The following is a 64,863-nucleotide window of genomic DNA, read 5'->3' as shown; positions in this document are numbered from 1 at the left end:
GAGCTCTACATATATGTAATAAGCATCCAAAAAATTTCTTCCCATTTTCCTACACAAACCCATTGCCCTTTGATTGCACTCTTACTCAACCATTCCATCATCCATTTCGTCATCACTACGTCTACGTGTCCTTATCTTGATGGAGTATGATCCGGTGTTGCTCTTTTGATCCCAATTAATCTTGCTTTACATAAACAACATGGGGGTTTTGATCTGTGAATCTATTCTAAGTGCTTTGTTTTAATTCTTGATTTTGTTAATTAAGGGAAAATTAGGCACTCAGATGGGTTTTGATTATGTCGACGAAATCATGTTTACCCACCTAAATGTGTATGTGTGTATATTGTGTCATCTTCTTCTGCAAGTTCGATGACTTGCCAAGTGGCTCTAGTTTCTGAACCCATAATGAGCCCCTTTTTCTATGTGCATGCTCATTCAACTGCCCAATTACGGCATACCACCACCTGACAAATCTCTAGCGTTTCCTAGAATTTGGGTTCGATGTCATTCAGTGGACTATGATTATTTGACCTTCCTAAGCCACAATTTTTAACTCTTGAGAAAATCTCAAGTGTCAAATAAAAGAAGAACAACTGTATATATTCCAAGGAGAACGTGTATCAACGTATACATATAAATAATTACGGACTTTTCCGCTAAAATATGCAGCCCTTTTTCAAAACATTTATTCAATAATAGCCTTTTCCCTCGCAGTGTCTCTTTGTTATCCTCGCTGGTACATTTTTTGTGGGAAATTATAGAATATTACGGTAGGATACCGCCTCTTTATTACAAAGATGGCTATTTTGGAATAAATATTCTGAAAAATAACTATTTTAGCTCATTTCTGTATATATTATTTGCACATAAAGTTGGACCATAAGAACCTTCTCCACTTAGATTTTAGGTTGTAGATAAAAACTGAATCAGTGAAACCTAAAACATCAGTTCTAAACAGATCCGTATGAACAAGGGCCACGGATCTCCTAGTCACAGTGAACAGTATTTATTGAATAAAAACTAGAGAAAAAAATTTGCTAAAATTTGTTGCGGCCGATCAGTCAACACCACCTTCGCATTTGGGGAACTGGAAAATTCTTGTGCATCAACTTGACCACGTTTCTATACGTCTAGAAGCATGCTTGAGAACATTATAACCTTCATAGTGAAGCCGTCCATAATTTTCAAAGTATCATTTTGCAGAATGCCGTGGATTCATTCATTTCCGAAGAGGAGAACTTGAATTTTTGTCAATGTATGCATTTGACTTTAGCACTTTCACATTTGACACACGTGTCATTTAGTGTTACTTTCATGAAAGATGTAAGATGAATGTAATCAGTAAACATAATATTAATAATTTATTGATCGATAATCATTTTCCGAGGCCATCTCCTTGTAAATTACTTAATAAGCATACCATTTATCACAATTTTCTATTATCCAATGGAAGTCCTCATCCTCATCCTAGACATAACTATCCAATATTCTTGAATCCTAGCAAATCTTGTTGATAACTAAGCATGCATGCATGTGTCAATACATCAATACGCCCAGACAATTCTCTCGTACAGATCTATATGCGTGAAGATCTTAGCAAAACAGCTCACAAGAAATGATTTACCACTTTTGGCACGGACCATAGATGTATGAGTTAAGTTTATACTAACACGTACTGTTAAGTGCTACACATCTGCCACGCATGCTTCATTTTGGAATATAGTTCAATTCCAAAACCCAAGTTTTATGTTAACTCATTGGATAAATAACTAAACTGGATGATGTGGTCCAGTTGATGCAATCTGGTGGATGATATTGCCCGACATCTAACAGCAAATTTAAGCTTGACCTTATAGACTGGGGGTAGTTAATTATCCAATTTCTTGGTCCTTGACTTATAGCTCTTGGCTTAGTTTGACTTAGATGCATATAGTTCCAAGAAGTGGACCCTTTTCCTTCAATGACTCAACTCCACATTTCATTGCATGTGTGTGTTCACCAAAATACAAGCTACAGATGCGTCATATATATACATGTCCGGACCAAATTAAGTAAATTAGGTGGCAATTAATAATGTATCTTCTTACTATATTTATCCTAATCCTAATCTAATACCCCATCTTTTAATGGCTGGTTCGCTTGAGGGCGATCAAAGATTATTGTCTCTACTCGCCCTTTGTCTACTGGTGAAGTTTCATTGATGCTCTTTTGAGAAAATGTGTTATGAGAGCAAACTGTTTGATAAAAGTCATCTCTGAGAGAGGTTAAGGTAGGGCAAAGAGGGATGTGGGGCTGCCGATCAACTGTGCAAGGTTTGGTACTCTCAAACTTGTTGGACCCATCTTCTTTGTTGTTTGATGTGTATATGAACGGTGTGTGAGATATGTTTAGGAAACTAATCAAGGCATACACACACATCTATAATTTGTCTCTATATAACTAATTACTTTCATGCCGCAATTCGGTCTACATCTTGACCCCATTAAGAAAAATTCATAAATCCGTAACTGTGACATTCTCTACTGCTCTCATCACACACGACCAATTGTTATCTCACACATCAAATACTACATGCTCTCTTAGTTAAAACTCTCGGTTTTGTGGTTCATATCGGGTGACCAAGTAAAAGAACGAATTTATCCAATCGAACATATGTCTCCGCCTGATTGGCTTTAGGCTGCCAGGTGTTACACACCCGGGCAATTAAATAACAAGTCTCGTATAACTTGCAAGGCACTTTACGTATATTTTATTTTTTACTTTGCTATCTACTCATTTTGTTGTCATGCAAACACGTATTGGAAAAACCATATACATACAAACATACCTCACCCTCAAGGAAAGCGAACTGACTTCAAGTTCGAAGGCAGATGCAGCTAGCCTGCTAGCTTACCTATAAAATGGGTGAGTAAATCAAATTCTTCCATTTAATTTTAAGGTATAGACAGGTGGAGACTTATATTATTTTTTAATGGTTTGTTTATTAGGTATATGAAAACAGGTGGGCAGTGTGGCTAGAGAGAACTCAGCAAAGGGGTGGCATTGCTTGTAAGTGGGGATGAGGACATTAATACTGTAGCAGTTGAGAGTTCATGATCACCTCAACGACCAGAATTTTCCAACATGGTCACATATCACAGTTCCTTCCATATTGGATTTCTCTTAGCTAGTCATTTAATAATTTCCTTTTGCAAGTAGCGAACAATTTTTCTTTATTCAAATTTCAATTTCACGTGGTTAGTTTTGTTTGATTTATAGAAATAACCACGTGGAACACGAATGAAAATATAAAAAAAAGGAACAGAACGACAAAAGCAACATACACATGGATTTGGTATTATATGTATGTGACAGTTTAAAAATATGTAATTGATTAAATTGTTTATGGTAACACTACAAATCCATGCACCTTTGTTGGCGATTGAGAAAACCTATTTTTGTCTGATAAAGTTGCATGTGTGGCCTTATTGCTAATTATATTATGTGCTCATTCATTTTTATTAAGAACTTTACGTACAATTCTATCAATGGGGTCTAACCCAATGGAAAAGAACCTTAATTTGCAGATCAGAGGTTTCAAGTTCGAATCCCTACAGCATCATAGTTGAGAGAGAGAGAGAGAGAGAGAGAGAGAGAGAGAAATCTCCCTCCCTGTAGTTTAGACTATCACTTTAATCCGATATCATTTGATCACTCAATTAAATTATTGAAATTTTAGTACTTTCTTGAAGCATCATGTTCACTGATTTTGTAGGACACAATTAGATGTCTAAACAGTTTTCAATTTGTCTAATTTTTTGTAAGGATGATCTATGAATGAAGACCAAAAAATAAATTTGGATCATTGAAAATAAATTTGTAGGGTACCTTAAAAAGCGTCCCTCAAATAAAAATATTTGAGAGATCCCTTATATATTATGTGTGTGTGTATGATAAAATTGGATTCTAGAAAGAACTAGAACAAAAGTGATTACCCTAAATATGTATGTTAATTTTGCTTAGCAAAAATCCCTAATAATCCCCAAACTTGAAGTACCGCATTTCCCACCCGAAGTTTCGAATTCCTCTCGTCCCCTAGTATCACTTCATTTGTATAAAAAATGTATTGGATTTCCTACACCAAGATTTTGCTATTTAAATTTCCTACGCTAGCCACCTTTTTTCTTGAGGACAATATCTTTATGTTATATTGTGAATACCCTTTTAATGCGTTTATTGTTTTGCCAAACACTATTTATTTAGAGCATTTACAATTATACTCTTTTTTTTTAGTTAAAATTGAGCTAAAAACACTAGAAAGCTATTTTATGAGCTCTCCATAAAATTTCAACTCTAAGCGTACTCCTTAGTTTAATGAGTTATAAATGTTTTAATTCTATTTTAATTCAATTTTTGAATAAAGTGAAGACGAAAAAAATAACAACAAATAATAATTAGCATTAAATAAATTATAAATATAATATATTAAAATAAAGAAACATTAAATTATAATGAGCCACTAAGAGTACTTTCACTATTCTCATATTTAGACATCTCCCTATTTTAGGAGGTGGATAGGGAGTATAGTTATGAGAATGTGAAAGTAAAAATACAAATTTATAAATAAATCCAATCCTAGACATGTATTTATAAAAAAACCCAAACACTATTTAAACATAGAAACATACCCAAAATCAACAATTGTATATTTTTTGGATGTGTTTATAAATGGGTTTTGAGTGTGTGTAATGATGAGTTTTGGGTGTGTTTATAAAGTGTTTTGGGTGTTGGGTTTTTTTATAATTTCAGCCCCCATTTTGGGTGTTTTAGTGAAACTCCCAAGTAAAAATGTCCTACATTGGAAAGTAAAAATCCATGCAAGAGCTTATAAGAGCATCCACAATAACGCTCTCTATTTCTTAGCTAAAATTTGGCTAAGAATATAAGAAAGTTATTTTAGGAGCTTTCTAAAAAATTTCAACTCCAACCATACTTCCTAATTTGGAGAGTCATAGATGCTATAACTCTTTTTTGATTGGTCCATCTCTATTAAAAAAATAAAATAAAAAATGTTAGCATTAAATAAAGATTTGAAATACTCATTAAATGAAGCAGCATTAAATTATAGGGAGCCACTAGAAATTTTTTCTCTCTCCTCAGATTTAGGAGCTCTTAGAGGACTCATTATTTTAGGAGGTGGATAAGGAGCGTGGTTGGAGTTGCATTTTTATCATTCCTCTCTAAAATTTGTCTAAAGAGGTGGTTTAGGGAGCCCATTGTGAATGCTCTAAGGAGTTGGGCTACTCCCCCTCGTTGCCAATTGATTTTGGTGGGGAACCTCAACTTCCTTCATGATATCAGAGCGAGTTGTAGATGCTTTTACGTAAACACACACAATCGCTATCCCACTAAAATGGAGACGAGCATCCAAGGGGCATATAATTATGGCTTCAACACCATTAAAACCATCTTAAAGCGACTCACGAGCTACCGAATTGAAATCCGATATATTGATTCAACTATTTTCCACAAATTTTGAATTTCTTGCTAACATATATTTTCGCGTCTAATCAAAAAGTTTCAACGAATGCGCACCTAATTCAGCAAATAGTAAGGAATGCAGTCGTCATTAGATGTAAACGAAACTTAAGCTTCATTTGGGTGGAATGACTTGAAAGAAAGACTTTGAATTTAGATGACAAGACTCGATTAGTTTTTAGAAAGAAAAACGAAATTTGTATTCATAAAAACTTGTGGAAGAGGTGCAAACAAAAACTTTGGATTTCAGGATTGGATTTACATTAGCTATCTTAGCACACAAACTTGAGAAGAACAAGGCACTGCGTCAGCCAGCCAACTGAAACGGTTAAGCATTTCCATTGAAGGTAAAACTACCAATCAAAGTATAAACCCACAGTTGGTGTGGTCTAAATGACAACATCGACAAGAAGACATTCTGAAGGTAGATTTTTTTTATTTTTTTTATAAAAAAAAATTGTTGGATGTAGTTCAAATATATAACTCCTTTTAGTCTAAATAAAGACAATGGTTGGTAGAAAATTTCCAAATTTGATTGATAGGACCTATGCGACTAAGTGGGAATAAGGGACTAATTAAATTATGGTGGAATGGACTTCTCTTCTAATTAATTTGATTGTACTCACTTGGTATGTGGTCATGAACCTTTTTTTTCTTTCTTTTTCTTTTTGCGTTTTTGTTTTCTCAATGGGCATGGTGAATTATATAAATTTCTCTTGCAGCACAAATTCGTATAATCTTGATTCAAAACATTGAAATCTTACAATAATGTAATAATAAACTATTAATTATACATTTTGTGGTTTTGTTTATATAAGTAATAGTCTAAATTAATTTAAATTAATCCAATCAACAGAAAATGGGATTCAAACTTGGCTGTAAAAAAAAAATTATTGAATACAAGCGATGGTCTAAACTACAATGGGGAGAGTGGTTTTTCACACACATACACACTACTAAAGTGTCATGAGGGTTCAAACATGAGATCATTAATCTGCAAGTTAAGACATTTTTCTACTTAGCTAGACACCGTTGGCAACTTGGCTGGAAGATCTAGTTGCCCATTTTGTGGTCTTATATTGCACAACGTTGATTAATTCTTTTTGTTTTAATTACAAGCGTTGAGAAAGTGGTAAGAGACCCCAAATGTGAACTAGATAGCTCACCAACGGTGTTCATATTATACTGAGGTCCTTTCTAAGCAAAGATGATAGCTGATTGGTGCTCAAGAGTCTAAAGTCACTTTCCCTGAGTAAAAAGTAAAATATATGAATCCACCCCACCCGCCTTCCACTGATAAAAAGTGCCCTTATACTTCCACGCGTTGTCTCGTGTCTGGCGGACTGGAAACAAAAGCCAAAGGGAAGTTTATGGGACATGGCATGTTGTTTGGGATTGGAATTGGGTTGGATTAAAAAGAAGGTAGGGTTGGAAAAGATAAATATCATTCACTGACGCTGGTTTCCCGAACCCATATCTCGAGTCCCGACTGAAGTAGTTGAATTACGTATCCCACACTTTTATCCTAAAAAATACACATAATAGGATTATGGTAAGAGTGCTTTATCCTATTCATATTCATCTTTTAGCACCAAATATGACGTCCGATCCTACTACTTACCCTACCCACTAAGCGAGAGGGTGGAATATATTTATCTCATTTGATGTACACTGTAAGAAGCCCAAGGAAAACTCTCAAGACACCATTAATTAGATCGGCGCACCCAATTACTCTAAGTAAATTTGTTGATGTCAAAAATTGGTTAACAAGGTCCCCTACACATTAGAGATATTTAGCCATATAACCATTCTTAGCACTAATTATAAACCCTATATTTAATTTCATTTGAGTTCTGGGCTGCTTCATCTATGATCACATAGCATCCAGCAACCACTGCATAAAATCCCCAAATTCCAATACTCCAGCAACTCAAATCTACATTTGCATGCTTAAAACCTAGACATTTTAACCCTTCTGTAAGAACCTTAAGAACAAAAGAATCTGAAACCCTTTTAAACACTTCAGTACATATGATAAACTTGCCCAAGGCAACCAATGATAATGCGGGGTTAAACACGGTCATTCCATTAGAGTTGCTGTAAAAGTAATGGTAACATAGCTATAGAATTTTAACAAGCTACCGGACATGAAACCGTCTTGTATAGCACAATGTCACGCACCATCTCTAGTCTTGAAAGTTCATCTGCCAAAAACATCATGACAACTCGGAAACTTTCACTTGGGTCCTCCAAATTTGCTCATCATCTTTTCAATTATAGGAGCCACCTTGGGATTTGCTTGATGCTTTGCAAGGTTAGCAGGGTTCTTCATTACTGCAAAAGAAACAGCCAATCAACCAATTACAGTCAGGCGGGCACATAGCAAACTCCAATGCTACTAATCAGGTCTGTATTCCCTAATCCTGTAACACCTAGCATTTCTATCTCCGGCCTTTATTTTAGTCAGAACATCAACAGCTAGTTTAATGCATGGCAGTCTTTCTAATTCTTTTCTCTTTTGAACGACTAGAAGTATGACTCCACAATCTGGAAAATTAAATATTCCTATTCAGTTCCATTCTATAATGAACATCATTTTTAACTTGTCAATCCCATATTCAGATAAATTAGTTACCAAAAAGATTTCTGGACATAATCATTAAAAAATAAATTAGGAAGCACAGCAACCAAATACTCAATCGGCGTCTATCAGAAGACAGCACAATGATTCCACAGAGGAAAGCTTAACAGTATATTTTATGAATATCAAGAATAAAATCAATAAGAAAAAATATGATCATCTGTATGTAGTTTAACAAACTATTTTAGTTGCTTGCTGGATACCCCCCACTACTACTGTAATTGTACTACCTCACTTCCCATTGCTTTCCTACTTTTACCTTATCACTTCTCTCAACAAGCCCAATGTCTTCCTTCTGGTCTTACTTAACAATTGGCATAATTATATTCCATTATACATATGATGTATTCAATACTTCAAAATAAAACATACCACGAATAAAAGCCTAAGAAACATTCTTTATTAGTCTTCCCTAGTAAACCAGAACTATGACATTGCAGATGCTGTTGTGGAAGCAAGCAAAAAACATTATATAACATGACGAATCATGAACTGTCCTTCATTCACAGAATGTAGCTTAAACAACTGAAGGATTCGAGTGTTCACCCATAAATTTAACTTCTTATCATTTGCACATTTTTTTGCACATTTCACAAAAAAACAGTTCATTTGAATTATAAGTTTCCATGTTTTGACATAACCAGTATAATCACAACCAGGAGTTTATGGATTATTAGTCAACAACTGGCCAAACTCAAATATCAATAGAAAAACAAAGTTATAAGAAGAGACATTACCATCTTGAAGAGCAGCCATGACTTCTGGATCACTAAACGCAGACATCAGTTCAGGGTCCTACAAAAAATTGCAACAAGGACCATTTAAATTTGTAAATTGCATTTCTGACCTTTTTCAGCCTGAACATCGCTTTTTTCTGACTCGAGAACTCAATTGTTCAATATAACATAGAGAAGAAGAGAAACAACAATCTATGTCATAGTAGGTTAATACACAGTAAACAGCACTGCCAAATGACCAATAAAACCTAAATCCTTGGCTTAAATAGAAATTCTTAAATTATATAATATAATAGTTTTCTTTCCTGGCTTCATATATACCAAAGTAAACAATACATAATCACTAATTTCAGGAACACATTTAAAATTTGAATTCAATCAAGAACCGACATACTTACATTCAATATTTTGCTAAAATCGACATTTCCGGGCACCCCTCCTGGTGTGCTACCAGGGAAACCCCCAGGCGCACCACCCCCAGGCGCACCACCCCTAGGCGCACCTCCAGGTGCACCTCCAGATGCTCCTCCTGGAAAGCCACCACCCATGCCTGCTGGGAAGCCTCCAGGCATGCCCCCTTGGAAACCCTCCACCCATGCCTGCTGGGAAGCCTCCTGGCATTCCTGGAAAGCCACCAGGCATTCCTCCTGGAAACCCACCAGGCATGCCTCCTGGCCTTCTACTAGAAGATGACTGCTCTTGCTTCTTAGCCTTCTCATACGCAGCCTTGAAAAGAACACACCAAAATATCTCAATCAGCCAGAAACAAGATAGCATAATCTTTTCAAGGGAATGAACTTCTAGATAGTTACCTGAGCTTCAGCACGGCGGCGTTGTCTCTCGCGTTCAACCCTTTTATCCTCCCTTTCTTTGCGAAGCCTATCATACTTCCGACGGTGTTCCTCAATCCTGTGCACATTTGGTTCAACCTACACAGTTGAGGAGTTGACATTAGAGGGAAACACAAATCCTCAAACACAAAAATACACAATCCAAGAGTTGCAGTAAGCTAAAGCATGTAAGCACGACATATTCTTCCAACATTGTGTTAGTCTTTTCTTTTTTTTTTCCTTGCTCTCCCATTAGAATTCCATGTAAGATACCTCATCTGTGAACCATAGCCATACTCTAATAACATCGAGTAATTGGACTTCATAGATTTAACCCTCAATAACATCAAGTATTTGGGCTTCACAAATTTAATTAGTGATACAGTGCTCCTCAAAATACCAAAACCCATGGTTATTCACTAAACCAGACGTGGCTGGCAGTTTATTTGGGTTCACACAATAAGATACACCAGTAATGCATGATAAAGGACAAATAAAGGCAAAAGGCAACAAACTTATCTATGCATGATAGACGATAAATAAATGCAGAAGTACAAGAAACAACAAACTACAGTTACTAGATAAACCAGAAGGATAAAGTGTGAGAGAAACCTTCTTAAGTACAGCACTTATTTCTTCATCATAATCTAACTTCGAGGCCAAGTGAAGATCCTTGGCAGCCTCTTCCCAGTGACCAAGCATTGCTCGTGCTATGCCGCGAGACTTGTAGCCTTTAGCAGAGTCAGGATTAATCTGCGATAAAGATTACAAGTTAAAATGCATGTTCACCTTCTCAAAATGTCATGTTACGTCTAGCAAGTAGATAAAAACTAAAATCCCAAAACTCATGCAAGCAGAACTATACAAAAGGCCACAACTGTAATGAAATGAAATTATATGACCTAAGAACACATATTTTATTTTCATCTGATTGTAACAAGCAAAGCAGGATGCATAACGATGCTGACTAACACACTATGTTGAACTAAACACTTCACCAAGCAAGCAAACAACACATGCACAAAGCCTATATATAAACAAATGTAGATTCTACAAGGGGAAAATCAGACATCATATAACAACAAACAAGGTGTAGGACAACAACCTCCAGAGCAGCATTGGCATCACGAATAGCGGCATTAGGTTTCTTCATTTTGATGTACACACTAGCTGTTAAGTAACAAATTAAACAGAGTTCAGAACCAAACACAAGGAAATAAACTTTCAAATTCAAAGAAAGAAAACAATCCCTATGACTACACGAGAACCAAAAGCTCAGACCTCTGGTGCCGTACATAATTGCTGAAGTAGGGTTGAGCAAAATTGCCTCCGTGAGATGCTCAATCGCTTCCTCCAAGTTACCTGCATTGCATAAAGTCCATCAAATCCTCAAGCAAGCCCTCAATTCACAAACGAACACGCACTATATAATTAGTAATATACCTTCTGAAATGGCCTCGACAGCTTTGGATTTTTCTGTCTGAGAGGCCTCGCGGTTCTCATCACTGACCTCAACCGACGCGTCTCCCATCTGCAAAATCATCCAAGCCATAAATATACAAAAAGAAAAAAGTTTGAAAATCATTCACATACTAATAACTAAATCACTAGAACTCAAACTAATTGAAAAGTAACCTTCTGAGGAGGTTCGTTGTCAGGCTCCACAGTGTCGCCCTCGAGTTCAACGTCAGATTCGATTATCTCATCTTCCTCTTCTTCTTCGACATGAACTTGAGCGGCTTCAGCGTCCGCCATGTCATCGTCGCTCTCCTCCACCACATAGCTCTTCTAAGCTCGCAAAATCCCTCAATCAGAACGCACACATATAGGGCATACAAAATAGACATTAGAAAGTTAGAGAGAAGAGTACCGATTTGGAATCGCCGTGACTGTGAGAATGGGCAGGGATCGTAGCGCCGAGACTGAAACGAAGAAACGAATCGATTTCAACTTTTGTGGAGATTTAACAGCGAAGCAGATATCGAAATAGTTTGTGTAAAACAATTGAAAAAAGAAGATAAATGGATTTTTACCTTTCGAGGTAGTCGCGGAAGAACGAGAGCGAAGGATCGCTAAGAACGCAGGGATCGGCCTTGCACTGTTCGACGAAATGCTTCAGTTGGTTCAGCTTCGCCTCGTCCATTGTAAAAGCTTGAGAGAGAGAGCAGAGCAAGAAATAGGGTTTTAGAGAGACTGAGGGAGGAAGTGAGCGAGTGAGAGAGAGAGCGGTACGGTTTTTGGCTCTCTCTATGTATGCGTTTCGGTTTTTAATTGTTTGGGTTAGAGGGACTGATTAGCAATATACTTGCCTTGACTAAGGCTCTTCTAGTAGCTGCTTCTAGTAAATAGGGATCAAATTATATTCCCATTTTAATTAGCTGAAAATAATATAAGGACATTTTTAAATATTATATTTGAACCAAAATAGAGTGGGCAAAACCCAAGCAAATATAGGACAGAGCAAACTAGGGGTGGCATTTTAAACCGAAAAGCGAAAAATCGCAAAACCAACCGACAATTTATGAATGAAACCGCATCATAAACCGAACGCATTTGCATGTATTTGATTTTCAAAACTTGATTACCGCAAACCGCAAAGTATAGCCACACGGATGATGGAGTTGAATTTTACAAGGAAATGGAACATATGACAACTTGTAAGTAATTAGTTTATTTATACTAATGTTATTTATGCTTCTTCTTATAATAAAATGTACTACACTATGTTGTTTTATTTGTAAATAACATTGGTGCTCAAACAACACAACGGTTCTTCAAATCCACTTACCACCAACACTTGAGTTTGTAACTTTAGTTTGTACCATTGGTGCATTGCATTTTCCTTTTAGTTTGTAACTTTAATTAACTTTGAATTGAATTTTTCTTTTTTGTTGTAACTTTAATTCATTTTGTTTTGCATTTTCCTTTTGGTTTATAACTTTAAAGGATTTGGAATTGGAATGCTTGAGAAGTTTAACTTTAATTGGAATGCTTGGAATTGTAACTTTAATTTTCTTAGGTTGTGAATGCTTGAGAAGTTGATGAGATTGTGAATTTATATATGTTTGAGAAATTGAGGTTGTGTATTTATTTATTTAGGTTGTGAATTTATATTTTTGTGAATGCTTGAGAACTGCGGTTTTAAACCGCAAAACGCGGTCGGTTTGCGGTTTCAAAATCACCAAACCGCAAATAGTCGGTCGGTTTGCGGTTTGAGTAAAATTGCTGCAACCACCCCTAGAGCAAACGCACAACGATTCGAGAAGCAGGGCAACCAAAGCCAAGGCAAGGGGTTAAAAGTGGCATTTCATAAATAGTGTCATTTTGAGGAGAAACACTTGTGTGGGATGGGAATAACAAACATCTTTTTTTAAACCTAGCTCACAAGAAAAGAGGCCGACTAATCATGGTGTGTCACACACGATAGCTATTCCATTTGACATACCATGATTGGCCAAGAATAACAAAACAGTGTTATCTCCGTTTCACACAAGTTTTTCTGCATTTTGAGAGGTCAAAATGGTTCTAGCCCCTCACTCCTTGCTCCTCCCTGCACTCAAAATTTTGTGTTTCGATCCTCCGTTTTTTAATATCTCTTGTATTAAAATAAATAATTATTAATTATAATAAATATATAATAGACATGCTCAAACAACAATAATGTAAACAAAAAACATGAACTAAGGCCGAATGGTCCGAAATCAAGCCATAACCCTTCTTAACTTTTTTAGTTTTATGTTTGGCAGACCGGCTTTTGAGCTGATTCCAATATGGAACAGTTCTGGAAAGTTTGAAAGTTTTCTTGGGTGTCCAAAGCAATTTTGTGTGTCCACAGACCACTCTTGGGTTGGGTCTAAACATAACTCTCTTTTTTAACAATTATTCCATTCCGGAGAGCATTAGCCCACTTTGTTTTGAAGAAAAAGCCCAATAGCAAAGCAAGCATCCTCTAAGTCCAATACAGTCCAATTCTACTATTCCATTACTCTCTTCTTCTTTTTTTTCTTTTTTTTTTTCCTTTTTCTTTTTTATCAGAAAAGGGAGAATTTGATTCCAACAAATCCAAAGTACAAATAGGTTCGACCAAGGGGGTTTACCTCAGTGGATAAGTGGCCCTCCTTCCCAATGCAATGTATTTATCGTTAATTCTCAAACAAAAAAACAAAACGAAAAGTACAAATAGGTTCTCGACCCAAAAAAAAAAAAAGAGTACAAATAGGCTCTATAATATTTTCTCATTTTCTCATGTTGTTTTCTACTGGAACCTCTCTCCTTGTGACTGTTTATTTATGCTTCGTGTGGCCACTTCTTGAAGATATTCCTAACTCAGTTCTTTGAATAAGATTTCAATGTGTATATTTTATAACTGAGAGAAAGGGAGAGAGATTTATAATTTCTTCTAGGAGGAAGCTATTCATGGTTTTGGTTATGAAGACGAGGAGTCTATACCTTTTTTCCCCCTCTTGCTCTAAATATTCCAAACAATATTTTCTTTCTATAAAGGATATTTTAATATCTTTGTCATTTCTATCAAGTTTTTGACTTGATTGTCATCTTCCAAGAGTGTAAGGTTCAAGTGAAAACGACACTAAATGTACCAGTGTCTTGTTTTTAACTCACAAATTGTGATGATTTCTTCAAACATAATGAAAACGATAGATCAAATGATCACTGGCGATTGAAATATTTATGCAAGAATGATATTCCAAAACGAAAAATAGCATATTTCGTATACATACATTAAATTTATTGATTAATATTATGTCTGCCTTAGCAGAAAAACTTACAAACGGGGATATCGTTGTTTTCTTATTACCAATTCTGATTTATCGCGAGAAAGTTATCAGCGACATACCGTGATTGACTGGATAAAAATAATGTTATTCCGTTTCATGTAATTGTTTCTCGTCTATCCCCATAGACACGCATTAAATTGATTAAAAATTATGCTTGCCCTCAGCCCTTGTTATATGCAATAGCCAACAGGACAATTGTTTTCAACTTTGAAGAGGAGAACAAATTAAAATTTGAGATGACTTTTCAGTACAAGTAATGGAAAATGAGAATAAAAAGAATGATTTTCATTCATAACTTCTAATGCGTTTACTTACATGATTGTGGGTCTTACTTTAAACTCTTTAATCAAATACTCCAAAGAATAGGAATTAGATCAATTACTCCCCTCCAAGTTGATCTTATTCCCATTTCTTGTTTATTCTGTTCCATTTATTTCCATACACATTACTGATAAGTAAACATTACGAGACACTTTAATTTACAAAGTTGATATCAAAATGTTCCATGTTTGACAAAAATTTATGCAAAGTTGGGGACACCATAGAAGTAAAATGCCCATTTCTACATATAAGGCGTGCAAGAAAAAGCAAAACAGAGCAAGGTTGGGGGGCAAAATTATATTCTTGTGGGAATAAACCTATATCGGTTTAACTTTATACGCAACCAATTTGGAGGCCAACTAAGCTCTTCAACGACAAAAAGCTATCTTAAATCACGTGAAGCCCACAGCACCCAAATTACAACAAAGATTGATGCAAATTACAGACACTTTAAGAAAACCAACATGATTTTATTTCGTCCGACATTTGAAAGAAATAGCCTGGTGTCAATGGTGCCATCAAAAGCACCACACTCACGATGTAACCTTCAAATTGTGCAACACAGAACATAGACAATACTTACTTACCGACCAATATGATCTAATTAAGATTAAAAAAATGCTAATCAAATAAATTTATATAAAGCAACAACAAGAGCAAATAACAACATCTCCAAATCTGTGAACTCAGGAACCCTAATAGCGATCTGATCTTTGCATTATTTACTCAACGGAAAATGACAGAAGCCCAAAATAAGAGCAGAGCAGAAAACCCAGTCCATCCTATCTTGCTTGGGCCTCCATTGTCAGCATTTGGTGCACCTGCAAGATTAAATTACCACTTGATTTAATAATAATAATAATATATAAAAAATTCATATAGCAAACATGGATTAGGTCAATCGGCCAGGACAATGAGCTCGGACCCCTTTCAAATTGCAATCAAATTCGAATCTTCATCTCCGTAAATTAGATTAATTTAAAATAATTTAAACTATAGCTTATATTTAGAAACAAAATAATAATATTCATATATACATTAGTTTCAGCCTTTTCCAAGTAATAATTGTCAACAATCTGAAAGGGCATGACAAACTGTTGACTGCTGAGCACGAAATGGTCAAAAATTTATTTCTTTTATTGTTTGCGGTCGGACTCTGAATTTTCCAGGAGCCACAAATGCATAAGCACGACATAGGAAACATGCCAAAAGGTAAGAGGGACTTTCTTTTGAATCTTCTATGGACCAGTCAAACTTGGAAGGCACCAACAAAATGTCACCAGAATTAAATTACACTCGAACACGTGGCATGGCTCTATTCAGCCCTCACTCATCTTACCTACTGATTTCTTACTGGTCCAATCACACAAGAATTGCAAAACAGGGGAAGTGAAGGCAATTCGAAGTTTTTGTATTTTACAAATAGGCGGACACACTAGTTTGAAAAACTCACCTAACTCACATTTGCGAAGACAATCGAATTTAAACCAGGACCTACTCAGAAAATTTTATTTTATTTATGAAAAATAATAATAAAATAGAAACCCAGGATTTAAACCTCAACTCTTGCTCATAATAATAATCAGTGACCACAAAATCCAACTCTGCTAATCAGGATTTAAGTTACCCAATTCAAATTGGGTCTTGAAGAAGACCCTAAACTCAGCTTATGATATATAAGATAAGAAACAACATTATCAGTGAGTAAAATTAAAACCCAAGTCTTTTATCAGGATTTTCAGTTACCCAATTGACTTTTGATGACCCTAAACTCAAATTTTGATGCAAATAATAATTTTGAATTTAGTAAACATAGAAGAGAAGTTTGGTTACCTGGGGTTGCAGGTGGGGATTGTGGAGTGGGAGCACCAATGGCAGCTGCAAAAACCAAACATTAAAACCACCACTTCAATCAAATTTGCTCGTTGAACAATTAAGATCTGAAAAGGGTGTGTTGAGAAAATCCAATTAAACACAAGGGTGTATTTATCAGATATCTAGCCTCCGCTTACCTTTGCATTTGTTGACGTCCATTGTTTCGCCGCAGGCGGTGGCGATTCTGAGACCCGAAGTGGTGTTGCCACCATAAATCTTGAGAATTTCAGGCGCGAAGAAGAGGTTGCAGAGGCAGGCGAGCTGGGTGGCAACGGTCTGTTTGATGTTGGTGCAACACGTGGCGGACGGAGTATTCGTGTTGTTGAGGTAGTCTGCGCAGGGCAACAGGTCCTGAGCACAACCCGGCGTCGTATTGTCTGACTGTCCGAAGCATCTGGTCATGCTCAACACCACAACCGCCATGGCCATGGCCAACATGAACATGTTGGAGCTGCCCATTTTCTTTTTCTGGTTTAGGTGTTGCTGCTTTTGCTCTCTGTGTGTATATTGGAGAGAGATTTTGGTGGTGGCTTTGCTCTGCCTTCTGAGGCTTCCTGTTGGGGTTTTTATGTTTGGCACATGCGCGCGTTTTCGTTCGTGGAGAAAATATGTGACTCGCGTGAGTTGATAGAGCGTTGATCTACTCGCTGCTTAAATTATTATTAGTATTATTACAAAGGGGACTTGCTCAGCATTTTCAGCTGGATGCTGGAAAATGGCAGCTGTTCAGGGTATTATCACATATTCAACATGGACGTTTACATTAGTTTAAATCATACATGGAAGTTTACTCATTGCTAATTGATCAACATGGAAGTTTACATTAATAGTTTAAATCATACTGGGTTTTAACCTATTGCTAATTGATGTTGAGGTGGATGCTCAAAGTATCTTATAACACTTTTTGTTATTTCTAGCCATTGCGCAATGACATACGGGATAATTTTTCCACATGTTCTTGCATTATTCGTCCGGAATATCAAAACAATATTATCCATGTTACAAGAAAGTTTTTCTGCTCCAATTGTGCTCTTAATTTTTAATTCAATTGTACTTTATAGTTTTGAGAGTTATAATGCTTAGGAGCCAATAACCAACTAACTCTTGGGATTTAGTTGTACTTCTCTTATCAATGTTAAAACAGGTCCTAAGTTTAAAACCTTACACCCCATATACCTTTTTTTTTAATAAAAAAAAGATTAGGAGTCAATAAGAATAAACTAATTATGAAGAATATAATATCATGATGGAGTGGATATATCTTTTACAAGTGATTTTTTTTTTTTTTGGTTGTTGGAGAATTATGGATTGCATTCATAATTCAGCTAAAAAAATCACAAGCTATAAAGAGCCAATTCAAACTAGTCACAAAAAGCCATTACAAATACGGAGAAATCTAACATCAAAATTAAGACAATCTAGTACACCTCCACCAATGATCATGCATGACTAAAGAAACTCCATAAGCATCCCACTAAGATTGTAAACTCAAACAATCAAAAAGATAAAGCTTGGAAGAACCAAATAAAAATAATACAAATAAAACTCTCACAAATGAGATGTGGAAAACTCGCACAAATGAGATGTGAAAACTATACAGAAACTCGTGACTTATTCCAAAAATAAAGAAACCAAATCACACCAGATTGCAACCCCATAGTCACAAAGACAATCCACTGTACGCAAGCACCAATATATACAAGATCCGCACCAATCAACTTTCCTCTTTGACAAATAAAGCAAATACATCTAAAAAAGATAGATCCGCAGAGATTTGTAACAGAATTACGCCATAAACGAGCCAACGAAATAGAGAGGGAGACTATGCCAAAGGTAAAGACAAAGAGGATGGAAAGGGAGGGGAGGTGGAGATGACAAGAAAAAGAGAGGAAGAAGAGACAAAAAGCATCGAAAACAGAGGCGGCTAGGAGTTTTCTCTCTTAGGGTTTCTCTTAGTTGTTTTTTACAAGTAATGTATAAGTGATAGGTTTAGTTTGAAAATAAAGACAACTATGTTTTTAGATTTTTTTTCCTGAGTGAATAACTTAGTGTTAAGTTAACAATATATGTAGATAAATCTAAACATGACGCTATTAATAAATTATTGGATTAGTCTTGAATCAAAATGATTAATTACACTAGTTAGGTTAGAGTTGATTAGCAATTGTCACCTTCCTTGTTAAATTAACAATGGATTACTGAGACATATAGTAGGTAGATGAGTAAGATTTAATATATTTCGTTCGGTATCACTAAAAAGATTTACCCGTATTCAGTAGTCGCTTTATATTTTTAATGATTCATGGAAATGCCAATTCTGACTTCATGTGAACGTTTTGTGGAGATTTCTTACAGATATATAAACAATAGATATTCAACATGCAGACCTCGGAATGCAACAATGGAAAGATGGTCCGAAAGTGCAAGCTAGATTCTGGACTTTTCGCGGATTTCCATCGAAATAGAAAATCATTCCAAGTTGGCCACCTTCAAGAGTTGAAGGAGAACTCCAATCATGTGTGGGCAGCACATCATCCTCATCTTGTGAAAAAAAGTAGTAAATTAAGGGATCATTAACAAATTAAATCGCATTAATTAATTAGATAGATAGACACCAACTCCTTTTTTTATTTTTTTTCTTTAATTGTTTTCTACAAAATAGGGGAACAAACATTGGGATTGCACTAATGCGTTTGGTTATGAAACAAATGTACACTGAACCTTGGACTGCCTTAAATTTTATCACCCCATTTTTTATATATGAATATAATTTTATATATTCAATAAGAGAATCAAGCGATAATAGCTCAAATAATTAAAAGTATTTATCGATACATCTCGATTCTTTATCCGATTTCCACCTCTTCTAAAATCGATTGCGTAAAATAAAGAAAAAACTGATGGATAAGTTCTTAGCTAGTAGAGAGGGAGGAGAGCAAAAGTCAAAAGAGAAGTGTAGAGTCTGAGATGTGAATGCAAAGACTTAGAAAATTAAGCCAAGTGAGGACGCGCTCATTATTTGCCGCTGTAGTATTATCATGCGGCATGCAATTTCGTCCAAAAAAGGGACAAATCCCCATCAAAATAAAAGAAAAGTTCAAGAAGTCAGATTACCGGCCCGGTTTGGTTCCATCTGTAGATGCAATTTAGGTCAATGCCCGAGTCAGCAGGGACATGAGACACGGCTAATATCAACTTGTTAGTTGTCAAGTGGATTTTGTCCACTACAAATTTAATTAAAATACAAAAAAAATTATAGAATTTGAAAGAAGTTTTGCGTGAGGTGGGATCATGCATATTCTTATTCTTAGTGAAAGGAATTAAGAAAAAAAAATTAACAGACGTTAAAATGTTATAACATTTTTTTTTATATTAGGGTTTTTAAGAGCAATAGTATTTGAACTTGTACCCGATTCGCATTTTGGTTTAAAAATGGCTCTTGTTGTAGTTCCTCAATTCCACTTTCGTCAGCACTATTGGTCATGTCGTTGTAATATGTTCCATTTTTAGTCAAATTTAAGGAAAAATTATCATTTTATATAGCTTTCACATTGGAGCCAATATTCGAGTTACATGACTAAAATGTAAGTCGTTTATATATTCAGGGATCATTGCTCTTAAAAAACCTAGAGACTAAACTTGAAATGACCATTGTGCCTTTAAATTTAATAGAAAATTTAATGGATGACCAGCAGTACTAACAAAAATGAAGTTGATGGACTACGTCAACCATTTTTAAAGTTCAAGAACCAAAATGCGAATTGGGTACAAATTCATGGACTATTGCTCCTAAAAACTCATTTTATTATTATTTATGCAATAAAATAAACTTCGCATAAACTTTTAGTTACATGCTTTGATGATTAAGAACCAACAAGAGATATTTAGTCATGTTGATGCTCTTTTTGGGAGGATCAACTTAGGTAGAAGAGTATTGAGTCTTTAGCAGGGGAGAAGATGTGAACCTTCGGTGTTTGGCGGATTTGAAGAAGACAATGAGGAAGCAGCAATCGTCAAACTTCAGACACCGGTCTGGTGTCTGCCAAAGGCTCTTCGATGCTTAAGTCAGTTATAAGTGGTAATTTTGGCAGAGTAACAATAAATGTGAGAAAATAGTTACCCTTTTTTTCTTGGGCATTGTTCCCCATTTATAGGGAAGTGAAAATGGGAGTCTTGCACAAAGTTTCGATGTTGGACTTTGTGCAAGCTGCTGCAGAGGTGACAGGTGTCCCTGGAAATTAGGTTCAGTAGTCGAGAGCTTCGGCAGGTGGCTGCTGCTTCAAAAGAGTGTCTTCCTTCAACCGGTTAGAAAGTGATGACGTCACTCACTTTCTAAGAATTTGTTTGTGTGTCCCTTCGGGGTATTTCAGCAGGGGATAAGTGCACGTCTACCTTGGTGCCAGTCGTATTAATACTGGATATGCTCGGTTGATTATGGTATAAACAAGTCATATACCCATTCTTAGCACTAAAATTATAAATAAACCCTACACCATTTAATTTCTATAAACAAACCCAAAAAATGACAGCTTACCATATTGAATTTAATTTTGATTATTAAATTACTTTGATACCCTATTGAGTGTTTTGGACTTTTTTATGAGGTTTTGGGGTTGGATTTGTTTTAAGAAATCAATGGCAGTTTTGTAAGTTAAAAGAAGTTAAAAGTTTTTTTGTTATGTTGTAAATGGGTTTTGGGTGTGTTTCTAAAGTCCATTTCATATAGGGTGTTTTTATAATTTGAACTCCTATACTGGGTATAATAGTGAATCTCTCAAAAAAACAAAATTGCCTCTTAAAAATCTTTTAGTTACCATGAGCTAAACAATAAATCATTAATCTTCAAATTTATTATTATTGTTTTTGCAATGAGAAGAACAAACAAACAAAGCAGAAAATTAAGTGATCCTTTTATTGTAACAATCAAAAGATTCTTATTTCAAGGATATCCTTTTGTCGGTGTGACGAAATGTTATTTGATCAAATTTAAATTGTATATATATGAATGACTTTTCTTTTTCTTCTAGGAAATGTTTTGAGTGAGACCAAGTCAGTTTTAGATTTTAGCGTTTGTTTTCGTGGGTTAAATTTAGTAGCTTCGAAGAGCTTTGAACTTTGACCTTGACTCACTTGGCCTTGGTTTAGGTTTTAGTTCAATGAATAGAAGTATGAAGATGTGAAAATGACCAACTAGAAAACCATTAGATATTCTCATTATACCTTAATTTCAACGTGAAATAAATAGGATATAATAACCAAAGAAATGTAGACAAGTTGTTCCATGAAGAATAACAATAACTCACTATAGTTTCTTTCGACTTTCGGTATGAATTTTTCAATTTTGAGACAATCATTTCCTTTCAAATTGTTTCTCATATTCAAAATCTTGAACTAATTTTTAAGGAACACTAAAATATGTAACTTTAAAATTTGCCGAAAAATTCGAAAAAATTCCGACTTTTTCAAATGTAATGAATGTTGAAATTTTTGATATATTTTTAAACAGAATTAGGAGGACATTTTATGAGTTGGAATTGAAATCCTATTATTCCGATTTGATCCGTCCAAAAATCAGGCCTAGTCCCATGGTTCATAATTCAATTTTCATTTTTCTGATGGTCTTTTGAGAGAGTTTTGTGGGTTTGGGACCTCAATTACTTTACAAAGTGAGACCCAAATTAAAGCTACCTCAAACTTAAAACTCAAATTAGAGCCCAAACATATCAAGAGGGTCCGCAAAGAGGCTTCTAATTATAACGGTTGTGTTTCCCGCCATAAACATCGTTCTATTTACCTTCTGTGCCACCCAAACGGATAACAATACAAAACCAGATAGCAGAAACCAGAGGCTGAACAGAGCGCTTCAAAACCAATGGCCGCTCTAAGCATTGGCATCGCCATCACCAGCTCAGCCTTACTTACAAGGCCGACAACGCGTAGTTCGAGGCCTACCAGAATTTCCTGCATTGGATGGGTACCCTTCAAACTCTGCTTCTCACAAATTTCATAGAAATTCAAAGCATGGAATTTAGTATTTTTAAAAATCAATTATTCGGGTTTTTTTTTTTCGAATTTAATATTTTTTTGAATTAATCTAAGGAAGGACCCAGAAGGTGTATTGGGGCCGCCGCAGACGGGCCATTTGGCCCGAATAGAGTTCAAGAGGCGGCTGGAAAGAGACGCCGATGCTCGAGAAGCCTTCGAGCGCCAAGTCATTGAAGAAAAAGAGCGCCGTAGAGCTCTTAGAGAAGTAATTTGAGAAATGGGTTTTGAATTTTCATGAATTGGGCCTTTGTTAAAGAAATAATTTTTAAGTTACTGTGTCTGTATTTTGTGTTTGATTGTTTTTCAGTCTCGGGCTGAGCCGGATACTGCAGAGGAGTTGATCGAGTACTTTCTCGACACTGAGGCACAGGAAATTGAGTTCGAGATTTCGAGGTTGAGGCCACGGTTAGTGCTTTAAAGTTTAAACCCATTTCTGTGTGAAGCCTGAAGAGAATGGCAAAGTAGGAAATGCTTGCCATCTGTTTGAGGAGAAGCTTAAATGAATGTTAAAAATGATGGCAGCTCACATTTTCAGTGTCTGTGTTTGGTTCTATTGCATATAGCTTAGAAATAGAAATGTTGTGATGGAGAATATTGTCAGTCGATGGTTACATAATCTTTACTTGTTGGAGTTGTATCAATCTCAATTTTCCATCAGCTCCACAGGGTATATTTGAGCTGCATGTCAGATGATAGGAGCATAGGGTAGAACTTGCGCTTGCAAAAATCAGCTTACAAGGGAGGGGTGCGCAAGAGCTCACATACTAGCCCGAGATCTTTATTTTTTCAGTGTGGGATATTGGGATTCTAACATGGAACATATATGGACCTAATATAATGAATGGTTAAGATCCATATACCACATGAAGTGTAGGTTTTTCAATTCTAGGCGATATGCTCCACGGCTAGTTGAGAACTGACAATAATTAGAAAGTCATTTCATTCAGAAAATGCAAGTTAACAATATTTTTGCATTTACTTTTTGATATTTAATTTTCTTAAGTTAGATGAACTACCACTGAATTTTGAACCCTTAAACCCATCGTCTTCCACTCTTGTTCTTCCTTCCTAAAGGAAGGAAGTGCTATTAGCTTAAAATGGCAATAGCATTTACCATTGACTATTCTTATTGCACTCCAATTTATCTCATTATTGTCTTGCCATTTGGGAATTTACTCTCTCAATGAGCATTATGCATATCTTTTGTAATTTTTGTCCATGAACTTCTGCCTTACTTCCATTCTTTTCCCCTTACATATGTTCTATGCAGATTGGACAAGGAATTTTTCTCACACCTTCAATATGAGCTAGGTCAGCTTCGGTTTGCTGTTTCAAAAACTCAGGTTCCTCACTGAAACTATCTATTTGGGTCAATTTCTGAAACTATACAATAAGGCTCCTCACTGAAACTATACGTTCGGTTTGCTGATGATTTTTCTAGGATATAGAGGATAGATTGATTGAGCTGGAAGCATTGCAGAAAGCCCTGCAGGAAGGAACAGGTCTGTTTAATTTCACAAACGTTTGTGATAAAGACTTGGTGTTCTTACCTGCTTACTAAAATGCTCCATTCTCTGTTACAGAGGCATATGACAAAATGCAAACTGACCTCATTAAAGCAAAGCAGAGTCTAACCAAAGTCTTGACTTCAAAGGATGTAAAAGCAACTGTATGTGCTGCTCTTTTCACTCATGAAGCAATGAAGTTTAACAGTTATGTAATTTGTGTTGCTCAACTAAATTATCCTTGACAATGCAGTTACTAGAGATGGTTGAGCGCAATGAACTTAATAGATCCTTCTTGACACTTCTTGATCAAAACATTGCAAATGCACACAAGGGCAACCAGGTAAATCACCTTGGGAAAACTTCTTTCATATTGCTTGAGATAATTCATTTCATTCTTTGTTTGTAATTTCGACTTGAGGCAGATACATTGCAAGTTCCCTTACAAAACATAAAATTTTCACCTTTAACATGCTATTACTCACTAGCCATGGGACCATTTTTTTAGTACCAGAAAAATAGGGTAGTGGATGTTTTGTTGAAATTTTATACTACTGCAAGTGAAGGTAGAATATCAAAAGCAGCACTTCCTCTTAGTTACGTACTCAACTTAAAAAATGCAATTTAGTTCCTTCTTCTGTCCCCTCACCGTTGATGAACCAAAAGTCAGTTTTTGTATTAAGAAAAAACTGCCTGAATGCTAATCTAGTATGCAGAAATTATAAAACGATTGCTACTTTGTTGGACTGATCCACTCTTGCCTAGACACATCAGGTTACATGCTTGAGTTGGCCCGAGAAGAGTTCACATAGAGAGGATTTAGAGTAGTAAAAGTGCAAGTGGTTTGCTGTTGTGAAACTTAATCAAACGTAACTTTATTTTGGTCTCTTCATTTGTACCTGAATTCAACTTATCGTAGAGGTAAAAATCTTCTTTGCATCTAAGTACACCAATAACAGGTCCACTTGTCCTATATACTATTTGAACTCCTATAGTTGATGAATTCTTGACACAGACGCACCAAAAAAAAAAAGAAAAAGAAGTTAAATGTTATTCAGTAACTGTAACTGCATCCATGGTGAATTAAAATCTGAAGATCTATGTCAATGTTAAATTATGACTTGCAGAAGCAAGCAGCTGATTTCATGGAAAAGCTTCGTGGGGCTGTTCTCAAGTACATGACAGTTTAGTGCTGAGGTGGTAAATATTAAGCGGTTGATTAGTCTCTTAGATGAAGTTTTTCTGACTTTGATTGTCCATATTGTGTTGCCACACTACATTCAGTAGATTATGTTTTTAGACTACCCAAAAAAGGGGAAATTGTAAAACATTGGGAGTACTGTTGTATCAATAAATGTTTTTATATGCTATATACATAAAGTTACATCCTAGATCTTTCTACTATAATGGAGAAATCACAAAATTCAGAATCATCATACTGTAGGATGAGACTGATTTATAACAACAAATTAAATAAGGCTAAATCAAGTATGAAGTCATAATCTATTGATGTGTATTCAGTGAAACAATGGTTATGGAGTCACTGTCTTTAATTTTCTTGTTCAGCGAAACAACTTTGTAATTTATCGTTTTTATTTTTGTTCTTGATGTTTTCATGTTGGTAGTTGATTAATTCATAGAAGCTGACAATGGATGTCCTTTTGATTCCTTGAGAACCAGTGATTATTGGAAAGTGGTCACTGATTTGGAAAGCACTGAACAGGCATAAAGTGAAATGCAGTACAATGTGTGGCACAGGAGTTTCTGCTTTTTTCGCATGCATGCCAAGCAATCTTTCTATTACAGAGATGCTCTTGGAAGCTATTGGTTGGTCGTGTAAGAAGTCTATGCTTGAAACTTGGAACAGAACTATGCCTTAGTCTCCTCCCTCTATAATTAGGTACGAGAACAACTTTGGGTAGAAAATAGCATCTGAAGATTTTGCACACACAAATCCAGCCACAATGATTGGTCAAGATTTAAGTGTGAAATAATGTCCCTTTGTGCGGTTTTTCGGCATTTTACGGGGTGCAGATTGAGTACGCGCTTGCCACTACTCGGTTTGAACAAGTGTAGGTAGAACTAAAGAACCAAAGAATTACAAACACTAGTAGTACAATGATTGAGAAAGCACTTGAGGAACAAGTAACGATGGTACTTACAAAAACTCAAGGGGTTATATGAATAAAATGTCAACGTTCTTCTAATAGAAGCGCTTCTTGAGCAGAAGTGCTTCCTGCAGAAGCACTACCAAACAGACTTAGATGATTTAATTTATCTTTGATATCCTTTACGCACTTAAGATTATGCGATGTCCACAACCTTTGCCTTGTCTATTAATTTCTAAGTGCCTCAGTCAGTGCCCTAGCCGGGTTTCGTTCTCAAACAACGACATGTAGGCTTTTGCATAATGTATGATCACTTTTTTCTGTGTGCGCACTTAGATGAAGGTGGGTAATATAGTATGCAATAGGGTTTTGAGAAAGTTGCCATTTAGTACTATCTATCAATAATTTATGCATATAGTTATTAGCCCTTTTGTATCATGATCTGCAAGTTGCTTAATAATATAGTTATTATTACTCTTCAATTAATTATTGACTAATTGTTAGGTGGAAAATCACACAAGTTCAGCCTTATTTAACAGTATTTCAACAGTAGATTAATGTCTATTGGCCAAATTTTACTTTGATTATGCTTTTGGCCCAAACCCTATTGAAATCAATGAGATAAAGTAGATTAGGTGCTTTGGAATTTGAAAGGGTTAGGCTTGCATTTACTCCAAACTTCATACAGTAGAGGAGATGAGAAGATGAGGATTTAACCGAAGAAAACTGGTGTTCTTAAATTCCTTGCAACCAAACAGGGTGGAAAAAAAGTAAAGAACAATAAAGAGACTAAAGAGGAAAAAAACATAAACGGAAGGCAGTAGAAGCAGCTAAAAGAAAAGTAGGCATGCGACTACTTTTATTTAATCTCCAATGAAGATTTTAAAAAAACTTCTAAAAATTCTCTCTATATAACTCACTATCTGTTTTTTGATTCCATGTCATTCAAATCCTCCTGTCCCTCTCCATATCTTTGCAGACATGGCAAGACTTGGTCTTGGCCTTTCCTTTTTGGTTATCTTCCATATTCTTCACACGTTTGGTGCAGCAGACTCCACCATTGCCAGACACTCAAGCCCCACAGCTTTCATCAAAGCCGCATGCAGGGCCACTGATTATCCTGCACTGTGTGTTCAAAGCCTTGCAGGCTACGCAAGTGCCATCAGACATAGTGAAAGACAGTTAGCTCAAACTGCTTTGACAGTGAGCCTAGCCCGGGTGCGGTCGGCTCAATCCTATGTGGCCAAGTTGACTAGAGTCGGGGGGATCAAGCCTAGGGAGTACAGAGCTGTGAAAGACTGCATAGAGAACATGGGTGATAGCGTCGACCGGCTTGGCCAATCGGTTAGGGAACTTGGCCAGGCCGGTCGAGCCTTTGGCCAGGACTTCATGTGGCACATGAGCAATGTGGAGACTTGGGTTAGTGCTGCTCTCACTGATGAAAGCACTTGTCTTGATGGGTTTTCTGGTCGTTTCATGGATGGGAATATAAAGACAGCTATAACAAGAAGGGTCAACAATGTTGCTCAGGTTACTAGCAATGCATTAGCCCTGGTTAATCGCTTCGCTGCAAAACACAGGGCAGCCTCAGCTGCCAAGCAGCCTTAGATTTTGATTTTGTCTAGTTGTATAATGTAAATGTGACATGGTATTAGTAGGGTTTGTGCCTGGTTTAGATCTTGCCTTTGAAAGTCTTGTTCTTGTTGGTTGATGTGTAAAATGAAACAATCTCTAGGGCCTAAAGTCTTGTACCAAGATCTTCTGTCTTGTGTAATATATGGACTCTTGTTTTTTTTTTTATCTTTTTAAATATCTACTTATAAAATCACTCATCAATTTGAACCTGTTGAACTCAAACTGGAAGAAGATGAGTTCACAACCTGATTTTCATGTTCACCTGGATGAGCTAAAGCATCACTCACTTAGCTTTCTTTTAAAATCTGATATGATAAGAAATCTGATATGATGATATACACAGATTTAGCTTTTAGCTTTTCTAGAAAGCACTTCCTGGAATCTACTTGTCAGTTTATTGTCTGTTCCGCACAATACAATCCATGTGGGTTCCATTATTGTGTGGTGAATCATATATATATATATATATAACGAAGTAATACACGAAAGCTCATCATGCCAAGGAGAGGCAGGGGACAGCGGTTAAAGCAATGGCAAGCATCATTTTCAATGTGCTTAGCTTTGGACGACCAAATCTAGTGTTATGAATGCAAATCTTCTAAAGATGAATAAAATACAAAATTTGAGCGAGCCTTATCCTTTCGTGAATGGGATGGGATGGGACATGTTGATTAAATTTTTTCACTTGAAAGTTGAAACATTATGGAATCAGCAAAGCTGCTTCTGATTAGACGTGCGCTTACCAAAGTGCCTAATTAAGCTTAAGAAGAATCAGCCTAGTCATATTGATTGAGCGGAAAGGAAGATGAGGCCAAAGGAGAAAGTTCCATTTGGTAATTGATCTTGGAGATTAGTGGGGTGACAGAGACCATGCTGGGAAGCCACTTACTTACACATATGAATTGGGAACCATTAGTTTATTGAAGGTCTAAATACATCCTCAGTCCCCATAAAAGTGACTTCCATAAAAGTGACTTGTGGACAATGTCATGTGAAGATCATCTGCCATGGATGTCACATGTATGTGCTTCCCTTCTTTGTTAAAATGACGGATTTTGTGTTGATATTTTAGATAATAATATTGATAATATGTTTTGTTATTGACAATGATATCGACACATTACCAATACCATAACATCAAATATTAAAGGAAAAGGGAGGCAGAACAGAAGGGTGCAGTAAATCACACACTGTGCCTAAGAATCCTAAATTTATATAAAATATTTATTCAATGAGGAAAAAGAATTTGTAGAAACTGGTGTAGATAAAGATCCCCATGCATTTCCTTTTGTTCAGGCTTCACAGCAGCTAAGAGTTGGAATTTGCGTACGATTAAACTGTACTCATGATGCTTATTATTGGTGGTCACAGCAGGATCCTTCATTTGCTGCAGATGCTTATTGTTTACTGGTTTGATTTTTTATTTTATAATATTTATCATCATATCGTCGAGGTTCCACTAAAAACAAACTGTTAGACAGTAATTCATCAGGGTTTGAGGTATATAACCACTGTACAATATTGTATTCTCAAGACATGGTTTTGGTGATACCAAGCTAATTAAAAAAAAAAGAAACATGCTTAGCCAAATTTGCAGCTAGAGCTTGTGTTTTATCATCACACACAAAAGAGATCCATTTGGGATTTGTTCTACCAGACTTTGTATGCACTTTCCTATCAGGCATAATTACTGCAGATACAGTCAGCTGGTTCAGAAAAAGTCATTTGTCCTCATACACAAAGCCAAGGATAAGATCAAATCCCACCTTTCTTAGGAGTTTGATGGGGTAATTAAAAAAGAAGATCAAAGTCATTGTCTCTCATATTAGGATACTTATAATCAATCAAATATCTCTAGTTTAAACTATCACTTATAGCGATAAAATAAAAAATAAAAATAAAAAGACCAATTCTTCTTTCTAATCTCTTGCTTTCCACATGGGATTTTTCAGCATCAGGTAATCAAGAGCATGATTAAATTGTTGCATTATTGAAAACAATTGACAGAAGTAGCTATCCCATATTTATGAATCCAACACATCCCCATCAATCACTTTAAAAAGAGAACAATGTTTAGAGAAAGCAATTGGGCAAGTTGCAATGGCCGACTTCAAAACCCAATTAGAAACGTGCACGATTCTCTGCTGCTAAATCTTGAGTAGGATTAACAGCAAAGAATCTGTCAGTGTGATGCATTAGGTGTCTTATTTTGACTTAGTCAAGATATTTATGTAGTTTTTTTTTTTATGGAAAATGAATCTGCTAAAAAACAAATGAAGATAATTAAAAATTAATATTGATGATGTTATGTTTGACCTCTACCAATTTTCCAAATTTTTAACGATTGAGTTATCACTATGTCCAAAAGGGGAACACATTCTGAACTAGATGCCCTTGAAATTTTCCAAGAATCCATCTCATCAAAGCATTTTCCTCCCAATAAGTGGGAACCACAAAGCTTTAGGTTTTCTATATATAATCAGAGAACCCTTTGCTCTGCTCTACAAATTCATCAAGCTCTCAAACTTCATCAATGGAAGGTTATCTTATGCCTGCACTACTATTAGCTCTGCATATTCTCCAGTTATTCAATCACATAAACCCCTGCACAGCCACTGGCAAAACAAACACTCAATACATAAAAAGATCATGCAGTGTCACAATTTATCCTAGATTGTGCTACCACAGCCTCTCAATCTATGCCGGAAAGATCAAGACCGACCCGAAGGTACTAGCTCATACTGCACTCAACGTGACCCTTGCAGCCACCCAAGAAAGTTCTGTGATAATGAGAAGGTTGTCAGAAATCCATGGTTTGAAGCCTATAGAGACTGCAGCAGTGCATGATTGTATGGAGGAGATTGGTGACGCTATCGACGAGCTTCAACAGTCCTTGGATGAGCTTGGTCATGTACTTAGAGGCTCAAATTTCTGGTTTCAAATGAGTGATATTCAAACATGGGTTAGTGCTGCGTTGACAGATGAGGACACCTGCATGGATGGGTTTGAAGAGCATCATCTGAGAGGCAGGGTGGAGGCTGTTGTCCGTAGGTACACAGTGAATGTTGCACATCTGACAAGCAATGCTTTGGCACTCATCAACAGCTATGCCTCATCTAAAGCTGCCTTGCCTTAGATTCTGTTTGGTTCTCGGGAAAGGTATAAGGGAAACAAATTTTCTTAGCACTCAAGAAAAATAAGCCCCAATATTTTAGTCTCTTAGCTGCTGTCAAATCCATGTAAAAACCTGATGGAAAACATAATCATTTGATATAAAAGCCGCTAGAAATGTGAGAGGGTGGGAAGTTGCTTTTGGATTACATGTGTGTGATCGAGTGTTCTAGTAAAGAAGATCAACTCAATGTTTTTGTAGAAGTCATTTGCTTTTGGATTGTGGAATATTGGGATGTAAATAGCCAGATATATACTACACCTGAATGAATATCAAGCTGTAAGATTTTTTGGGGTATTTTTTTTTTATGTTCTGATTTCATATGAAAAATTACAAATAAAAAATCTGAAACAAACCCCAAGCAAGAAGCTTATTTTTCACGTCAGTTGAGATCATAACAGGATGATATGACTCATGGATATATGGCTTTTGCGTGCCAATAAAGTCAAAGAATGACACGCCTGGGCCCTTCTCTCATTCATTTTCATGAAAGGAATGTTAAAACTCTTTGGTTTGAAATACGAGACTGCTTATTGGTCCTCATTGACGGTCAGAAAGTAAACCATTTAATTTAAGGCTACAATTCATGCAGCTGGTTCTGTGAATACTCTAATCACCTCTTGCTTCGCATAAATTAATGGCATCTAAATTTCTACATTCTGTACCTTTAGCTAGGGTAAAATTGGAGGGGCTTCAGTGGGAAATCTATGTTAGGCTGAGGTAACAAAGTTTGCAAGGCATGACAGGGACTCGTCAACAAAAACAGATCAATCATTTGTTCTATTACTCGATATAAAACTGTTCTACACATCATCTTTTATATATAGATTATAATAAAACGATAAATGGTAACAGTGATTTTACCAGCAATCAGATCCTTTACAACCATTGAACCATAGTTTATGAGTCTGAGAGAACCTTAGTCAGGGTGCTCTGTATTGATGCAACAGAATCTATGGCAGATTTTGTGAGCCAGCTGATTCCTACTTTAAGCCTATGCTCATCAGTTGGTAATCGAATCAAGTACGCTAATTTCCTCGCGGTATGGCCAATAGGACCTTCTAAAGTTAGCCCCTCAATGAAACTTGGAGAGATAGCTGCATCATTTCTCCCAAGAGTTATCATCTCACCTAAATTCTGAAACCTAAATGGCAAAAGAGGACGGTCATTGATTGCAGCCCACAGATTCCAGCCAGCAAAGTCCGCTTGCTGAAAAGCAACCTGTGCAGTCGAAGGAAGAAGCCTTCCACTGGATTCCCTTAAAGCACAAGAATCACCAACTGCAAATATGCGTGGGTGGCCATTAACACGAAGAGTTTCATCTGTTTCAGCTTGTCCCCGGGCATTTAAGGGAAGGTCATAGGGCCTGTCACGGGGTTCCAGCTTAGGAAGAAGAGATTTATTCCCAACAGTCCATAATACAATATCTGCTTCCACAGTTTGACTTTGTAATCCCCTTTGAGCAGGTTGAAGTTCCAATATATATTTCTCAGAATCATGTTGAGCAACACCTATGCTCTTTGTTGGCTTTTCTGAAGCTTCCAGATCAACATCTCTACGAATACAACGGACAACATAACCCAAAAAAAGTTCAACTTTCCTGGATGAGAGAACTTTAATTGCAGCTTCCCTATTGCCAGGTGGGGCATTCGGGCAGATTGTGGTTTCCACATTAATTGCTTGTACTGTACCTCTATCCTGCAGTCTCTCTGATACGGTGGCAGCTAACTCAACTCCAGAGTAACCACAACCAACCACAGCCACACGAATGGCAGATTCTTTACGGAAGTTCCTCCTCTCCAATGCTCTTAACTTATGATCAACTTTACGAGCATCCTCCAGGGTGGAGAATGGCAATGCGAACTCTATTGCTCCTGGTACAACATCAAGCTTAGCTTCAGCTCCCAAAGCAAGAACTAGCCAGTCATATTCAACAAGGAGACCACTTTCAAGCAGCACAGATCCCCCACGACTGGATTGCGTAGGTCCATTCACTTCCAAATGATCAGAGGGATATAATAGTTTGGCCTTGTCTTGAAAAAACAGCACACTTGTATTTGCCAGCAAATCCGAAAAACGAGGAGCTATCTCCCATGCATCTACTTCTCCAGACAGAAGCTCATACAGCATTGGCTTAAAAACAAAGCGTTCAGACTGGTCAACAAGGAGCACCTGAGGTTTCTTGTCATCAGGCCATTCCAAAGATTCTAGTCTTAACGCAGTATATAGACCTCCAAACCCACCACCTAGTATACATACCCTTGGTCTCTTCTTATCTGGCCAAGAATATAACTGAGGTGCAGTTTCAGCTTCAGGTATCTCTGCAACATTTCCATTCGTCCTGGAGGCACTGGAAGCAACAGCAAACCGAAATCCTTTCTGTTGAGAACTCGCAGATAATGATATGTTGGTCTCACCACATCTTCTTGAGAAACCAGGAAATAGTCTAGCCAAGTGCTTTACCCTAGAATTGAATGGTACAAAACTTGCTGAAGCAGCTAATGCAACTGATGACATCATTTGAGCTTATCTCTGTAATAAAAAAGATAGAGCCAACTGAACTTCCCATTTTCTATTTCCATAGTTTTATAAAAGAGAGATCCATTGACATCATGATGAGACAACATGTATAATCATATTAACATGAATTCCTACGGAAATAAAATAATAAGTTGTCAAGCTAAAAGTAAACAAGATAAAATGTTAATCATTGATATAAATGTGCAGGAGCAGAACCAAGATCACTATTTGGGGTGTGCCAAACCAAATTCATCATCTTACATCCACCAAATTCCCCAATTATTAGTAAAAAAAAGAAAGGCATTCTATCAATAAGAAAACAGGAACAAATCAAATGCACCCTAATAGCAGATTAGCACCAGAATTATCTATCACAAGACCAAATGCAAAAAAACCCACAATATCCAAAAACAGATAAGGAGCCAAGCAATCAGCAAATCAGAAACACAGCAGGTTCTCAATTCTAAACTCACACAGCAAACAAGAAAACCATAAACTTCTAAACAAATTTAAAAAGGAAAAGAAAGGAAATTAACAAATACCTTTTTGTGGGTAATGCGTTACGTCATCACTGCAAAAGACTGGAGAAGAATTGATGGAGAAGAACTGAAGAAGAATATGGAAAGTGGGCAGATGAGACTGAGAAACAAGGCGGCGGGTTGGGCTTGGGGCTTAGAGACGGGTTATGGGCTTTACCGTGCATTGCTCCTAACTGCAACTTTGCCAATCCGAGCACTATATTTTTAGGATATTAATTTGAGATACGTGGCAGCTTCGCAGCCCTTGTTCTCCTCCAAGGCTAACATTTTTTAACAAGATTTATTTTCTTTGTGCAGAAAATAAAATAGACTAATTTAACATTTTCAATATTAAAAAAAAAAGCTAACATAAAAAAGCACACACACCGTTCATTGTATTCTTTTTTTTTTTATTTAAAAAAAAAAATTATGATGGGCTGATGATAGCCTTTATGCTGGATTAAGTAGTTTGCATTTGTTTCATTTGATAACTATTTTTCCTTTATGAAAGTTCCATGTCATACTTGGTTTTTATATTCAATTCTGATAAATTAGGGTTAGAATTTTCTTTCGTATTCTGACTTAGTCGAAATTTATCAATTAATTTTTAATTTAGTGATATTTTTCTTTTTAAAGATGAAAAAAGATTTTGTGTTTAGCCGATGATAGAAAGATATTCGAAAACTTAGAATTCAATATATAAAATTTAGCTAAATGATGTGGAGATTAATTATGTTATTAACTTAAAATCTAAGGTTTTGTTTGGGTACTTAGAAATATATTAAAGTACAAATTGAGATAAATAGTAAAAGGTTGAGAATTAAAATCATGTGTTTATTAAGAGATTATTTTATTAATTGAGCAAACAAATTAAATATAAGCAAAAGTATTCTTCCATTGATTTATGTATTTATATTTAATTATTGGTGCATTTTCGTTCTTCAAATTTATGAAATTCCAAAACTATCTTAAGGTCCAGAATGTCCTGAACAGAAAGCTCGCTATAGACCCAAACGCACAAGCACCTCTTGGTTTTTCGTTATCCCCAACTCACCACGCTTCCACAACCCAAACCCATACGGGTCATATCAGGTAGGGCGCCAAAACACCCCCAACGAACCTCTCTCTTTGTCTTTCTCTCTCTCTCTCTCTGTTTCTCTCTCACACACAAACAGATAAGAAAAAATGGCTACAGAGTCAGTGAGAGTGTACAGTTTCAGCTTCAATGGGTCTCAGACAAGGCCAGCCATTCCTCTCTCTCCAGCTCGCTTTCTGGGTCTTCGTCGCCGACCCTCTTCTTCTCTCACCTCATCTTCGCTTTCCCACTTCTTTGGGAATGTGCGGCTCAGCAGTTCCAACTCCTCAAAGCTCTCTATTTTACGCCAACAGAGCCGAAGAAACCTCTCTGTTGTCGCTATGGCTGCTGATGGTATTTTTCTCCTCCTGTTTTATCTCTTTCTATTCTTTAACTGCTACTATCTTGTTGAATTTTTGTTCTCTAAAGTGTTTTCCGGGTACCCAATTGCCCAGGTTGTTGAATTTGGGTTATTCTGTGAGATTGTATTCATTTTGTTTTGGTTCTTAGTTTAAGTGAATCAGAGTGAATATTTATAACCAAAAGCATGATCTTTTTAGTTATAATAATTGACCCTCGTGTTTTGTTTAGGACTTTGCTATTCTAATATGTCTTCTTGAGAAGATATGGACCGTATGGTTTATGTATTCCATTGTTATCTACTTCTCTGACTTCATTGTCAATTTGCAACCCGATTAGCGTAGTGTCTTCCTGCTATATTGTAGTTTAATTTAAGTTTATTGAAGGAGAGTAGATGAATGTTCTATGCATATGAGTTTGACATCCATTTAATTGTCTCTGGAACTTATAATGATATGAATTCAATCTTTTGGAATGTGCACAAATGATGCCCTTCCCAACAATTCTGGGAGTTAGCATCTCCATGGTTATTTAGCTACTTTGATGCTAGATGGGAACACAATATTAATGTTTTTACTGTCTTTCCAAGGGCATTTTATAACTGAACTGTGCTCCATAATAATACATTTCTTGGGGTTTCTTTAACTGACTTTATAACTATGTCTGAAAACTCTTTGTACTTTTTTCAGTTTGCTTTTGATTTTTGTAAAAATGTTAGTTTATCAGCTGACATAGCAGAGCTGAATATGTTTTATTTGTTTATCTGTATGACAGATGGAAAGCGTGCAGTGCCATTAGAAGATTATCGCAATATAGGAATTATGGCTCATATAGATGCGGGGAAGACTACTACAACCGAACGGATTTTGTTTTATACTGGAAGAAACTATAAAATAGGGGAGGTGCACGAAGGAACAGCAACTATGGACTGGATGGAGCAAGAACAAGAAAGAGGCATTACCATAACTTCGGCTGCAACCACAACATTTTGGGACAAACACAGGATTAACATTATTGATACTCCTGGCCATGTTGACTTCACCCTTGAAGTGGAACGAGCTCTCAGAGTACTGGATGGTGCTATATGTTTGTTTGACAGTGTTGCTGGTGTGGAACCTCAATCTGAAACTGTGTGGAGACAAGCTGATAGGTATGGGGTGCCCAGAATTTGCTTTGTCAATAAAATGGATCGTCTTGGAGCAAACTTTTTCAGAACAAGAGACATGATAGTGACAAACTTGGGCGCCAAACCACTTGTACTTCAAATTCCAGTAGGTGCAGAAGATAATTTTAAGGGAGTTATTGATCTCGTGAAGATGAGAGCTATACTTTGGTCTGGAGAAGAGTTGGGTGCGAAATTTGTTTACGAGGATATTCCATCTGATCTTCTGGAGCTGGCTCAAGAATATAGGTCACAGATGATAGAAACCATTGTTGAGTTAGACGATGAAGCTATGGAGGGCTATCTAGAAGGAGTTGAACCTGATGAAGAAACCATTAAGAAATTAATTAGGAAGGGAACCATCTCAATTAGTTTTGTGCCAGTGTTATGTGGCTCAGCTTTTAAAAATAAGGGGGTACAACCTTTGCTTGATGCTGTCGTGGATTATTTGCCTTCACCTCTTGACGTGCCACCAATGAAGGGGACTGATGCAGATAACCCAGAAATCATTATTGAGAGGGCTGCAAGTGATGATGAACCATTTGCTGGGCTAGCATTCAAGATCATGAGCGATCCATTTGTGGGATCCCTTACATTTGTGAGAATCTATGCAGGAAAGCTAGCTGCTGGATCCTATGTACTGAATGCAAACAAGGGAAAAAAAGAGAGGATTGGTAGACTTCTAGAAATGCACGCAAACAGTAGGGAGGATGTTAAGGTAGCTTTAGCTGGTGATATTGTTGCGCTTGCAGGCCTAAAAGATACCATTACAGGTGAAACATTGAGTGACCCTGAGCATCCTATTGTGCTTGAAAGAATGGACTTCCCTGATCCTGTAATTAAGGTGGCAATTGAACCCAAAACTAAAGCTGATGTTGATAAGATGGGAGCTGGTTTGGTTAAGCTTGCTCAAGAAGACCCTTCTTTCCACTTCTCACGGGATGAAGAGATCAATCAGACAGTTATTGAAGGGATGGGAGAATTGCATCTTGAGATTATTGTTGATCGGCTCAAAAGGGAATTCAAGGTCTGTATCTGCTACTCCATGTTATTTCTGATTCTTTATTTTCCAGCATAAAGATGTTAGATGTTGTTTTTATTCGTGTTTGTTTTCTGTTTTGGTATATTGTCTTAATCTCACCTATGTTATGCTTGTATCTTATGTGTACAGTTATTCTCTGTACAGGACTTCCGTTCTTTATTAAAGAACAGATGTCAATTCATTGTCGATAATGTGTCAATAACAAAACGGGCCAACATGTTATCAATTCATGATTGACAATATTGATACAAAATCCGTCCTTTAGCAAAGGAGGGAGGTCCTGCATAGAGAATTTCAACTTATGTATGTGTGTATAAATATTAGTCTGCATCTACCTACAGACATAAGCATTTTATACACCTTTTTGAGTTTTTGTAAAACTGATTTGCACACAGACGTGATCCTTTTCTAGATTTCACTTGAAATGCTATATTGTGGTTTCTTGAAAATTTTCAATGAATGAATCCTTTGGATGTATTGCTGATTTGAATTTTCATAACTGTGGTTGCTTCATCTGTACAGGTTGAAGCCAATGTTGGAGCACCCCAGGTAAATTACAGGGAAAGTATTTCCAGGGTTGCAGAAACGAGGTATGTGCATAAGAAACAATCGGGTGGACAAGGTCAATTTGCTGATGTCACCGTGCGGTTTGAACCCATGGAGCCTGGTAGTGGATACGAGTTCAAGAGTGAAATCAAGGGAGGTGCTGTGCCAAGAGAATACGTACCTGGGGTGATGAAAGGATTAGAGGAGTGTATGAGCAACGGTGTGCTTGCAGGCTTTCCTGTCGTCGATGTACGCGCTGTACTAGTTGATGGCTCTTACCATGATGTCGACTCAAGTGTGTTAGCATTCCAATTGGCAGCCAGAGGAGCTTTCCGGGAGGGGATAAAGAAAGCTGCCCCGAAAATGCTTGAACCAATAATGAAAGTTGAAGTTGTTACACCTGAGGAACATCTGGGAGATGTGATCGGTGATCTCAACTCAAGGAGAGGTCAAATCAACAGCTTCAATGATAAACCTGGTGGTCTCAAGGTATGTCTAAAGACTCATGACCGGATTATGTGATGTTAGTGGCCTTCAAATTGTTTCACCTACTAATCGAATTACTATTATGTTGCTAATAATCTGTATTTTTGCAGGTGGTTGATGCGCTGGTTCCTCTTGCAGAGATGTTCCAATATGTTAGTACACTGCGGGGCATGACAAAAGGTCGTGCATCCTATACCATGCAATTAGCTAAGTTCGATGTTGTTCCTCAGCACATTCAGAACCAGCTTGCTGCCAAGGAGGAAGAAGTTGCAGCTTGATTTTGTTTCCCTGTGTAATCAGGGACCACTAAAATACTTCCCGACTCATTATTTAAGATCCAAGAAAAACGAGGGTTGTTCTTCCTTCTTATTTTTCATTTTTATTTTTAACTCTAGCAAAAGACGTAAAAGAGTGCATAGTAATTTTTCCTCGAAAAAGGACGCTACGGTTTTGATCTTGACAAAATCTTAAGACCAACACTAAAGATGCAATAAAAATTGTAATTCTGCACAATTTTGGTCATCCGACTCTTGCTTGCGGGGCACAGCAGAAGATGGAGAAATGGGCATTTGGCCTCATTCCCATTATTGTGTTTCATTGTAACATAGTTACTTGCTCCGCAAGAGCCAATATAAACCAAAAACCACCACGCCCATTTTTGAAAAATAAATCATACCACAACTTAGAGAGCAAGAGAGAGAGATCTAACATATCAAAAACATCCACACTAGTATTGAAACGCAAAATTTTCCAAAATGAAAAGTTGTGAGCTAATTACTCAAAATGGACATCGGAAAGTTACAGTTTGAATGAGCGAAGGCTTCTTTTTTACGTGATTGTATCTTTCCCCTAAGTTCATCTAAGCTGGACAATTCCAGCACTGACCAGCTTCTGGATCTTGGTCATCACCATTGGGTTCTTTGTGTGTTCCTGAGCTGCCTTGGGATTTTCCTGGAAATCAATCAACACCTGAACACATCCCAAAAAAAAATATAAATTAAAATTTAGCCCCTTCATACGCCACACATAAAAATGAAACTGAAATAACAAGTTAAAATCAGAAGCAAACGCTCTAAATTATGCTGACCTGTCTCATAACAGGATCTTGGAGGATATTCTGAATTTCTGGGTCCTGCATTCCTTTAGCCTGCAAGAAGCATCAAATTCATTAACATATTCCAATCTCAAGGAATCCACTCAGTGTCAGAGAATGTTAAAGAAAGCCGTACCTGTCTCTCCTTCAATTCATCGGGACTCAGATCCCCACGGCTAGCTTTGTTGATTTGCTGAACACATCTGCAATCAATTTCAAATTGTCACATACATTTAACATACAGTTAACATGAAGTACAATTCAGAACAGCAAATTCTAGTCTTGTAAACACACCTTCGCACACCATCAAGCAATTCCTGGTTACCAGCATCATGTTTTAACCCCTCCTGGTATGTTTCCAAAGCTTTCTCATATTCTTTCATGAAAAACTGGACAGCACCTTTTCTGGTATAACCCTTTGCAAAGGTTGGATCAAGCTCAATGCACTTCTCTGCATCCTTCAATCCCTCGGGCATTGCCCCGAGTTTTGTATAGCAAGCAGCTCTGTTACTATATGCCTGCAACACCAATAACATGTCACAAAATATTAAAAGCAATTTGGATTATCAACTATAAGTACATTGGAGGTTCTCCCACCTTTGGATCCTTGGGGTTCCTTCTCAAAGATTCAGTGTAATGCTTAATAGCCTCTGGGTACTTTTGCTGCTTGAAATATTCATTGCCTGCAAATCACCGGCAAACAGTCAAGTTAGAAATGCATGGACAGAAACAACGTTTTCCCCACAATCTTCCAATCACACTGAAGTACAACCCCACTCTCACACGGACACAACTAAAGTACTTGTAGCCACTGAATTTCTAACCTAAGAAGCAGGTTCGCAGCATCATATGAGTCATATGAGCCTATGGTTCTACCAAAACGAAACGAGTCATGAAAACAGGACGCAATTCATGCATAAATATGCAAGTACAATGGAAGAGACACCAGCCATAAAAAAAGCATTTAAAAGATCCAAAGGTTACAAGCACATCAAACAGAAGGACAAACCTTTCTCACGCTCCTCATCAGCTAACTTTGGATCAAAATACTCTTGTTGCTCTAGCTCCTTCTTTGCTTTCTCAGCATCATTCAATTTCTTCAATGTATCTGGGTTGCGATGCTCTGTGAGAGCTTTCTGGAACATCTCAATAGCATGTTCAAAGTCCTTCGAGCCTTTTGCCATCTTCACCAGCGCAGTTCCCTTCCTAGTCAAAGCCTTTGCGATCATCTTATAGTCTGCCCTTAGCTCTCTTCCCCTTTCCACAGCCTTGTCACAGTCATTAATACAGTCCTCCAACTGCCAGAATATAATAGTGACCCATTCATCAACATCACTAACAAGCTAAAAGATATCAAGGTGGCAAGACAGATAGTTTCCAACAATACTATTTCCCTCTTTAACACAAGGAAAATCAAAGGTAACATAATAAGCATGGTATGAACAAGTGGAGAGTGGAAACAAACACCACGACACTGAAATTATAGGAAAACAAAATATGAAATAAAAGAGGCACGCATGAATCCAAAATTAGTTTCACTGTTTCACGATAGTCCACCACATCCAAATTGCTATATAAAAGAGAATGATTGAAATTTAGGTAAGCACAAAAGGCTGGGCCTCAGTTGAGCAGGCATAATTAGAAGGACATCTCAAGGCCAAAGTTGTCAGTCTCTAAGGAAAAACAAGAACAACATGTACAAGAGACGCAACCAAGAGGTCAGGTAAGTCAAACTGAATCCAATCTGAGAGGGCTCAGAGCTCAGCAGCTACGCAGAAGTCCATTGTCATCAATTTGTTCATTTTTTAATAATACGCAGTAGAAAAATGAGTAAGGGTTATGAAAGATAAAACCCATCTGAAAGAGCTAATCTAGGTACTCTATAAACCACCAAATGTTATTGTATTGGCCGAATTAACATACTAGGTTTCTAAATCACACCAATCTCCTCTTTTCCTTGAAGCAATGAAATTTACTGCATTAAGCAACTTCATCCAAACCCATAAAAATTGATTATTTATGCCAACAATACAAGCTCATAGTCAACCGTACTAACTTCAACAAAACAAAATCCCACAAGTAAAAACTACTATGCAATTTAACCAAAAACCAATCACCAAACACTAGATATGCATTCCATACCTGACCCATCTCCAAATATGTCGCAGCGCGATTCATGATATACGAAATGTCCTCATCATCCAACTCCATAGCCTTGGTATAGTGCTGAATGGCAGTGTCGAAGTCCTTCTTCTTGTAAGCGGCATTGCCAGCTTCCTTCTCCTTTATGGCCTCGGCTTTCCTCTTCTTGGCCTCACTCTCCTCTTCGCTCACCTCCATCGGCTCCGGCTCAGACTTCTTCTCCTCCTTCCGCGGCTCGGGTTGTTTCGGCGCCGGCGGAGACTCCGGTATCTCCTCATCCTCCGCTCCCGCCGACCCACCGCGAAGCTTCACGTTGAGCAAAACCCCAAGGGCTTGCATAACCCTCTGGTCCTTCAAATACAGATTGAGATTGCTAGGGTTTGTCTGAATCTCCTGCATCATTTTCACAAAATCGGGCTGCTGCAAAAAGGCACGGGTCGACGGGTCGGCCGTGAGCTTGGCCCACATCTCGGGACCCGAGAACGCGTCCCCAAATGGGTTCATAGGCGAGGCTCCGGCGCGTGACCGAGCCGCACCGGCCTGAGCGTCGGCCAAGCCGGACTTAAGAGCCTCGTTGTTGGGATCGATCTCGAGACCTCTCTTGTACGCCGAGATGGCGTCACTGTACTGGCCCAAGCCGACGTGAGCCGCGCCGAGGCGGCTGTAGCCTTTGCCCCAATCGGGCTTAACCTCGACGGTCTTCTTGGCATCGGCTAGGGCTTCGGAGTATTTGTTGAGCGATGCGTAGGCGGCGGATCGGTTGGAGTAGAGGACATGGTTGGTGGGAGCGAGGTTGATGGCTTCCGTAAAATGAGTGACGGCGGCGTTAAAGTCGCCGGATGAGAAAGCTGCGTTACCTTTGGCTTTGGCTTCGTCGGCCATTGCTGCTAGATTTGGGAGAAAACGATTGCAGAAGAAGTTGAGGGATTGCGGGTGTAGGGTATTGAGGAGGAGACGGGGAGAGCTTTATAAGATAGGAGAATGGTTTTCTTGGGGTACCAGAGAGTTCTAGTGAGTGTGGGGTTTGTTTGGGGTTCTGGAACCTTCTGTTGGTCTATTGACTCTCTACTATTGGCAGTTCACGCGATATTATATACCTGTGAAATTAGTAAATAACATTTTGTTTTCTTTAGTTTTCCTAAAAAAATAAAATAGTAAAAAGGAATCTATTTCTAAAACACCCTACTGTACTTGTAAGAAAAAAATTATTTATATAAACCACAAAAAGAAAATGAACCACAAAAACGCTAGCCCCTTCACTTCTCCTACTCATCTTTTTGTGACAAAATTTAAGGGACACGCTAGAAGTGTCAAACGCATCGTGCTGCTAGTCTAGTCCATTTAGAGTGACCTATTTAATAATCAAATTGTGTCGAATTCATATCGGAAAACATAACCCACACAAAGCTCAACTTATGTTGCATTTTTTTTGTAATTTTTTCCTTTTTATTTCATTTCAATCTTTTTTACAATTATGTATATACAACAAGAATTATTAAATAGTAATAACTTTATTTTAAGTACATTTAAATAGTAAAGGGCTAGATTATTGTTTGGATTTAAAAAATTGAAACTTGAAAAACAAAATCATATTTATTTATAAAGAAAACATTGATTTGTAAAATATATTCTTAGAGAAAAGAAGACTTGAATTTAAAATTAAATATAATAATGTCACGTATTATTTTTCTTTTAAATAAATATAATTTAATAAATGAGCTTTAAAGGAGTCATCCCACCAAAAATCAGGTCGTAATCAAATTGATCCTTTTAACACCTCTAATTTGGACAACAAAAACTATGGATTCATGAAGAACGAGAAAGGGAGAGAGGCACGAACGAAGGACGAGCGAAGGAGAACGGCAGGCAGAGGGTAAATATTGAGGCAAGAAAAACTTAAACCTAAAGATGTGTTGCTTGGAAGCAAGATAGAATTATATTTGTGTAGTGTTGTGAATGATTATAGGAAAATGAATAAGAGATACAAGTAGGAGTGGAAGGAACTAACTCATTGTTTGTTCCCAAATGTTATAGATTAAACCAATAAAAAATAATCAAACAATCTAACCCCAAATCTATCCTGGATTGGTTATCACACCTCAATTCAGTAACTTAACCTAATTAGCGAGACTCTTTTTATGGTTTTCTTCAAAGACTATGTTAAAGATAGATTTTAGGGTTTTAAAGTTTAATGACTACTAGAGCATCGGATTCAACCATTAACCTTCATATCCAAGTCCTAGGATGCAGCTAACCAATTACCAAGTTAATATGATGAAGATTTCGTACACTAACCTATCGAACAAGAACTAATCCAAAGTTTTCCTTAATTATGAGGTCATAAAGCTATTGATCATATTAGGTTCAAATATTTCTAAGTGAGAATTACCACGGTCGTGATAACTTTATCAACCTAAAAACTTTTAGGTTCTATGAAAACTAATCAACCTAAAAACTCTTTAAGTTCTATGAAAATCAGGAATAATGTAAACCATAAAGTCTACACCTAGCTTGCAAGCTATATATAATATACAATTCTTAATCCCAATGAACAAACTGAATCGTGTAATCAAGACCTAATCACACAAATCACATCATAGAAGCAATTCAAATAAAGATTAAGAATTCATCAACTTAAAATAGAAAACTGAGTTAACTTAGCATCCAAAACATTGAATAAAAAGATTAACTGAGTTAACTATCCCACGTTCCCAAGTCAAAACAACTAATTGATTGGACGTGTGGACTAACGCTTCTTGACCGGCCCAACCAACATACGGTGTGTAACCTCTTACAACGATAAACTAGCCAAGACATAGCTCTGTATAAGCCAACCTCCATCTCATGGAAAAGTAATTGTTTCTTGAACTAAAAACCCTACTTTTACTTAAACTCTTTGCGAAGACTGATGTAAGCATCGTAGATTCTTTGGCTCACACCACAATAAAAATTACAAGTCAAGTGCTCGATTCCGATATGGAGATAATTAGAGAAAACTTAAGGGCGCGGATTCTAGATTTCATAAGGGACCATTTGGGGATGCTTATGTGAAAAATACTTCTACTTGTAAATATGATGCTTGTGAAAAACGCTTCTACTTGTAAATATAAGGGAATGACTATTGCAACGGTGCCCTAGATCAGTACTCTATTCCATTGAGCTTGATAGAGAGGTGGGGAAGTGCCATGGGTATCCTTTTTTCTTTTATTACTGTCCATTATTGATTGTAAATATAAATTCTTCACAGAAATATCCTTGGTCTGGAATCCACGGAAACTCCCCAAGAGTGGAAGGAAACGCTGAAATGTAGTACTTTTTGGATTATAATTTGGAGCGTGTGGTGAACTTTGGAAATATTTTTGACTGCAGGCATTTATGTGGCATACAAATTAAGTTGAAGCAATAACAAAGTTCTGCTTCCCCTAGTCTGTTTTTGAAGGTTTAAGCTGAGTTTTCATTATATTACTCTAGATACAAATGATCCAAATACTTTTTTAGAAAATACTAAAAACTGTTTTTAAAACACAAAAACACTTAGGGCCCGTCTGGTAACATTTTTGGAGAGTGTTTTTTGAGAATATTTTCAGAGAATGAAAACAAGAAAATAAATTTGCATTTTCAAGAAATGAAAATGTGTCTGGTAGATTAATTAGAAAACATCTTTAGAAAATAAAAACAATGAAAACGTGTCTGGTAGTACAATTGTTTTTCAGGTGTATTTTTTATAATTTCAGTTCTTTTTTTTAAAAAAAAAATTGATGTTTTTAGAGGCTCAAATTATTATAAACAATGAAAAAAATTAAAGCTCAAAAACTATCTTATCTCCTTTTTTTTTTCTTTTTCTCCTTTTCTTTCTTTCCTTCTCTTTTCAACTTCTTTTCCTTTGCATGGCTGTTTCTTTTTTCTCTTTTTCTTCCTCTTTCCTTCTTTCTTCCTCATTTCTTCTTCCTTTCCTTCCCAAGACCGTTTCTTTTTTCTCCTTTTCTTCCTCTTTTCTTCCTCTCCTCCTTCTTCTTTTTCTTCCAGGCTGCACCCACTCCTCCTTTCTTCCATGACATGAATCCCATACACCCACCCATCTCTCTCTCTCTCTCTCTCTCTCTCTCTCTCTCTACTAATTAATGGTTGTGGTGGTTTGATTGGGAGATGATGGTGGTTGAGCTAGGTATGTGGTGGTTCTTCTTCCTGTCTTTGTTTTTCTTTTCTTTTCTTCTTCCTCTGTATTTTTTTTTCTTAGTTTGCAGATTTGTGTTATTTTGGGTCGGAGAAGATGAGTGTTGTTCTTATTGGTGGGTTTATCGGTTGTCAAGAGAGAGAGAGAGCTAGAGTTGTAGATGGGATGCATTCTCGTGTCTTCAGAAAACACTGAAAACAAGATCTTCCAAGAGCAGCAATCTTCCTGTGGTCTGTGGGGCGATGGAGCAATTGGAGAGAACAAAAAATGTTAGTGGTGAAGAGAGGAAGAGAGACTATTGCCAAAGAAAGGAGTGAGCCAAGCCAGAGAGAAGAGTGGTCAAGAAAAGGGGAGAGAAGAGAAGGGTGAGCAAGGAGATAAGAATTTTGGTTTTTGGTCTGATAGGGAGAGAAGATTGAGCGAAAGATTGAGCAGAAGCAATGTGTTTTGAGCGTTTGTTTTCAAGGAGAACAAAAACATATTTTTTCTGTTTTGTAGAAGTAAATGTGAAGTTCGTCTCATTTTATGAAAACATTTTCAATGTTTTCTGTTTTTGCCCACCAAACACATTTTTGCTTTGTTTTTATTTTTTGAAAATGAAAATGGGCCTCTAAAATGTAAACAAATGGGGCCTTAACGTTTTCGACGTAACAGTGTTAAAAACACTTATAGAAGGTGGTTCTCCTAATAAGTGATTCTAATCTATCTAAAATCACTTATATGAAATGCATCATTGCCACCTAAAACAAAACAATTTTAGATTTCAGAATAATCTTGTGATCATCTAAATATAATACGTGATGGACAGAATGGTGTTAACTGAACAATTCCACTTTATTTAACAGCCACAAGGACAGGAGTTATTTTGTTCTCACATCAATTGAATATAATTCTATTTCCAAACTTATTGTTTGAAACTCCTACTACCATTTGGTGCAGTCTCATTTTATCTTCCGTTGTCTGTCTCAAACTTAAACTATTACTAAATGAGACGAAATTGTGACATCTTTTATTCTGTTCAAATGTACTCTCCCTTATCATATCTGAATAGTTTCACAGGTACCCACCTCAAGGAACCAAGCAAAATCGTCTGGGGTGGAACCATTCTTCGTAATCAATATCCGGTCTTCACTTAAAAGCACTGCTGAAAGGCCCTTACATGTTTTGGGTTTTGTTCCCAACACAGTAGGATATATCCTGCAAATTTAAACCAGATATCAGTAACAAAATCAGACAAAAGCAATTCAATACCAAGAGTCATACACTTACCATTCACCAGTAGATTGGTCAAAAATCTGAACTCCAATTGACAATGGCGATTCCTCACAGGCTCCACCAATCACATACTGTCAAAAAATGCATTGGCAATATGATTGACCCGGTGGTAAATCACTGAAGGACAAACAGGGACATTGGATGACACAATCTTATATTCCCCAATTCAATCGTTTAATTTAATAGGCTTGGAATAGAATTCTTCTGAAAATCGATTTAACAATTCAGGACTGTCCACAGCAAGGGAGTCAGCAATGCTTTTGTAACAATTCAGGCTTGGAATAGAATTCTTCTTAATAAGTTAAACTCAAAATTATTCCATGGAGTCAGCAATGCTTTTGTAAATACATAAACTCATTCATTATAGTTCCACGTACTTTCATTGATCTCAACCAAATCCCACTACTAACTCCCTAGAATGGGAAAGTTCATATTGAGATACACAATGAATTCAAACAGATATGAACCAACAAACAGAACATAAACATGAGATTTAAGCAAGACAAGTTAACAAGAATCAATGATTACCTCTCTTTCTGAAGAAGCAGAAATATGACAGATGAAGGGTGCTGAGGCTGAACTTCGTTGTTGACCAGACTACGCCAAAACTCCAGAACAGAAATATGACAGATGAAGAGCAGATTGTGTGAGAGAGAGATGGAAGGTGTTTTGACGTCTGCTAGGTTTTGACATCTATTGGGCTTTTGGCGGGTAGAGTTCTGATTTAATAGGAGAGAAAAAAAAAAAAAAAAAAAGAGAGTAAGAAATGGTATTTTGGCATTTAAAAAAAATTAAATATGGGTATTTTCGGCATTTTAAAAGTTTCAATAAAAGGAGCCTGCTTCCCGTGTTTTTGTCCTGCAGCTTTTAAAAAGAAGCACCTTCAAGTGCTTCTTCCAAAACCACTCCAAGTGCTTTTGGATCTCACCCAAAGCGCTTTTACAATTTTTGCCAAACACCATTTTTAAAAGACAAAAGCGCTTTCACCTATTTAGAAGCGCTTTTATGTTCCAAAAGCACTTCCAAACAAGCCCTTACTATGATAATACTATTAATATATTTTTAATTAATAAATATATATACATAATAAGATAATAATTCAAAAAGTTTGGACAGTGGGGTTTTCCTGTAATGTGTTGGATGTATTTCATTGGGCCTGTCCTTACCCAGTCCAATATGGCAGGAGTTAGTTTTGTATGTTTCACTAAAACGGCGCATGTTAACAAATAAAATGGAAAGGCTTACCCACCTGCCACCTGCCGAAGGCCTTGTTGTTTTAGCGTAGCCCACATGAACATTTAGCTGCTCTGACTCTCAGCCCCTCAGTTTCTCAGTCTCTTGATGTTAATGGTGGAAAGACCAGAAAGCTTGACAGAGCGTTCTCCTCTTAAGCTTCACCTCTAGCGCGCTCTCTCTCTCTCTCTCTCTCTCATGGTTTAAGGTGAGATTCCAATTCATGTTATCAGTCTGTTTAATTTAATTTTCTCAATGTAATTTGATAGATCTTAGATGGGTTATCTAATATTTTGTGATTTATACTCACTGGATTACTTCTGTGATTATTGTTTGTGATTATATTATTTGACGTGAAAAAATAGAAAAGGTCCATGGACGTGCCCTAGTTCTGTTTGATTGATTTCTATGAGAAATGTGTTGGTAAAATTGGGATGCCTTTCTCTGTGGGGTTTTTGATAAACCCATAAATTTTGGGGAAGTTAATGTGTTGGGTTTGCATGTACAGAGGACTTGTTCATCTGTCTCGGCTTCTAATTTCAATAGTTCTTGTGCATTGCAATACTTGGCAATCTTTGTTTGGTATCTTGGAAATCATGTAATCTGATGTTTTGCTAATTTATTATGTGTTTATAGAGCTCAGCAAGCTCTATTTCTTCTATCTGTAGAGGCTAAAATTACCAGATTTTGAGATAGTATTTTATGACCCTCCAGTATTAGTATTGATATATTGGTTTATGAGACTGAGTAATGCTTCCTCCAGTCTTTCTCAAGTACTGATGAAATTTCTTCTTTTTGACTGATATTTTGTAATTTGAACTTTGACTATCTTTAGAACTTGTCATATAAAAGTCATGTAGCATACTTCAGCCTTTCACTACCAAGTTACCTCATTTTTTAAATTAGAAATCCCATTGTTAAGTTATATTATAAACCAACATAGTTACCTGGTATGGGGAACAGGAACAGGTACGAGGTACGCTGGTTTCTATGGTACAAAATTCGAAGGGGTAGGCATAGTTGGAACAAAATTTCAGGTCATAATTCGTGTGTTAGTTTAATTCAGTACGATATTTATTTTGTAAATACTCAGAATTAGTAAGAAGTACAAAAAGAGAGTGTATAAGGTTGAAAAAAGTAACACATTGTGTTTTTATTTATTTATCAAAATTAGTGGGAATTTTAAGGTCTTTGAAGTCTAATTTATTATTTAGTTAATGAAAATTTACCTCTTTGGAAAACAGCCACTTTCTTTATTAGATTGAACAAACCAACGTCTTCCTCCTCTGCTTGTAAATTTTTCTGCTGCTTCAGAACCAATTTCAAAACTCCCTCGTTGCACTCTGTTTCCATGGCTTTCTCTCCATGGTTCTCTCTTGTGATGGCTCCCTCTACTGCTCTCCCACCACCCTATTAAGTTGATGATTGGAATAACCAATCGAGTTTTGCAGCAACATCACTCAGGTTTTGTTATAATCCCCATGAGTATTGGTTCACTAAATGTATCATTCCTGGTTGCTAACGTACCACGATTCGATACATGCGATCCAATTTGAAATTCATAAGGGGAGTGAGCGAATTGGGTAACTTTATAATTCCAATAGCTTTGTTAGATTGCTCTAGATCTATATAATGATCTGTATGTTTGTATGAAGTTGGTTGGCTTTGATTTCATTAGATTGCATTTCTGTGCCTGCAAGGTGTTGAGACAATGCCAGAAGAAACCCATGTTTTTATTTTGAACATAAGGTTTGTGTTTAGATGGAAGAAGTAAATTGTTATACTATATTATTAAACAAACAAATAAATTTATAAATCCTATCATTTTGGAAATCCTTTGGTACTTTCAAATACCTCATCCAAACACAACCTTCCATATTTTTTTCTTTGTTTTTAGTACACTTTATATTTATTAGTGAAGATTGGGGTGTTAGCATGGAATGGCTTACCGGGGCATAAATTTCCTTTCATGGATTTGAATTTTCTGGTAAGATATGATGTATTGGCCTTTTTTTTCTTTAAATGAAGATGGAAAGATCATTAATATAAACATATTTTTTAACCATAGTTACATTCCTTGAGATCCTGAGTTGCATTGGTGCTAATAAAATTTTGGTTTGCAGCATAGCTTGTTTCTTCTTCGTTCTCAGGTGTTCGGCCCTCAGCTTTAAATCCTAACTCATCTGAGTGAAGTTTTGTGCGATTTGAGCAGTTTGTGCAATTGTATATTTGTTGGAGGAACCAGGGTTGGTATTTGATGAATGGTGCTTCTGCATCTAGTAGCTTAAGGGCAGCTTTCTCATACTGTGTGCAGCAAGTCCGTAGTTATGATTACCATAACTACCTTTGCCTCCTTGAACTCCCCCCTAACATGCGAAAGGTTGCATTTGCAGTCCGTGCCTTAAATGTTGAAACAGCTCGTGCTATGGATGTTGCTTCTGATCCGAGGATTGGTCTTATGCGCCTCGTCTGGTGGCAAGAAGCCATAGACAAAATCTATGCCAACAAGTTAATTGAGCACCCAACAGCACAAGCCCTGTTGTCAGTGGTACATGAGAACAAAATTAGCAAGGTATGGCTGAAACGGTCTGTAGAAGCTCGGATCAGTGATGCAAGAAAGGAGGTTGGTGACACCCCAGAAAAAATTGAAGAATTGGAGAGATATGCAGAAGATACTGTATCAACTCTTCTTTACATGACACTTCAAGCTGGTGGTATCAGGTCCACTGCAGCCGATCATGCAGCATCACATATTGGTAAAGCAAGTGGTCTTCTTTTGCTGATTAAGTCATTGCCATATCATGGTAGTCGAAACCGCCATTTTTCTTATATACCAACTGAAGTGGCAGCCAAGCATGGATTGCTGGTTAAGCATGGAGGTCAATCAGAGATTCATTTGGATTCTCGTGAGGGCTTATGTGAAGCGGTTTTTGAGATGGCATCAGTTGCTAATGTCCATTTGCAGAAGGCTCGTGATTTAGCTGGTACAGTACCTGTAGAGGCTCTCCCAGTGCTGCTGCCAGCAGTGCCTGCCCAGGTTCTACTGGACTCTTTGAGCCGAGTGAATTTTGATGTGTTTGATCCAAGGTTAGCGCGAGGGATTCTTGGTATTCCTCCTTTGTGGTATCAGTTGAAATTGAAGTGGCATTCATGGAGGGCAAAATACTAAAAGAAATTTCCGTTTATCGGTTGGATACAAAAGAAATTGCATTTTGCATACAAGAGTTACACCACGGATATGTTCCTTTGCAGGAAGAAAATATCATGCTCATGAATCCTTGTTAACCAACCTTTCAAGGTACTTTCAATTTTCATGTTTCTTTAATAAATGGGGCAGCACTGTGATTATTTTCGGGGTGGCTGAAAAATCAGAATAATACTGAATATGAGGTAATTTGTGGGTTAGAAGAAATTCACATACGGATGAAGAGAGGTTGTCTTTGGTTTCAACCTAACCAATTCTTTGAGGATTCTCCAAAGGTATGAAAACATCTTTTTCACAAACGTAAAGATGCACATTATATTTCAGCTCAGACTTTAGTTCCTGCAACTCGGGAAGTCATCACTAATCGGTTATCTTATCTGTGCAAATTTTGAGCTCCCACAAGTATTATAGACTGATTATTTACTTGATGTTGGTCTACTAAGTTATAATAGCCATTCCTATTTCCTACAATTGCCAACTCAAAAGAGGTATATAATCTAAGAAATCCAAAACCAGCTTCCTTAGGACCAAAAGCACTCGAAGTGAATTGGTTGAAGATGCCAATGATTATTCTTAGAAATCCTATAATTTTTACTTGGTTTATGCTAAAAGTGCTTGAAATCATCATGGTTAACTTATGTGCAAACCAAATAAAAGTTTGAAAAATCAACTGAGCGGGAGATACGATTTCGAGATTAACGGTAGTTTTGATAGATTTGAGTCTTTGGTAGAAAAGATTCCCATAGGTTCCAGTTCATGATTTTCCATGTTTTGGCTTCATTTAACTAAAAAGAAAGGAAAACCAAGTTTTGATGACTTCATATCATTTGTCGACATGTCGTCTCGCAAAGTTGGAATTGGATTGATATCCAAAATTATTTGTTTAGAAGTAACCCAGTCCAAGTATCTTGTTTTATTATAACTAATACATGTTTCAATCGAAAATGATAGCCCACCAATTTGTAAATCCCGGATTAACATAATGTATTTATATCCACACCATAAACTAAATCAATAGATGCCATCTCTTTACTTTATATGTTTACGGAAACGATATGCATAATACCGTTTGTTAAATCAGCATATACATACAATCTGCCACCTACTCTATTATTTTTATGAGAAGGATGAGGAGGAGCATTCATACGGATCCAGTGGGGAATCTTAAATTCAATTGAAGTGTAGGTGTGGGGTATATATCTCTTGAGAGACTCGTCTTTTTCCGTTCTTATCAACATTTTATCCGTATGGAGGACCATGTCGACAGGGTTCTATGGAAAGTAAATGGAACCAGTTACCAATACGTACCTTTCTTTGGTCATATGGATATTTGTTCGGTGGAGGCGAGGCAAATGAGGACTATATAGAGATTCTTATGATTTTGAATGAATGGTAACGAATCTTAATCACATAGTCGTGTGGGAAGTGTTAAAATTGACATGAACTGCAGTGTATTTGAGTTCGTTTTTCAATTTGTTTTTTAATTTGTCTCCGCGTTTTTCAGTTCTTCTTTTCTAGGCAACCGTTGTTCGTGGGTTAAACCGTTCTTCACCATTCCCTTGTGGTAGCACAGCACGACTCTTTTTTTCCTTTTATTTTTCTTTTTATTAAGTCAGTGGTGTTTTACTATTGAGTTATCTACACTTACATTTTTATCTCATGATGTGACATATCATGTGGTATGAAATATGTGGTATAAAAATGTACAAGACTAGTATTATTCTTTACTATTTCCCCTCTCTTAATTAAAATGGTATGTTTTTATTTTTTTCTTTGGTAAAGGGCATTTTGGAGTTTTGAATGTTTCACCATTCTTTTCCTTTGCTTTATATATATATATATATATATATATATATGATTTATGAGCCACTTCAGAAGGACAATCACGTGGCTCCAAGACAAGTGGGAAAGAAAAAATAAAGAGAAGAAAAACATATCCCCAAAGGTTTATACCTATTATTGGGCTTTTAGAGATATTTGCTAAATCGTTATTCAACTCTAAATATGTATTTGTCCATTCCTCATAAATTTTCTTGCTTAGTATGTAATTGTATGTCTCTTTGTTGCAATTGTGAACTTGTCTTGATGAAATTTAATTTAATTTTATGATTTCAAAATATGAAAACTCATCGAGAACAATTATGATAATAATGAATAGACAATATGATTTTTGATGTTTTTGTATACCTTGTGAGAATTTGAATTTTTATTGTTTATATTTTGTGTGAGACCCCAACACACATGAAAATTTTGTTTCGCCAATGTGTATAGAGATACATATTTGAGGGTGAGGCTCATTATGTCGCTAATGTCTAGCTAGATATATCTATTTATGTGTATTAATAAAATTTACTCGTACCGTCAAGTTTTTAAAGTAAACTTCACCTACCTGACTTTTGAATCCTGAATGAACAACCAAACTTGATTTCAAGTTCAAATTAAGGGACGAAATGAAACAAAACAAACAAAAGCTCTTCTCTCAATCACATGATCCTTTATAGCTGTTATAAAAAAATATTCCTGCACTGCAGAGAAGGGGGAGTTATGAGTAAAAAGCCAAATCCAACCCAACCCAACCCAACCCAACCTAAGTCGGCAGGTCACCACCTTCACACTACACCATACAACGCCAAACCTAAAACATGGAAACCCCACCCGTTGCATGCACATTCACCTTGGGCCCACCAACTCAAAGCCCTAGCCCACACGTGTCAAAACCGTTGTCTTCTTTTGCATGCACCTCACACCAGACCACACCACACCCCGCCACTTCACCAGTCTGTACCTTTTATACTCTCTCACCACCCTTCTCATCAATCTCCACACACCACCTCCCTCTTTTCTTCATTTCCTCCTTTTCTCCGCCCCCAGTTTCTTAATTTAGTCCTTGGGTTTTCTTCATGGCGGTGGTCCAATATCAGTCCAGGTTGATCCTGTTGCTGGTTCTGTTTGTGCTGCTCGTAGGAGGCGGCCGAGTCGCCCGGTTGGACCTGTGGGACTCTACAATCCGGTTGCCTTCAGATAAGGATAAACCGGAAGATGCTAATCACAAGGAAGCTGGAACAAGATGGGCGGTTCTTGTTGCCGGTTCATCTGGCTATGGAAATTACAGGCATCAGGTATGTATGTGATAATTAAGCAAGATTTTTTTCATATATATAATTTTTTTTAGTGTTGAGGTTTTACATATTAAATTATTTATATATATGTAGGCCGATGTTTGCCACGCATACCAGCTGCTGAAAAAAGGTGGCTTGAAAGAGGAAAACATAGTGGTATTTATGTATGATGATATCGCCAACCATGAAATTAATCCCAGGCCTGGGGTCATCATCAATCCATCCACAAGGTCAAGATGTATATGCCGGTGTGCCTAAGGTACAGTTTGTCATTTTATTATTATTATTAATTATTATTGTGAATTAATTTATTTTTATTTGTATGATTAGTTGCACCATAGATATGATTATCTCTAGTAGTCTTGTAGGTACCATTCACTTATTTAAGTAATTAAAAGTTTCGACCAAAAAATAAGAAGTAATTAAAAGTGGGTAAGAGGTCTTAGGTTTGTCAAATCAAAGCTGCCAAGTGGATGTAGCTAGCTAATTGATTAGCAAGGACAAAGCAAGAGCTTGTATTAAAAGCTAAATACAATGTTTGGAGGACAAAAGAGTTGGGCCCTACTTGACTGATCTTTATCATTAGCCTTTCTTCTTCTTCCTTTTAATATTTCTTAAAGCTTCCAAAAAAAAAAAAAAAGATTCCAAATTCTAGTGTCAAAGGATCAATTTTAGATTATACCGAACGAAAAATAAATAAATAAAAGAAAATGCTTGTAGCATGGTCTTGAGCGGTGAACTTTTGCCGCTGAAAGCAGTGCTATTTGGCATCTTGCTTTTGAAAGCATCTTATAAATTTTTTTTTTTGGGTCGAAACGCACTTTCATTAACGAAAGGGAAAATTAAGGGTAAGATGAATGAGTGAGGGAAAAAAAGAAGGTAAATTTCCACATCATGATTGATGACATTGATATATGACCTATGTGTCTTGATTGTGTAACTTTTAAGCATTCATTTCCAGATTTCAGAATGTTTGTTAGATGCTTGGATTGGATTGGATTGGATCGTTTCATTTGGATTTGAAAATGCTCTTTATATCTGCATGAAAATATTTTTATAGAAACTCATTTTCAAACCTTTTTTTTTATACATTATTTTTTTAAGTACAAATGAAGCGATAGACTAAATTACAAGGATTTCTCACACACACTATAGTCTAAATTACGGTTGACCATTAGTATGCAACAAAACTTGTGGTCTACTTTTAAATTTTCTTTTTCCCATTTAGTTCTTTAATTATTATTATTATTATTTTTTGTTTTGCTTTTATTTTAGGCTTATTTTGTTAAAGGGTAAAGTTAGGATTAAAAGCAGCATGATCAATAGAGGTATGAGCATGGTTCATCTTAGGTTCAAAGTCTCACGGACACATATAATCACTGTAACAAAAATAGACATTATTTTGACCTAAAATAGAATTCTCAAATATACATAAGTGTCTTGGATATTTTTTGACCTTTTGTATATGTATATATATATATATATATATATATTTATTTATTTTTATTTTTTGTTGAGAAATTGGGGCAGTAGGCCCACATAAAGCCCAAGGCCATGGAGATCAATTCAGACACAGAACAGCCCACTTAAAGCCCAAGGCCTGCAGCGGCCATTTCCAACCTCTGCCACTGATGCAGTGTAGAGTATGAACTAAAAGTGACTGATTCTACTTAATCCCAGTGAGAAAACAGAGCAATTATCCAAGTGTGAAATATACTTGAGAGTTATGATTGCCCTTTTTACATTTTAACATAAGTTTGTTAAGCCATAGTGCTAACCTTAGCAATTGGTGGCTACATGTTACTGTGGTAACAGTTGTCACTTGGTTGTTAATGAAGCTTCAGTTTAATCGAAATCCCATAAGTTTTCGGGTTGATTATATTGGTTTTGGGTAATGTAGGATTACACTGGTAAGCAAGTAACCGCAGCGAATCTGTATGCAGTTCTTCTTGGGGACAAGAAGGCTGTGAAAGGTGGAAGTGGTAAGGTTGTGGATAGCAAACCTAATGACAGGATCTTCTTATACTACTCGGATCATGGTGGTCCTGGTGTTCTTGGTGAGTTCAGTCCCTCTTCTTTTACGTTCATACCGTATCATTATTATTTTTTTATTTGTTACATAAGAAAGGATTGAATACTTAACTCTATCCTAAATCCTAATCCTAACCCACTTTCGACCGTTGGCTAACCCAACTGCTTATATTGTGTCATTATTTTCATTTTTGGACAGTATTATATCACTGGATGTTTTTATAAATATTGTATCACTATTTATTCATACCTCCTTTAAAGGGTATTTTTCTTTCTTGGTTTGCAAGAGGAATTAAGTTAGGTTCTATCCATAACATGCTAACTCATGTGCATTTCAAGTTGGAATCAATCTGAGCAGAGATGATGACAACTGTACCTACCTTACTGCTCATTTTGGATGTGTACAAAGAAATGTTGTTAAAATGAGAGTGAGGACTCACCAATTTTCAATATGATTGTAGGGATGCCAAATATGCCTTTTCTTTATGCCATGGATTTTATTCAAGTTTTGAAGAAGAAACATGCATCAGGGAGCTATAAAGAGATGGTAAGAAGGTTGCCTTTTTTCACTTCGTTTGGTATTCACCGATATGACAGCTAACCGATTGAGTTCTTTCTGCGCTGTTTGCAGGTTATATATGTAGAAGCATGTGAGAGTGGGAGCATATTTGAAGGCATAATGCCCAGCGACCTAAACATTTATGTGACTACAGCATCAAATGCACAAGAGAACAGCTTTGGAACTTACTGTCCTGGAATGGACCCCTCACCACCACCCGAATACATCACTTGCTTAGGCGATTTGTACAGTGTTGCTTGGATGGAGGATAGGTATGAAATTTTGGTCTTTCCAAGATGAGAAGTAAGTTTCTAACAACTTTCAAAATAAGAAACTAATTTAGTAGAAATTATTTGGGACAAACAAAACAAGGAATAGAGGAAACACGATTAGAGGCTTCTATGTAACCTTTTATAAGTCGTTTCATTAACTTTCCTTTTCCTTGAATTTGCAGTGAGAGACACAATCTGAAGAAAGAAACAATTAAACAACAATATCAGAATGTGAGGTCACAAAAACTTGAACCGAATTTTCAGCTTATGGAGTTAATGTTGAAGCCAAGCTTTTGTATATAGGAATTTTTATTTGCAAAGTTGTGTTTGTGTAGGTAAAGAAACGGACTTCCAATTCCAACAATTACGATGTGGGATCACATGTGATGCAATATGGGAGCAAAAACATTACAGTAGAAAAGCTGTATTTGTACCAAGGTTTTGATCCTGCCTCTGTGAACTTCCCTCCTAATAATGGCCAACTAGAAAAGCCCATGGAAGTTGTGAACCAGAGAGATGCAGAGCTTTTCTTCATGTGGCAAATGGTGACCTCCATCCCCAGAAATTATTTTGTTCTATATTTAGATTTAAAGTGCTACATTAGGTGAGGTCGCTTGATCTTAATGCATTTTCTACCGTTCGTTTTCAACAGTACAAAAGATCAGAGCATGGGTCAGAAAAAGAGAGACACATCCTCAAGCAGATTAAAGAAACAATGGGGCACATGGACTCACTTAGATGCAAGCATTGAATTCATAGGAACAGTTCTCTATGGACCTGGAAAAGGTTCCTCCACACTTAATTCCGTGAGAGCACTTGGTCTGCCCCTTGTGGACGATTGGGAATGCTTAAAATCTATGGTAATAACTAGCAACTAACCATTTAATTGATTCCATTATCGCATTCATTACTTAATTGTCATGGTCAAAACTTGAATTGCAGGTTCGAGTGTTTGAAACACAGTGCGGATCGCTGACTCAGTACGGCATGAAACACATGCGCGCATTCGCCAACATCTGCAACAGCGGTGTAACTCAATCCGAAATGGAGGAAGCTTGTTCTGCTGCCTGCAATGGCCATGACCCGGGCCAATTACATCCTTCAAACAAAGGCTACAGTGCCTAAATGTTGAAAATATGTAAGGTCTTAGTAGCAGGATAAAGATGTCACAACCTCAACAGTGTCAAGATGCCTAGCATCTACTCTAGAATCAAACCAGAAATGTCAAATTATTAATGTAATAGTTGTATAAAACTCATGTGTATGTATGTTGGTAGGTATAAAAGTATGGGGATCAAATAATATTTGGTTTGGTGGCTGAGCTTGGAATCAAATTTACTTTGATGCATGAACATAGAGTTGCAGGTATATCAGCATGAGGAACAATTCTATGGGTTTATTCCCAATTGGGGAAGAAAATAAACCAAAGCAAGGAGAATCAGAGGTTGAGTTGCCTCAGATTTGTGGCACTATGCCACGTTGCTTTCTCTTTACCTCTCGTTCCGAAGGGTCGGTCCACGCTGTTATTACAATTTTTTCGGTTCTGTGTATTTTCTTTTTTTTGAAGGGATGGGGGACCAAAGGTTCACCATCAGCAAGGCCAGAATCTAATTTAAGATCTTCACCAAGGATTATTATGGGGACTAAAGGAGCTTTACCCAATTTGCATTTTGCTGGAAAGCAATGCAACTTTGGTGTTCTATGGTAATTCAGCAATTTGGCTCTTGTGGGTGGCTCTCTTACTTGGAAGATGATGTGTTACCTAGAAGGTTACAAAGGTGGTGGATTTGCTTGAAATAAACAAGTATTAAGAATAATTATAAGTCCTGGTGTTGGACAAAACAAGAAATGCACTTGGGTTTAGATTGAAGCTCTTCACCTGACCTAATTTTTACTCATTTTTCCCGTGGTTCATTTATTCTCATACTTTAAAAGTGATGTATGCTTAAATCTCATCGTGCATAGATTCCCTTCTATCTTTACTTGGGTTTAAATTAATGCACATTTAAACTACTTGTTTATATTTTTATTAGTCCAATAGACCTCAACGTGGTCGTGTTGCGCTTGTTTAACCTCAAAGTAGTCGGCATGTTTAGGAATTTTTCTACGTGCTAGCAGGAAAATACAACCAATTATCTTAAACCTCATTTGAGAATTTCATTAAACCCCTTGTGAGGAAAAGTAACAATGATAAACCGAATTGTTGGGCCAAATTAATGAAAAGAGTTTTGTCCTTGTGAGGACACACCCGTTGACCTCTTTACCTAGATGTGCCGATGCCTCGAAGTCGTTATCAGTAAATTCCATATGATATATATTAGTATCAGACGCGATACAAATATACTATAAATGCATCAACAAGCTATGTCTCAATAAATTTGTAACGCTCGGAATTCACAATTTTGTCCCAATCGTCCTAAAGCCCCTAAAAGTGGTAATGTAAAAGTAAAATTCAACACAAGGTATTAGAAAACCCCTGAAAAGGGGTAGATGACTTCAATATTCACAGTATTTAGTGGGAAACAATATTTAATATTAGGGTAAAATTTAACCCTCCACTTCCTTGAAAGAGAAAAAAAGAAAAGGGAAACAAAAATCAAAATCATTGTCATGAATTTGGACCATCTTGGCATTTACCGAAATTGCCACCCGCACTAGCGACGGCTTTTCCTTCTCCGCCTTGGGCATTGATCCCCTGCGGCAATCTTCATCTGCACCTTCTCAAACTCCGAAACCTCACATGGTATCACGATCCGACCCGGATGATTGAACCCGTAAACCTTCTCTGCCTCCTTCAACAGGTCCCCGAACAGCGGGTGGTTAAAGTACATCACAGGCACTAAATACCTCTGCGTGTCATCACCTGATTCGCCCACGTACACAGCCAGATGCCCTTTCGGTACAGAAACCGGTTTTGCAACTTTGGTTTCAACCGGGGCTTCACGGATCCGAGTATAACCCGAGTTTGCGGAACAGAGCTGCTTTGCTCCACGCCGAAGAAACCGAGCCAAGGTGAAGAATTTGGAAATGGGGTTGTAGTTTTGGGTCGGAGGCTCCAGTCTCTGTAACCGGTTAGGGTCTTTTCTGGGTCGGATAATCCATTTGAAGATTCTCACTAGCTTGTGTCTTAGCCTGAAACCTCTGTTCTTTCTCATGCTTAGTTTGGTCTCAACAACAACAAGGACCGGAGATCAAAGATTTTGGACAAAGGGGTCTGTGTTAAAAACCATTTTCTGAATTGGGTTTGTGTTTAATAAGATGGGTACATGAAAATGTTATAGAAGAACATACAGAGCTTTGTGTGGGTTTTGAGCTGGTTTTATAGTGTAAGGTTTGGGATGGTGGCTATGGAAGTGGTAGAGATTATTGGGCAGGATGATGAGAATATGATTCCTTGGGAATTCAGAGAATCATATGTATATATGAGAGAGGAGAGGTGGTCGGCACAAGGTGTATAAGTTTGGACTGTGGAATGTGTGAAGAAAATGAATTTAAATATGGGAGAGAGGCAAAGAAAATGGTAGGAGAGAGAGAAGTAAATTGATATAATCAATTATCAAGTACTTGAAAACGTACGGATGCATTTGTATAATGGAGTTGTTTAATGCACCACTTAGTTTGATGAGAAACTAATTATCTGTCATCTTATCTTCTTAGCTACACGTCGTTAGTTTATTAGACTGTAAATTCGAACCACATGATTAAGTATGATTTCGGCTAATTAACCATCTGGATTTACATATAACATAATAGACGATTAGAATATTATTCAATAAAGGAAAAAAACTATTCATTAATTTTTTGTTGTAAGAGGGTAACTTGATCATGAAGAGAGAGAGAGAGAAGTAAATTAAAATATAGACACCAAAAGCAAAATATAAAAGAGGATTCACTATCACTGCCAAAAAAAAAAAAAAAAAAAAAAGAGGATTGGGACAAATTAAAAGCTCCTCTTTGAAATGTCCAAAATCCAAGTTGAAGAGTCACTTGATCGATCAATCTTTCGAAAAGGTCGAGGGGTCGCATTTGAAATGTTAATGGAGGGCTCTTTATAATTTTTGCTGTCGTATGCATTATAGTAAGATATGTTTTGGTTGAATCTTTGGCTAGGAGTCTCTGTCTCGGACACTGACCTCAAATTTTTCTGTAGATTTATTCAAGATTCCTCCACGCATACAATTCATTGGTAGAGTCAAAAACCCAAGTAGGTATTTTTTTTGGACTAATATTATTTTCTGGTTGGACTATTCTATGATGAAGACCTTGTTCCATGTGCCACAGTTGTTTCAAAATAGTGTACGTACGAGCTTTCTTGAATGGCCAAATAGCACAGGAAATTATGGAATGGAAGCCCCAAAACCAGACCTAATTTTGGTCACTTTTTCTGTTGTTTTTCTTTTGGGTCTTTGAATACGAAAAGTTTGAGACCCCTATGGATTTTCAACATTGAAATCAACCACACCACACGTATCTTCTCCGGTGGTCCTTCATTTATAAGGAAACATGTTTCCCTCGTTTTGGCTGCACTGCAGTTACGTTTGCCTTTTTAGTTCCCCAAATTTTTTCCAGTTACAAAAAATTAAGACTTGAAAAAACATAATTGTGCATATATTAAGTTGTAGATCATCTCTATAACAGAAATGAAAATCAACACAAACTATTTAGATCATATCGTATATTATGTCATGAAAAGAATCCATGTAATATTATTTTTATCTCGTACACATGGGTTTTACTCGTGTTAGAGATGTGATACACGATGTAGCCAATATATACGATTAAAAAATAACTTTATATAGAAACGTATGATATATGTTTCGGAAAGAATAGAGCAGTATTGTGCATGAAAGTATAGAGCAACCTGTTTTGTGAATGAAAGAACAAAATGGCAATTTGTTAGGCCAAAAGACAAGGAACTGAAAGGTAAGAAGTTGGGGGTTCTGTTTAGGCTTTGCTAGGTTTCTTGGACTGGCCTCAAGATGCCTAACCAACCAGAAATAAATTAACTTTTTTTTTTATACCATAGAACAAAAGTTACTAATTTTGACTAGTCATTAAATCTAGCCCCATAAGATTAGTAGAAAATGAAATTAACAAAACAATATTAAATAATATAATAACTCATTGTTACTTGTATAAGTAGATTTGCTTGCTTCTATTGCAAAATTGCACCGTACTTTTCACTCAACTCCAGCTGAGCAATATTGTACGTAGGGTGTACGAAAGTGTTGACTGCAACATTTTTCATATAAACGATTATTTGTCTTTGTAGAGATTCGACCATGCGACCTACACTTTGGCTCTTCATGAATTCATAAGACAAGTATGTATGACAATCGTAAGACGATAGTTTTTGCCCCGGTTATATTACAAGAAATCGAACTTTCGACTTATCATAATTCCTAACTCATTATCTCATTTTTCCTCAACGCTTAAATTAATCCCAAAGGTTTAAAATTATAGAGCTAATTAAGGCTCGTCGTCTTATACTTAGTGTAAGTATGATGACGACAAATTTGATCAACATGTGTGTCTAAGCATTGTCAGATAACAGATTAACATAAACCAACATGCCGTAGGCATCTTTGATCTTCTAACTCTCTTTTCCGCCATGCATGCATTCATGCGAGTGTTAATTTTGAATATTTTTATATATATATATTTTCAATATATATATATATATGGTCGAAAACCTACTGGCCAACATTATCAATCAAAATTTAATTAATTAGGGTTTAAACAATAATATTTTGGTTAAAACTGTGTTCTCAAATACGACAACTTTTCTTTGTACGTACGTTGTTCTACCCCGCCAGCAACAACTTTTTTGGATTTGTGTTTGATCACAAGTTTGTAAAGAGACAAGTTAATTTGATCCGTAGTACTTCCTTTGTTGGAGACAACTTACAAAACGATTCTTAATTACAATAAAATAATGTTATTTACAGATCATTGTTTGTTTAATATAGAATATTTTCAAAAAATAATAAATAAATAAAAATTACTAATATTCTGTGTGTATAATTATATATTATATTAATTCTGAAAATAATAATTAATGATTATTTCTGAGTCATTAAATGAGATATAAGTGATTGATTGGCCTGCTGTCTGAAATGTTGTTTAGGCATGCCCAACCCAGTTTCATGGAACTTGTGAGAGTGAGATAGGCTAATGTTGGGCTGGGCTGGGCTTGAGCAGTTTCATGAAGCCTAGTTTCATGGCATCATATCTAAATTAAAGTTGAAATAATCTGAATAAATAAACTCTTAGATTGGGGTCCTGGTCCAGAAGATTGAAATTGAAAGTGCCTCTCGGAAGGGCAACCTGTTTTCTGCCCTCAAAATGTGAACACAATGGAGGGCACATCGCCTATCTTGTGGAAGCCCCACAAGGGATTGGTATTTGGTACCTCATCATCCACCTTAACTGCTTTATGGGACAAAAGCTAATTATGTTTATGGGAGGACAGTTCACACTCCCAATAGCCAACGTATCTAAACCACGAGTGTCCTTCAGTTCAAGGGCTTTCAGATAAAGCAACAGACATGGCAACCTGGCTTTCCATTTCATCTATAGAAAGAAAAGAAAAAAAAGGCTATGCCTTTCCTAGAGAGCTCTATTTGTAATTCTCTTCAATTTCCTTCTAGATGTATATATGATTCGATTAGCTGACCTTTTTGTTTTTTTTTATTATAAATTTTAATAAATTATTTTACGTTACTTTGAATGATTAATTTGATGTTTCATACAGATGAGTACAATTATATAACATATTGTGGGTTGGACTAAACTAATCGATTTCATTTAAATTGGACAAATGTTCTGGCCGTTCTTTGATATGCTGAGATTGAACTTATTAAATTAGA

General features: G+C 36.7%; 11 protein-coding genes across 14 annotated transcripts; 6 read left to right on the top strand and 5 right to left on the bottom strand.

The window, feature by feature from the left end:
• Positions 1–7,520: 7,520 nt before the first annotated feature.
• Positions 7,521–11,969, bottom strand: HIP1 (HSP70-interacting protein 1). The gene is given in 12 exon segments (XM_008240413.3): positions 7,521–7,851; positions 8,896–8,953; positions 9,294–9,473; positions 9,475–9,621; positions 9,708–9,824; positions 10,338–10,478; positions 10,831–10,895; positions 11,007–11,087; positions 11,169–11,256; positions 11,361–11,513; positions 11,596–11,647; positions 11,759–11,969. Coding segments are annotated over 12 exon segments (1,290 nt in total). The 5' UTR covers positions 11,869–11,969; the 3' UTR covers positions 7,521–7,753.
• A 3,322-nt stretch (positions 11,970–15,291) lies between these two features.
• LOC103337248 (Bifunctional inhibitor/lipid-transfer protein/seed storage 2S albumin superfamily protein) lies at positions 15,292–17,288 on the bottom strand. Its single transcript, XM_008240411.3, has 3 exons — positions 16,855–17,288; positions 16,676–16,720; positions 15,292–15,663 (listed from the first exon to the last, which is right to left on the bottom strand). The coding sequence occupies exons 1-3, from the start codon at positions 17,174–17,176 to the stop codon at positions 15,569–15,571; spliced, it is 462 nt and encodes a 153-aa protein (XP_008238633.2). The 5' UTR covers positions 17,177–17,288; the 3' UTR covers positions 15,292–15,568.
• A 5,244-nt stretch (positions 17,289–22,532) lies between these two features.
• LOC103337247 (dimethylallyl, adenosine tRNA methylthiotransferase) lies at positions 22,533–25,658 on the top strand. Its single transcript, XM_008240410.3, has 8 exons — positions 22,533–22,691; positions 22,821–22,967; positions 23,070–23,167; positions 24,033–24,105; positions 24,204–24,264; positions 24,346–24,431; positions 24,521–24,610; positions 25,395–25,658. The coding sequence occupies exons 1-8, from the start codon at positions 22,590–22,592 to the stop codon at positions 25,455–25,457; spliced, it is 720 nt and encodes a 239-aa protein (XP_008238632.2). The 5' UTR covers positions 22,533–22,589; the 3' UTR covers positions 25,458–25,658.
• A 1,559-nt stretch (positions 25,659–27,217) lies between these two features.
• On the top strand, positions 27,218–28,175 carry LOC103337246 (Plant invertase/pectin methylesterase inhibitor superfamily protein). Its single transcript, XM_008240409.3, has one exon. It carries the CDS (start codon positions 27,357–27,359, stop codon positions 27,981–27,983), a length of 627 nt encoding a protein of 208 aa, XP_008238631.1. The 5' UTR covers positions 27,218–27,356; the 3' UTR covers positions 27,984–28,175.
• Positions 28,176–30,415: 2,240 nt separating this feature from the next.
• Positions 30,416–31,479, top strand: LOC103337244 (Plant invertase/pectin methylesterase inhibitor superfamily protein). The gene has a single exon (XM_008240408.3). The coding sequence runs from the start codon at positions 30,544–30,546 to the stop codon at positions 31,144–31,146; it is 603 nt and encodes a 200-aa protein (XP_008238630.1). The 5' UTR covers positions 30,416–30,543; the 3' UTR covers positions 31,147–31,479.
• Positions 31,480–31,935: 456 nt separating this feature from the next.
• Positions 31,936–34,407, bottom strand: NDC1 (NAD(P)H dehydrogenase C1). The gene is made up of 2 exons (XM_008240407.3): positions 34,245–34,407; positions 31,936–33,714 (listed from the first exon to the last, which is right to left on the bottom strand). Exon 2 carries the CDS (start codon positions 33,700–33,702, stop codon positions 32,083–32,085), a length of 1,620 nt encoding a protein of 539 aa, XP_008238629.2. The 5' UTR covers positions 33,703–33,714; positions 34,245–34,407; the 3' UTR covers positions 31,936–32,082.
• Positions 34,408–35,189: 782 nt separating this feature from the next.
• On the top strand, positions 35,190–39,328 carry SCO1 (Translation elongation factor EFG/EF2 protein). Its single transcript, XM_008240406.3, has 4 exons — positions 35,190–35,649; positions 36,430–37,844; positions 38,382–38,894; positions 39,002–39,328. The coding sequence occupies exons 1-4, from the start codon at positions 35,406–35,408 to the stop codon at positions 39,167–39,169; spliced, it is 2,340 nt and encodes a 779-aa protein (XP_008238628.1). The 5' UTR covers positions 35,190–35,405; the 3' UTR covers positions 39,170–39,328.
• A 268-nt stretch (positions 39,329–39,596) lies between these two features.
• HOP2 (stress-inducible protein) lies at positions 39,597–43,386 on the bottom strand. Its single transcript, XM_008240405.2, has 7 exons — positions 42,127–43,386; positions 40,994–41,282; positions 40,582–40,667; positions 40,279–40,502; positions 40,121–40,187; positions 39,979–40,038; positions 39,597–39,860 (listed from the first exon to the last, which is right to left on the bottom strand). The coding sequence occupies exons 1-7, from the start codon at positions 43,006–43,008 to the stop codon at positions 39,747–39,749; spliced, it is 1,722 nt and encodes a 573-aa protein (XP_008238627.2). The 5' UTR covers positions 43,009–43,386; the 3' UTR covers positions 39,597–39,746.
• A 5,445-nt stretch (positions 43,387–48,831) lies between these two features.
• LOC103337240 (Terpenoid synthases superfamily protein) lies at positions 48,832–52,624 on the top strand. 4 transcript variants are annotated; one of them, XR_514489.3, is made up of 3 exons: positions 48,832–49,016; positions 50,932–52,106; positions 52,215–52,624. XR_514489.3 is itself a non-coding variant. In XM_089041234.1 (2 exons), the coding sequence occupies exon 2, from the start codon at positions 51,066–51,068 to the stop codon at positions 51,975–51,977; it is 912 nt and encodes a 303-aa protein (XP_088897360.1). In that variant the 5' UTR covers positions 48,832–49,016; positions 50,959–51,065; the 3' UTR covers positions 51,978–52,624. The 4 variants fall into 4 exon arrangements, 3 of the variants coding, with proteins under 3 accessions (XP_088897360.1, XP_008238626.2, XP_088897361.1); XM_089041234.1 differs by having other exon boundaries at positions 50,959–52,624; XM_008240404.2 differs by having other exon boundaries at positions 50,932–52,624.
• Positions 52,625–54,794: 2,170 nt separating this feature from the next.
• Positions 54,795–59,315, top strand: BETA-VPE (beta vacuolar processing enzyme). The gene is given in 11 exon segments (XM_089041233.1): positions 54,795–55,132; positions 55,226–55,351; positions 55,353–55,391; positions 57,033–57,189; positions 57,625–57,710; positions 57,795–57,994; positions 58,177–58,225; positions 58,330–58,539; positions 58,647–58,724; positions 58,726–58,854; positions 58,937–59,315. Coding segments are annotated over 11 exon segments (1,476 nt in total). The 5' UTR covers positions 54,795–54,913; the 3' UTR covers positions 59,120–59,315.
• Positions 59,316–60,459: 1,144 nt separating this feature from the next.
• Positions 60,460–61,517, bottom strand: LOC103337238 (SAUR-like auxin-responsive protein family). The gene has a single exon (XM_008240401.3). The coding sequence runs from the start codon at positions 61,147–61,149 to the stop codon at positions 60,649–60,651; it is 501 nt and encodes a 166-aa protein (XP_008238623.1). The 5' UTR covers positions 61,150–61,517; the 3' UTR covers positions 60,460–60,648.
• Positions 61,518–64,863: the final 3,346 nt, after the last annotated feature.

The sequence above is a fragment of the Prunus mume genome, linkage group LG7 (assembly GCF_029339155.1).
Source record: "Prunus mume cultivar Tortuosa linkage group LG7, ASM2933915v1, whole genome shotgun sequence".
Taxonomy (NCBI): Eukaryota; Viridiplantae; Streptophyta; class Magnoliopsida; order Rosales; family Rosaceae; genus Prunus; species Prunus mume.
The sequence above is the reverse complement of the archived record's forward strand: the minus strand, read 5'-3'. Positions and strand labels throughout refer to the sequence as shown.

Excerpts from the sequence above, each read along its gene's own strand:
- LOC103337248 (XM_008240411.3), bottom strand. The coding sequence starts at position 17,176 with ATGGGCAGCTCCAACATGTTCATGTTGGCCATGGCCATGGCGGTTGTG. Across the intron at positions 16,721-16,854 it reads GGACGTCAACAAATGCAAAG|CTGCCATTGGTGCTCCCACT; the intron begins GTAAGCGGAGGC and ends TGGTTTTTGCAG. Across the intron at positions 15,664-16,675 it reads ATCCCCACCTGCAACCCCAG|GTGCACCAAATGCTGACAAT; the intron begins GTAACCAAACTT and ends TTAATCTTGCAG.
- LOC103337247 (XM_008240410.3), top strand. The coding sequence starts at position 22,590 with ATGGCCGCTCTAAGCATTGGCATCGCCATCACCAGCTCAGCCTTACTT. Across the intron at positions 22,692-22,820 it reads GAATTTCCTGCATTGGATGG|GACCCAGAAGGTGTATTGGG; the intron begins GTACCCTTCAAA and ends AATCTAAGGAAG. Across the intron at positions 24,432-24,520 it reads CAAAGGATGTAAAAGCAACT|TTACTAGAGATGGTTGAGCG; the intron begins GTATGTGCTGCT and ends TTGACAATGCAG.
- LOC103337246 (XM_008240409.3), top strand. The coding sequence starts at position 27,357 with ATGGCAAGACTTGGTCTTGGCCTTTCCTTTTTGGTTATCTTCCATATT.
- LOC103337244 (XM_008240408.3), top strand. The coding sequence starts at position 30,544 with ATGGAAGGTTATCTTATGCCTGCACTACTATTAGCTCTGCATATTCTC.
- NDC1 (XM_008240407.3), bottom strand. The coding sequence starts at position 33,702 with ATGATGTCATCAGTTGCATTAGCTGCTTCAGCAAGTTTTGTACCATTC.
- SCO1 (XM_008240406.3), top strand. The coding sequence starts at position 35,406 with ATGGCTACAGAGTCAGTGAGAGTGTACAGTTTCAGCTTCAATGGGTCT. Across the intron at positions 37,845-38,381 it reads GGCTCAAAAGGGAATTCAAG|GTTGAAGCCAATGTTGGAGC; the intron begins GTCTGTATCTGC and ends TCATCTGTACAG. Across the intron at positions 38,895-39,001 it reads ATAAACCTGGTGGTCTCAAG|GTGGTTGATGCGCTGGTTCC; the intron begins GTATGTCTAAAG and ends GTATTTTTGCAG.
- HOP2 (XM_008240405.2), bottom strand. The coding sequence starts at position 43,008 with ATGGCCGACGAAGCCAAAGCCAAAGGTAACGCAGCTTTCTCATCCGGC. Across the intron at positions 40,503-40,581 it reads GGAACCCCAAGGATCCAAAG|GCATATAGTAACAGAGCTGC; the intron begins GTGGGAGAACCT and ends TTGGTGTTGCAG. Across the intron at positions 39,861-39,978 it reads AAGATCCTGTTATGAGACAG|GTGTTGATTGATTTCCAGGA; the intron begins GTCAGCATAATT and ends GGATGTGTTCAG.
- LOC103337240 (XM_089041234.1), top strand. The coding sequence starts at position 51,066 with ATGAATGGTGCTTCTGCATCTAGTAGCTTAAGGGCAGCTTTCTCATAC.
- LOC103337238 (XM_008240401.3), bottom strand. The coding sequence starts at position 61,149 with ATGAGAAAGAACAGAGGTTTCAGGCTAAGACACAAGCTAGTGAGAATC.